This window comes from Budorcas taxicolor, chromosome 8 (assembly GCF_023091745.1).
Source record: "Budorcas taxicolor isolate Tak-1 chromosome 8, Takin1.1, whole genome shotgun sequence".
In the NCBI taxonomy this organism is placed as follows: domain Eukaryota; kingdom Metazoa; phylum Chordata; class Mammalia; order Artiodactyla; family Bovidae; genus Budorcas; species Budorcas taxicolor.
Window position 1 is genome coordinate 63226335 of NC_068917.1, and position 70622 is coordinate 63296956.

The 70622-nt window shown below is 46.2% G+C and overlaps 4 protein-coding genes and 1 pseudogene across 6 annotated transcripts in view; all 5 read left to right on the forward strand.

Annotated features, from left to right (window-relative positions):
• The first annotated feature begins 404 nt into the window (after window positions 1-404).
• LOC128052550 (40S ribosomal protein S6-like) lies at window positions 405-1181 on the forward strand (annotated as a pseudogene).
• Window positions 1182-3736: 2555 nt separating this feature from the next.
• GLIPR2 (GLI pathogenesis related 2) lies at window positions 3737-23961 on the forward strand. Its single transcript, XM_052645000.1, has 5 exons — window positions 3737-3806; window positions 13338-13446; window positions 13796-13899; window positions 15724-15801; window positions 22534-23961. The coding sequence occupies exons 1-5, from the start codon at window positions 3794-3796 to the stop codon at window positions 22692-22694; spliced, it is 465 nt and encodes a 154-aa protein (XP_052500960.1). The 5' UTR covers window positions 3737-3793; the 3' UTR covers window positions 22695-23961.
• Window positions 23962-27921: 3960 nt separating this feature from the next.
• Window positions 27922-29688, forward strand: CCIN (calicin). The gene has a single exon (XM_052645407.1). The coding sequence runs from the start codon at window positions 27922-27924 to the stop codon at window positions 29686-29688; it is 1767 nt and encodes a 588-aa protein (XP_052501367.1).
• Window positions 29689-37578: 7890 nt separating this feature from the next.
• On the forward strand, window positions 37579-39229 carry LOC128052065 (unconventional myosin-Vb-like). The gene is made up of 2 exons (XM_052644531.1): window positions 37579-37594; window positions 38271-39229. Exons 1-2 carry the CDS (start codon window positions 37579-37581, stop codon window positions 39227-39229), a joined length of 975 nt encoding a protein of 324 aa, XP_052500491.1.
• Window positions 39230-55345: 16116 nt separating this feature from the next.
• Window positions 55346-70622, forward strand: part of CLTA (clathrin light chain A) — a 17477-nt gene continuing 2200 nt past the window's right edge. For 2 of the 3 annotated variants that reach the window (XM_052644507.1, XM_052644508.1), the window contains exons 1-4: window positions 55346-55647; window positions 60267-60304; window positions 62593-62710; window positions 67053-67164. In XM_052644507.1, the coding sequence (XP_052500467.1) occupies window positions 55446-55647; window positions 60267-60304; window positions 62593-62710; window positions 67053-67164 (470 nt within the window). In that variant the 5' untranslated portion in view covers window positions 55346-55445. Of the gene's footprint in view, window positions 55648-60266; window positions 60305-62592; window positions 62711-67052; window positions 67165-70148; window positions 70203-70622 lie in introns of all 3 variants that reach the window. The other variant, XM_052644506.1, reaches the window with a different exon arrangement.

Consider the following 70622-nt stretch of genomic DNA (forward strand, 5'->3'; position numbering starts at 1 on the left):
ATCCCAGTCAGTGGACAGCAGAGCTGGAACATGGACATGGGCCACGTGACTTCAAGGCCATGCCCCAGTATTCTTAATTGCCATTCATCTCTTAACACTTCCTTTGACTTTGCCTTTCAGTCCTCTGGGAGGGACTTTTTTCATTTCAAAAATTATCAGTTAATCTTTAGCTAAATTTTAGTTTTATTACATTGTGTTCAGAAATTTTAACTGGATAGTTTCTACTTTGGGGAATGTCTTGTGGTTTACTTTAGGGCCTAATATTTGGTCAACCTTTGTATTTGTTCCATAGAAATTTGAAAATAATGTTATCAAATATAAATGGTCTTATTTGCCTGGCACAGGGGAGGAAGTAAAGAGGACAGTGCCCAGTCTTCCTTAAAAATCAACCCTTGGGGTCTCTTTTTCGTGGCGCCTCAGAGGCTGTCGGCCGCTTCAGAATGAAGCTGAACATCTCTTTCCCGGCCACTGGCTGCCAGAAGCTCATTGAAGTGGATGATGAACGAAAACTTTGTACCTTCTACAAGAAGCGTATGGCCACAGAAGTTGCTGCTGACGCTCTGGGTGAAGAATGGAAGGGTTATGTGGTCCGAATCAGTGGCGGGAACGACAAGCAGGGTTTCCCCATGAAGCAGGGTGTCTTGACCCATGGCTGAGTTCGCCTGCTTCTGAGTAAGGGGCATTCCTGTTACAGACCAAGGAGGACTGGAGAGAGAAAGCGCAAATCTGTGCGGGGTTGCATTGTGGATGCCAATCTGAGTGTTCTCAATTTGGTCATCGTGAAAAAAAGGGAGAAGGATATTCCTGGACTCACTGATATTATAGTGCCTCATTGCCTGGGTCCCAAAAGAGCTAGCAGAATCCACAAACTTTTCAATCTCTCTAAAGAAGATGATGTCCGCCAATATGTTGTGCGAAAGCCCCTAAACAAGAAACCTAGGACTAAAGCACCCAAGATTCAGCGTCTCGTGACTCCCCGAGTTCTGCAACACAAACGCCGGCGTATTGCTCTGAAGAAACAGTGTACTAAGAAAAATAAAGAAGAGGCTGCAGAATATGCTAAACTTTTGGCCAAGAGAATGAAGGAGGCCAAAGAAAAAAGGCAGGAGCAGATCGCCAAGAGACGGAGGCTGTCCTCCCTGAGAGCTTCTACTTCCAAGTCTGAGTCCAGTCAAAAATGAGGTGTTCTGAGAGTGACAAATAAAGCAGACCAGACACCAAAAAAAAAAAAAAATCAACCCTTATTAACAAGTCAGTCTGCTTCAGTGCCCAGTTATAAGATCTTAAAATTAGCTTCTTTCAGTTAGGGTTTACTGAATCCCTTCCCCCGTAAGGAGTTACTCTGGGGAATCTCACCCAGGCTGCATCTTTATTTCCCTGCTTGTCTCACACAGGGGTGGGGCCATGAGTGAAACCAAGTCTCTTTAGTGCGAGGTGTATACTGACCACTGCCCCAAGGCCAGAAGAGGTCAGGACCTGTGAAGTTGAAGGGACCCATACACCCTAAGGGAAGAATAGGATTTGAATGGGCAGAGATGGGCCAGCAGACCAGACTGAACAAATAGCCCAAGGAAGGCAAGAAGGTGAGGAATCTCTGAACATGTTTGGGGAATATCAGAAAGTCTGTTGTTCAGCCACTAAGTTATGTCCGATTCTTTGCCACCCCATGGACTGCAACACACCAGGCTCTCCTGTCCTTCACCATCTCCTGGAGTTTGTGCAAACTCACATCCGTTGAGTTGGTGATGGCATTCAACCATCTCATCTTCTGTCCCCTCTTATCCTCTTGCCCTCAATCTTTCCCAGCATCAGGGTCTTTTCAAATGAGTCAGCTCTTTGCATCAGGTGGCCAAAGTATTAGAATATCAGCTTCAGCATCAGTCCTTCCAATGAAAATTCAGGGTTAATTTCCTTTAGGATTGGCTGGTTGGATCTCCTTGCTGTCCAATTCAGCTCAGTTCAGTCGCTCAATGGTGTCCATCTCTTTGTGACCCTATGGACTGCAGCATGCCAGGCCTCCCTATTCATCACCAACTCCCGGAGTTTACCCAAACTCATGTCCATTGAGTTGTGATGCCATCCAACAATCTCATCCTGTCATTCCCTTCTTCTCCTGCCTTCAATCTTTCCCAGCATCAGGGTCTTTTCAAATGAGTCAGCTTTTCGAATCAGGTGGCCAAAGTATTGGAGTTTCAGCTTCAACATCAGTCCTTCCAATGAACACTCAGGACTGATCACCTTTAGGATGGACTGGTTGGATCTCCTTGTAGTCCAAGGGACTCTCAAGAGTCTCCTCCAACACCACAGTTCAAAAGCATCAATTCTTGGGTGCTCGGCTTTCTTTACAGTCCAACTCTCACATCCATACATGACTACTGGAAAAACCATAGCTTTGGCTACTCGGACCTTTGTCAGTAAGATAATGTCTCTTCTTTTTAATATGCTGTCTAGGTTTGTCATGGAGAAGGCAATGGCACCCCACTCCATTACTCTTGCCTCGAAAATCCCATGGACAGAGGAGCCTGGTGGGCTGCAGTCCATGGGGTCACTAAGAGTCGGACACAACTGAGCAACTTCACTTTCACTTTCATGCATCGGAGAAGGAAATGGCACCCCACTCCAGTGTTCTTGCCTGGAGAATCCCAGGGACGGGGGAGTCTGGTGGGCTGCCGTCTCTGGGGTCCCGCAGAGTCGGACACGACTGAAGCGACTTAGCAGCAGCAGCAGCAGCAGGTTTGTCATAGCTTTTCCTCCAAGGAGCAAGCGTCTTTTAATTTCATGGCTGCAGTCACCATCCGCAGTGATTTTGGAGCCCAAGAAAATAAAATCTGCCAATATTTCCACTTTTCCCCTATCTATTTGCCATGAAGTAATAGGACCGGATGCCATGATCTTAATTTTTTTTAGTTTGAATAATTCCCTCGCAGTCCAGTAGTTAGGAATCTGCGGTTTGGACCCTGCCATGGGCTGGGTTTGATCCCTGGTCTGGGAACTAAGAATCTGCAAGCCACTCGGTGAGGGCCCCCAACCCCCGACCTCATAAGTCTAATTTGACTGGAGCATGGGATGAAGTTAGGAAGCTGAGGAGACAGGTCTGCCGCCAGACTTCAGGAGTGGGGGATTTGACTTGGTCTGACGGGCAACGAGGGACAAGAGGACAGGGGACAGAGCGAGACTGCAGAAGCCTCCCTGGGACTGCCACGCGGGGAAGGGGAGTGTTGGAGCTCCAACCCAGACCCGCACCAGAGGGTGTGTGCTGCGGAGAGGACAAGACGTACACCGGAGCCCGGGGCCTTAGGGGTTTGTGGGGGTCAGGCCGCTACAGGGAGAGCACCAAGCCCCTGGTGATGCGGGTCGGAACCGTCCCTCACTCCCCGACAATAGCCCTGCGGAACCCTTAGCGTATCTGCCTCTGAGCATCTACCAACTGTGTAGAAGGCGCTGGCTTCCCTCCTCACCCCCATTCGGTTTCCGGAGAGGGGCAGCTCGGGGCCAGTAGCCTGGGCTCCCGTCCGCACTTGGAGAGCTTTGAGCGGCCCCAGGCGGGCAAGTTTCTCTGGAGTCGGAGAGAGGCCCGCGCGGTGCCGGGGCGCGGTGCCTCCTCCAGGCAGCCGGCGGGATGGCCCCTGGCAACTCCTCCTGCAGCTGCCGCTGCCTTATAAGGCGGGGGCCGGGCGGCGCCGGGGGAGGGGCTGTAGCCGCCGGGCCTCCTCCTCCTCAGCTCTGAACGGCGCCGGGCCGGGAGGGAGCGCAGCGCAGCGCAGCGGGAGCGGAGCAGCGCGCCGAGCCTGCCATGGGCAAATCAGGTGAGCCAGGGCCAGTAGAACTGGGGTGCGGTGATGGTTTGGGGCTCCGAGGTCCTCGCTGTCACTCTTCCCGAAGCTGGCTGGATCCCCAGGGGGAGTGGGTCGACCACCTCCGCCGGGGCGACGCGGCTCCTGCCGCGCTGTGGGACCGCAGGGTGCGGGATGGAGGGGCTCACAGAGCTGGCAGTTTCCGGGGCAGCCAGGAAGCCGAGGTGGCCGTCGGGCCACCGGGAGAGAGGGAGCGAAGGCGAGACAGAGGGAGGGTCCTCCTGTCTGCGAGCCAGAGATTGCGTCAGGGAGGGCTTCCAGGCGCTGATGGGATTAGCGCTGAGTCCGGCCAAGGCGTGGCTTTTGCTTTGTTTCAGGACAGGGTTAGAGTTGGAAAAAGCCACAGAACTGTGACAGCATCTCTTGATGCAAAGCAGCTTGCCCGGACCAACCCTGCGAAAGACAGCTCTGAGCATCCTTTTCTTCTGACATTGTGCCTTCTCCTCTAAGCACCCCCTCCCACCCCGTGCCAGACTCAGGCTACACAGGAGTACATACAACGGCTTCCCCCTTCTCTGACCTGTCAGCTGCCCATCCTCACCACGGTGGCTGCCACGGTGAACTTTCTAAAACCCAGATCTCCTCTTGTTATTCCCGAGCAACTTCCATCCCATAGTGTGCAGGTGAAAGAGTACACACTCTTCAGCTCCGCTGTGGGGCTCTCAGGGAGCTGCCATCACCCCCTTTCTTGCCTCTGCACTCAGCTTTGGCACTGGATCCTTCCCCTGAGTTCCCCTTCCCAGCGTTCACCACCACCACCACTTCGGCTCTTCCACTTCGGTGAAATTGAAAATCCTCCCCATCCTTCCATGCTCAACACCTAGACTAGTACCGCACCCCAATTCCTGACCTGGTGTCTTCTTCCTTGCAGCCATCCCAGATATCAGGTTGGGACTTTACCCAGCCAAAGACCTGCTTCCCACCAGCTCCTCACTTCTGACAGCCAGGAGCCATGTCTATCTCAGTATAGTTCGTGCCTCACAGGAGGCTTTTGAATGAACAGATTTTGAACAGAGTTCAAAAGCCCCACTTCATGGAAAGTTGAGGTTGTCAGCCTCAGATGGTGGATCTCTTCCTGAATCTGTCCTCTACTTCTGAGGTACCAATGTTGGAGTAAGTGACTTTCTCTGGCATTGGGCCTAGCCTGCCTTATCTGTAGTGGCAGCTCTGGCTTTCAGCCCCGGCCCTGCTAACCACTTGCTGTGTGATCTTGAGCAAAGCCCTTTCCTTCTCTGTGCCTGTTTCCTCATTTATACAAAGAAAATGGCCAGTATCATACCCAGGGTCTTTTGCAGACTGGAAAGGTAGCATAGTTATTATGCAGTTAAAGGACAGGCTAGTGGGGTGTGGGGGAAAGCATGGCAGATGTGAGAGGGCCCTTTGAAATCCCTATTTGGGAAATTAGTCCCTTTCTCTACAGATTAGGAGAAAGTCCACAAATTATCTAAAGCTACATTCTAATCAGTTGTTTCTGGCTTCTTTCCTAAGAAACAGTTTTCCAGAACTGCTGAATGCCCATTTTTCTCTGTTCATCCATCTGTCTCTCCCTCCCTCCATCTTTCCTTCCCTCCCTTGTTCTTCCCTTCCATCATTTGTCACCTCTGTATCAACCTGTGGACCTAGTGCTGCAGAGGGCATGGCCCCTGCCTTTAGGAGTGTTTGGGTGGATTATGAAATGCATCAGAAAGCTAGTTGGGGGACAGACAGGCACTACACTCTAGCAAGAGGTGGAAAGTGATCCACGCCACAAGACAGGTGCAGGTGAAGAGCAGTGGGAGCTTGTGGTGGGGTGGGGGTGGGGAGTGGATCTCTTTCCCAAGCATCCAGCGAAGATTCTTGGAAGAGGTGGTCAGACTCTCGAGTGTCTTGGAACTTTGGACTTTCTCCATGAGACCTGGGGGGCCACTGAAAGGCGTTGATCTAAAAGCTGCGGGACCAGAATTGTTCCAGGGTGGAGGGTGGATCAGATGGAGAGAGAGTGGAGGTAGGGGTCAGGGAGAAACTATTGCAGTTACTCAAGCAAGAGATAACAGAAACATCTAAGGGACTGGAGAAGAAGCGGGGATGGATTTTTTTTGTTTTTCCAAATGTAGTAAAGATTTTATCAACTCAACAGCTTCACTTAAGCATTAAATGAACATAAAATATTTTACTGACAAGTTAGAATTCACTTATGAAAGGGGAGATGACATTCACGGAGGTCTACTCTTTTAGTCTAAGGAGTGAGAGATTTATTTCAAAGTTATACAAATAAGCAACAAAGAAATGAAATTTCTAGAAGCAGTAGTGGTATCAAATTAGCAAAAACAAAATGAATAGAATGTTAAAATTTTAGACAGGAAACCTACATATAAAAAAATTCTATTTCTAAAATTGGGAAATGAGGCTATAGGTCCTACATGACTACATAAAAAGTGACTAGACATGCAGATGTCCTAAAGAAGGACCTGCTGGAAGTGAATAGGAGACTATATTTCTTTTTGGTGAAAGTGAAAGTGAAGTCACTCAGTCGTGTCTGACTCTTTGCGACCCCATGGACTGTAGCCTATCAGGCTCCTCCATCCATGGGATTCTCCAGGCAGGAATACTGGAGTGGGTTGCCATTTCCTTCTCCAGGGGATGGATTTTCAAGATGGTAGCCTCAAGCAGACTTGGTGACTAACTTGTGAATAAGAAGGAAAGGTCAGTGGTGTGAGTCTGGGTGCAGGAAGGTGATGACACCTTCTAGGACTGGAGATGCAGAGTCTCCAGGATGGTGGCAGAAAGCAAGTTAGAGCCGGTTCAGGCAGTTTCCGCCTCCTCCCCGTCGTTAACCTCCACAGACCTGGGGAACTTCCAGAATACTGGCCCTTAGCCACATGCATTCTACTCATCTCCTTCCAAAGACTCTGAGCCCCCTGGATAGTATCCTGCTTCCCTAAGGATCCCCAAGAGAAAATTGCTTTTCTGGGTTACACGGGCCCAAACTTGTCATTCCAGGCCACCAGCCTGAGACTGTCTGTGCCCAAAGTACAGGAAGCATCACAGACGTGCATCCACAGAGGGGCTCTTTGTGGTTCCATAAAGACCTTTGTAAGGAGCTTGCCTCTTCTGGGCCTCAGTTTCCTCATCACTGCACAGGAGCCCATCTCTTTTTAATCTTTAACCTCAGATATACAGCAGAACTACTGGGGTAGTAGGCATTGCTGGAAAAGTGTCTCATAACCAACACAGCTTAAATTCTGGAAGTCCAGTGTTCAGAGACTCCTAGGTCCAGACCCTGGCCCACATCTTCCTGCTGGGCTTCAGTTTGCAGCTGAGCAGAGAAAGGCAACAGCCTGGGGCTCAGTGGAAGCCTCTAATACGGTCCCTAATAACAGTGATTGCCAATTATTCAGCTCCTACTGTGTGCCAGGCTTGAAGCTGGGTGTTTCATATGTGTTATCAACTTTTGTAACAGCCTGTGAGGCCCTTATTATCAGCTGAATGGATTTACAGAGGTTGAGTACTTTGCCCAAGCTCACACCCTGAACAAACAGATTTGCACCAGGTTCTCTGACTTCCCAGCTGGGTGCTGACCTGTCTGCCACACTGATCATTTGTCACCCTGCCCCTCAGCCTGGACTCCAGCCCTGAAGGACAGCCACACACTCTCTATCGCTAAGAATCTTACTGTCCCTCGATCCACATCTCCCAGCCCAAGGTCATCAGAGCAGAAAGACCTCCAGGGACCAAATTATCCAGGAATTTTCTACAGAGCAGGGCTTTCACACCTCTCCAGGGGAAGGCTGCATGGGCAGGTTAGTCCCCACAGTTCTGTTTTCATCTGTTGATTCTAAAGAAAGGTTCAAAAAAGGGTTTCCCTGCTTTGAAGCTATTTTGAAAACCACAGATGTCAGGCTTCCTTCTCACACAGATGAGGAAACAGGGCAGCATGCTGGCAGGCAGGCCTGGTGACGGCGGGCAGGACTGGAGAGAGACCGCTTCTCTGCTGGCAAAACAAGCACTGTCCCTGCCCTGCCTCCTTCAGTTCTTCCGTGACCATCATCCGCCCACACAGGGGCAGCCTAAGGCATACCCTGTCATTCTTGCTTAGGGATAGAAAGAAGTATGTAAGGTGGAAAGTGTGTGAGAGCCAGGGCAAGGGAGGGACATTCTTGGATCTGACTCCAGTGTGGACTCACTGTGGGACCTCGGGCAAGTCACATGTCCTCCCAAAGACCAAAATTTCCTTGTTTTAATGAGAAGAAATCTGTCCTCAGGCTTCCTCAGTGCTGGTATGAGAATCTCATTCATCTGTTCTTTTTTTTTTCTTTTTTTTTCATCTGTTCTTGTACTCACTTTTTTACTCAGTAAGTACCTGAGCTCAGAGGTACTGAAAAAGGTCATCAAAGACCAAGTTAAATACCAGCAGCCCTGCTCCCATTAAAATCAGGGAGGGGAGTTTCCCCCAAAGCCAGGAGGCTAATGGATCTCTGCCCAACAGTAATGATTTATAGGTGACATTTAGTTGAATTATAGTTTGTTCACTTTGTTCCAGATCTGATCTAAAGCATTTACAAAGATTGATTTATTTAATTCTCACAACCCTGTGAGGTAGATACTGTTATCCCCATTTTGTGTATGGAAGAAATGAGGTACAGAGTGATTTAGCAACTTTACCAAGATCACACAGCTAATAAAAGGCAGGGCTGGGATTTGCCTCTTGAATGTCCTGGAACCCAGGCTGAAAAAGCTACCCATCTGGAACTCATTCTTTTTATTTTTTTTTTAATCAGCTTTTTATTCTTTCCTTCCTGATAAACTAGCAAAACCAGCTTTGCCCCAAAAGCTTTCTAGCCTCTTGCCAGGGGACAGAAGGGGCCTGTTCATAATTCCTGCTCAGGCCCCTGCCGGTCCTGGGCCTCTTTGATGGGGAGTTGGGAGAGGGCTGAGAAATGAGTCAGCTGGGCTCTGGGAGGCCAGAAGAGGACGAATGCTGAGGGAGGGGCCTGTTTCAGCCAACAGTTGTGAGGGAGGAGGGGCACGGACCTCCTCAGAGTCTATTCCATAGTTAGAAGCTCTGCCCTAAGGACCTTTGACAGCCCCTAGTCCAGCCCTACCCAAGACGCCTTTGTCTTCCACCTAGCAGAGACGCCCTGGCCTGCCCCCTCCCCTCGGCCGCAGGAGCCAGGCCCAGGCAGCCCCTTCCAGCAGCGCTGACCTCAAGCCCCAGTTGTGCCCCCTGGAGCTTCTTCTCCAGAGCCCTTGGCTTCCCTCTGGGACGACTCGGGCAGGTCTGTCTACCAAGGGCTTAGCACAGAGGAGGTTCTTGAGAAATCTTAGTTCTTTTCTTCTCTTCTCTCTTCCTCCTCTTTGAGGAAGGCAGATTTGAAGGCAGCTGTCAACCTCACTGGGTCTGGTGGCCCCCTTTTCTCAGTGATTTCCTCTGTCTGGTGACCCTTGAAGTGGACTGGGGTTCAGGGCAGGGTTCCCCTCCTCTTGGGCCTACCCCTAGACCATCTGTGGGAACATGGACAGAGTATGTTCTTGAGCCTGTTTCCTCATCCAAAAAATGGGTTCAATGGTGAAAGCTCCAGCAAAGGTGGTGAAAAGTAAATCAGATGTTGCCCAGGCCTGGCACCCAGAAATGGTTGGCCAACAAGCAAAAGGAAGGCCTTCCCTCATTCCAGGCCGGTACCCTGAGGCTGCATGACCTCTCTGAGCCTCAGTTTGCGAGCGTGTGTGCTCAGGCACATCTGACTCTTGGTGACTCCCTGGACTGTAGCCCACCAGGCTCCTCTGTCCATGGGATTCTCCAGGCAGGAATACTGGAGTGGGTTGCCATGCCCTCCTCCAGGGGATCTTCCCAACCCAGGGATTGAACCCACGTCTCCTGAGGTTCCTGCATTGGCGCATGGGCTTTTTTTTTTTTTTACTGCTAAGCCACCTGAGAATGCTCTTTTGCCCTCCTACAAAATGAAGCCATAACCCTCCCTCCCCCATCGTGGGGTGACTCTGAGGTCTCTCCTTGCCTGATGCGGGGCTGGGTGGGTTTTCTTTGACGCCTCTTTTTTCTGGTGTTTATCTGTCCTCAGGTCTTTCTACAGAAGGGGGTGAGTCTCTTGCTGGGTGTGGTCATTGGGAGGTATCTTGCCTCCCTGGGGCTGGGTTCTGCTCAGAGGAGCCACCTGAGCTGGGACTGGCTGCTGTGGTGGAAGGGAACCCCTGTGTCAGCCAGGGGTATGGTTATAGGGCCCCAAGGCTTTCCAGTCAGTGACAGGGAGAGAGGGCGAGCCTGCTGACCCCTTCCTAGAAACCCTGGTGCTGGAACTTTCACTTTTTGTTTCAGTACTTCCCACATTCTGGGAATGCTGTGACCTAGTTTTTAGCAGCCTTATATGTCCCTCTCTGCCAAGGAGACTTCAGGGCCTGAGCAGTCCAGGGTCCATTGTATCACACAGGGCTATCTTTAAACTGGCTTTGCCTTAGTGACCCACCCATTCCCCTTAACTCCACTTCTTTCTCACAGCACAATTTATACCAGACCCCTGCAATCCTGGTTCTTTCTGCACCTTTGCCTCCTCCTCACCTCTTCCAGGGAGCCTTCCCTGATACATCTGTGGTCACCATGGCCTGCCTGGTACACAGGAGCTGGAAGGGACTTCAGGATGGGCCTAGCCAGGCCTGTCACTCAGAGCCCCTCTGCCACTCTGTGTGTACCCACACTCGCCCTTGCATGCACACACACACTGAACTCCTGCAAGTCTGGGGTCAGTCGGTCATCTTGCCTCCTCACCCTCACCCTCAGGATTGGAAGTGACTTAAAAATCATCTGACCGGGCCTCCATTGCCTGAATTCCTCTGAGAGGAATTGTATGCCCCCAGTGCTGAAGAGCTCACTACCATGTGAGGTAGCACTTTCAGTCTTCAGAAAGCTTTGCTGGAGACAGAGATCTTTCTTAGGCTGAGCTGAAATCTGTCATCCTGACTTTCCACCCACTGTTCCCAACTTTGCCCTGTGGGGCCCCAGAATTCAGCAGGGTCCTGTCCTACATCTTCCAAAGTCTGATCTTCTCCAGTTCTTGCTACCATCCCTTATGAGACCACATATCCACCCCTTCTTCACCTCATCACCACCTCTGTACACACTTCAGACTGTCATTGACTCTAATGGAAGGTGGGGGCTGGGCTGGGTGAAGAATTGCAGCTGGACGCTGGCTTGTGCAGGGCAAGCAGCACATCGCCCAGGAGCCCATGGGTTTCTGGCCACCATGCCACCCTGCTGACTCCTTAGCGTCCTGTTAGTGAGGCTCCAGTGTAGTCCCCATGAGTTGCTGTGATTCTTGCCACTTCCACCTGAGATATTCTTTAAAAGCCTCTGTGACTCCATTATCCAGAGTAACATGTGAAACCCCAATTTTTTTTAAATATTTATTTATTTGGCTGTGCTGAGTCGTAGTTGTGACACATGAGATCTTTAGTTGTGACATGTGGGTTCTAGTTCCCTGACCACTGCACATTGGGAGTGCCGAGTCTTAGCCACTAGGGAAGTCCCCCAAAATCTTTTTTTTTAATTCTGGTAAAAATCACATGACACAGAATTCACTGTCTTAACCACTTTTTAGTAAAGTGTGTTCACAGTGTTGTAAAGCAGATCTCCAGGACTTTTTCATCTTGCAGATCTGAAACCCTGTACTCATTCAACAGCACCTTCCCTCTCGGCGGGTCTCTTAGCCACAGAGGCCTGAGGACTTCAGGTGGTAGCTCCACCCTGTGCCTTATGACCCGTTACCATGGCCATGGTTTTCCCCTCCATGCCTTTGTCACAGCATCTCCCCATCTCTGCCTGTCAATCCAGACCGCCCAGATCCTGGTGTTTGGCACCCTCTTCCCGCCCTGTCCCACTCCCCATTACTATGACTGGACCCCACCAGACTGCCCCACCAGTCCCCAGAGTGTGGAGGTTGTGACCACTTGCCCACCACTGGCATGGCCTGCAGTTTCCTTCCCTCTCCTGGTCAGTGTCTAGCCCAAAGCTCTGGAGGGCAAGCCCTGGGTCTTCTTCCCTCAAGTCCCCTAGCGACCCAATGGGATTCAATCTGAAGGCCCAGGAGACCTGAGGGAGGGGAAGAGGACCCCTGCTGGTTCATCTCCACGGCCTGTGGGGGACAAGACCGCAGAGGAGAAAGGTGGCTGGTGATGGTGACTCGGGCCAGTGGATGGAGGGGTGCTTCTCTCATCCTCTGGTTTACACCCTCTGCCCACAGCAGGCTTCAGGGACAGGCTTCTACCAGAGGGGACTAGCTCAGTTCTGTGGACGCCCCCGTGGCCCTCACACATAACTCAACCATTTCTATGGTGATGGCAGGGGGTCCTCCCAGATTCCTAAGGCTGAGGTCAGAGTCTTAGCCTGGCCAGCTCCTGTTCAGACATCTGTGGGGCCTCAAATCAGGCCTAACCATGTTAGGCTGCTTTTCTCCTAGTTCCTCTTGAACTGTGCTCACCTGCACCTTGACCCTGCCACACTGTTAGCTGTTGTTTTCAAGACTCTCTCCCTTCTGGGTATGAGCTTTTTGAGGGAAGGACATAGCTAACTTGTCCAAACCTCTGGCATATGGTATGGGACTTGGCACAGAGGACATACTCAGAGAGCAGATGAACAGATAGATGAGTTGGGGTTGGATGGATGATAGATGGGTGATTGGATGCTGCTGCTTACATCATGAATCCATAGGTGGATGGATGAGTGATGGATGGAGGATGTTCCATTTGAGATTCGAATTGATATGACCTCTGTCCACTACTGACCTGGCCTACCTTTGACTTCACCACTTCTCTTCTCCCAGTTCCAGCCCCCTTGGCTTTGCCCCTTCTGAGGTTGTGACCCAGTTGGGCACACCTTCCTTCACCTGCTGAGGCCAGCTGATCACACCACAGCATTCTTTCCCCACACTCCCCCCTCTCTCCACTTCCTGATGCTGTCCTGCCCTGGTCAGTCTGCCTCTCTCCATCTGTCCCTCTGTCTTGGGGCAGTGCAGGTACCCCTGCACTCCAGCCAGGCCTAGGCCTGTTCTCTCTGAGCTCCCATCTCCAGCCCTCCCAGTCCTCCCGTAGCATGCACCATAGGTCCCATCTGAGATATCCAGTCTCCTTCACACATTTTCTTTCAGATATCCTGCTCTTCCCTGTCCAGTACCCCTCTCTCCATCTGCTCTGTGCCTCCAGCCTATCCTCCACTCAGCAGCCAGCAGGGTCTTCCAGAAACAGAGGTCTCCTTAGCTCACCCCCTTTCCCCCAGTCAGTCACTTCCCATTGCCATGAATAAAGACCCAGATTCCTTACATGCCCCATGGGGCCCTACATAGTCCTGGGGGTGTTGGTGTGCAGAGATTGGGGCAGCAAGCCTGGCCCTGTGGCCTCAGGTCTGAGCTGGGCCGTGCTCTGAAGCCTGCAGGGTACTTTCCTACTTCCCGTGGCTCTTTTCTCCTCACTGAGATGGTCTCCATCTTGAACTCATTGCAGCCTCCAAGCAGTTTAACGACGAGGTCCTGAAGGCCCACAATGAGTACCGGAAGCAGCATGGTGTCCCCCCACTGAAGCTCTGCAAGAAGCTCAACCGGGAGGCTCAGCAGTGAGTGCCCCCCAGTGCCCAAGGCCCTTCATGGTGCTGCCGCTGCTGCAGTCATGGATGGGCGCTAGGATGCAGGAGAGATGTGGGCTTGGGGGGCAAACACAGCCATGCTTGACTAGCCCCTCTGCCATTTACCTAGGTGGGTCCCATTGTTCCTCTGAGCCTTAGTTTGCTCCTCTGTAGAGTGGAACTGGAGCAGGGGCTTAGAAGCGATGCAGGTGTGATGTTCCTGATTGCCTCCACGAGCCCAGGGCAGGGACGGAAGCTCAGCCACACTAGGTTAGGGCTCCTACTTTTGAGGCTTCCCCAGGCTGTACGCACTCTAAGGAAGCACCGTGGACTCCTGCAGGTATTCAGAGGCCCTGGCCAGCACGAGGATCCTCAAGCACAGCCCAGAGTCCAGTCGTGGCCAGTGTGGAGAGAACTTGGCATGGGCATCCTACGATCAGACAGGTGGGTCATTCCTCAGCCCCCCACCCACTGCCTGAGCTGGGCCTGGGACATCCAGTGTTCAGGCTCCTCCTGTCCCCAGTGCCCTCACAGTGCCACCATGATGCCACTACCTGCCCAGAAAGGGAAGAGAACCCCAGAGCTCTCTGTCTGCCCCCAGGGGCTGACTGCAGTTCACCACAAGGGCTCCAGTGGCCAGCTCAGGGCCAGGCCTGTGCGGAGTGCCAGGGACACAGAGATGAGTCAGACTGCCTGCCCCCGCACCTTCTTCAGAAGAACTCCCTGCTGAGAGTGGGGGCGGGGGAAGGACCGTTTGTGTGCTGTGCCTCAGCCTGACCCTGTGGGCACTGCAGCATCCCCAGTTACGGAAGAATTTTACTTTCCTCATGTTCTTCTAAAAGTCTTTTCAGTGCTTGTGTATTAACTGTTTTCATGAGAAAAGTGCAATAGAGCTTTTTTCCATGTTGGACAGAGTAATAATAATGGGAAAGGCAATTCCTCACCCAAGGTCACAGCCTGGATGGTGATCCCACCACACTGACCAAACATTGTGGAGCTTCCTGGCTCTGATAGGGCTGGCGTGGCTTTTTAGGAAAAATGCTGGAGAGAGCCACCTCGCGCTCTGACCGGCTCCCTCCCCTGCAGGAGAATGACTGTTCCCTCCCTGGCCTCACATTCCTGGGGGTTCCCCAGGGAGGCCCTGGACAGCCTCTATGTTTCCAGGCGGAGCTCTCCATGAGAAGCAAGAAGCAGAGAAGCGAAGCGTGGGCCTGCCCCTGAGGAGGGTGGAGCCCAAGGCCCACAGACCCTCCCCAGGCTCAGGCTGTGGGCCTGGATGGGAAGAAGGGAGGGGGGCGGGAAAGAGCCAGCAGGAGATGAGACTCCCTCCCAGCCTCACGATGGCTCCCCGTGGAGCCTTGAGCAAGTCTGCTACCCTCCCTGGCCCCAGTGTCCCTATCCCTACAGAGAGGGGATGGTGGTGGGTGGTCTCTAGGGCAGCAGTTCCCCATCCTGGCTGCACCCTGGGATCTTCTGTGGTGCTTTTAAAAAGTATAGTGCCTGATCTCTCCTCCAAAGACACTGATACAATCAGTATCAGGCATCAGTAATTTTGAAAATCTTCCCACTGCTCTCAGAGGCCCTGCCACTCCAGGTGTGGTCCATGGATCAACCACAGCACCTGGAAATGTGTTAGCAGTGCAGACAGACTCAAGGCTCTACCTAGATCTGCCAGAGTCCGAAGCTGCATTTTAACAAGAGTGATTCATGCACTTGTTAAAGTTCAAGACTTAACTGCCCTGAGGCCCAAGGCTCCTAGCCCTCTGGCCCTGAGTTCAACTGCTCCCAGGGGAATGCTATGACCAGTGGATGCTCCAGGAGAGGGCCCTTCTGCCTGCAGCAGAGACCCTGACCCACCAGCCCAATTACACTTCCTCCTGTGGATGTTTCAGGAGCAAGAGTTGCGGTGGGATGAGGGCAGAGTCTCCGGAAAGCTCACAGCATTGTTAGAAGCCCTTGGAGTATGTTGCATTCAGCCCTGTTGTATAGAAGCCCAGAACTGGGCAGGCCTTGCCCAGGATTGCACAGCGAATTAGTGGCAGGACAGGGACACAGATGCAGGCCCCCTGATCTCAGGTCAGGGCTGTTCCCAACCCCCAAGAAGGCCCTCCCTTCAGCCTGGATGTGCTCACGGGCAAGAGTCCCCATGTCAGCCCGTTGGTGCTTCATGAAATGTCTAACTAGTGCTTTGGAGCTAATGGGAGATGGAAGGAATAGGGAGTCGGTTAATTATGCTGCTGAGTTGTCAGCAGTGTCTTTTCCTTACAGGAAAGGAGGTGGCTGATAGATGGTACAGTGAGATCAAGAACTACAACTTTCAGCAGCCTGGCTTCACCTCTGGGACAGGTGAGTGATGTGGACACAGCAGTGACCTGGCCCGGAGTGGGGTTGCAGTCTGGGTCTGACTTCAGAGGAACTAACCCCCTAAAAATCAATCACTTTCCTTCTGTTTTACTTCTTCCATATTTCTCTGGTTTGACTTTGCCCAGAGGGCAAAACCATCCACACCTCTTTGAAAACAGACACACACACACACACACACACACACACACACACACGCATACGTACACACACACACCCCTCCATCCAAGAGCACCCAAGCTGCCGGTTCCTGCGCCAGCAGCTCAGCGCTCTTCAGGTGACTGGGGTGTGGCACGAAGAGGCTGTGGACTGTACAAGCTGCCGAGTGTGTCTTTTCAGGAGTGGTGCCTCAGCACTTGTCATCGGTCATCCCACTTCTGGGCCTGCTCTCCAGGAGCCAGAGTATTCTAAGACCTTCTCTGTCCATGCTGCTCTTCTGATTAAACTGCCAGTGGCTTCCTGGGGCCATCAGGAAAACTGAGCCACTGACTTTTCCCCTGGTCTTAACACCCTCCTCCCTCCTGCCCTCAAATCCTCCCCCCGCCCCATACCCCCTCCTCACAACCTCCCAAGTATTCTCCCTTCTCCTTTACACACTAGTTTGTGATTCAGGTGAGCTTGGAATGCAGAGATTTTTGGATCTAGTCTCAGCTCTGGCACTATGAGTTGCATGAACTTGGGTCAGCGCCGTCCTTCCCTGTCCCCAAGGGAGAGACACAAGGTGGTGGCCTCTATGGGACATTCTGAGAGCTGGGATTTAGATTCAGGGAGCCGGCCATGGGACCATCCAGACTTTCCCATGGACCTCCCATGTGAGCAGCGAATGGTTAGCCTACCAAAGCCCTGGTTAGCCGCTCTGGGTTCCCCCTACCCCTCACAGGCCTCACCAGGCTCGTCTTTCCTCAGAACTGACTCACGTCCACCCAGGGCCCAGGATGGTTTCGAAGGAGCTGGGAGTTCCTCTGACCAGAAGGCACCAGAGGAACTGAACAGAGGATTCTCTGTCCATCCCGCTATTCCTCTACCCCACCCCATCCCACCCATGGGTGGAGACACTTACAGCCTCCCACCCTCTGCAGGACTCTTCAGAAGCAGGAAGTGACATGTTCTCAGAGCCAGTCACCATTTCCTGTGGTTTGTGCTCACGCTTTGGGGCAGCGGTTCTTGCAATCGTGTGGGTAGAGGTAGCAGCATCTGAACCGAGGCATTTCCTATCAGTCCTGTGGGGCAGGACCAGGAGGCTGCAGCCAGGCCCTGGGAGAGAACTGCTGGTTCTGTGGTAATTAGCTTTGAGAGGTGAAGCAGGAACAATGACAACCTCCTACCACTGATTAACAATGTGTAGGCAGAACCTGGCCTTCTTTTCATAAAGATCAATGTCCAGAAGATGTTTTATTTCATCCTGTGAGCAAGATTCACGAGCAGTCACACATGTGTCAGAGCAAGTTATTGGTGTTGCTCGTGTGTACACACCACTTGATAGTAAAAAGCGTCTCCACCTCCACGGCCATGTAACCTGCAATACCTTTTGGAGCTGGAGCTTTATTCCACCCATTTTGCAGAGGAGGAAGCTGAGGCCCAGAAAGAGGAAAAGACTTTTTACCTTCTGTCTTCAATCTGATGCTTTTTCCATGGTCCCTGCTGCAAGGTAGGAATCTCTCAAGTGTCAGAGCTGGGGATTGGTCTCAACTTTCCATGATCACTGACTCTCTGTCTTGTCTGTTATCCTACATCTCCCACCCCTCAAGAGGAAAAGCCTAGAGCCAACAGCCCCTACTCCATCCCAGGCACCAGTGGGCAGTGCCTGGGGTCACACAGAGCCTAACCCTTGGACAGGAGCACAGCTTTGGCTGGTGATAGAAGCAGGGGTTTTGCAAGACTCTTAAAAATGCGCAGGCCTGTCCCCCTTGCGTCAGCCACCCCTAGAGCTGCTTCTCACTGCATCATGGCTCAGGGAGTCCCTGACCTGGGCCCATGTTGTAGGTGAAAGAGCCTTCAAAATATCCCTGACCCCACCCCACCCCTACCCAGGTCAAAGTCTTGTGATGAAGGACACAATTCTGTTTCTGCTGAGAGAAATAGCTTCTTGCAGTTCCTTTATTTTGGGCTTTTTTTTTTTTTTTTAATGCATAGGCTTGTTGACTTATTCTGAATAAGTAATACATATATATGACATGAGATTTGCAAGCTGTATAAGGTGGAAAGTCTTCCTTCCATCCCTGACTTCCAGTGCTTTGCCTCCCAACCAGTAATACCAGATTCTGTGTCTCCTATAGAGTCATTCAAACCAACATTTGTGGTTTTTCCTTTTTTTATTCTCTGGTGTCAGGTAGATGATCTCTTTCACACTTGCTTTCTTCACACAGCAGATTGACAGAGATTGTATCATATCAATCAGGAAAGAGCTTTCTGTTTTATTCTCTTGCAAGGATATACTGTAACTTATTTAATGTGTTTTTCAGATGTATATTCTGGAAAGTTTGGGTTCATAGCAGGAAAGAGGATGTGATCCTTTTAGGAAAAAAAAGAAAAAGAAGGAAGCTGTTAGTAATTTAGGGTTAGAAACCAGTGTGTATCTGATGGTTGCTAAGGAAGTTGTGTCCTCTAATTCATCTCTAAATATACAGACTTAATTATCCGTGTGCAGACTGAAACCTCTGAAGTCAGAGGAAAGATGACTGAGTTTTATCTGTTTGGAAAAGGCTTCCACGGACATTCATACTGCTGGTGTGCATATGGCGTCTGTAATCATTTTCTTGGCAACCAGTGGATAAATGACAGCTCTTCCTTGTCTGGGTGATGGAGACAGTGGGTAGGTCAGTGGCCAAAGCATGTGGTCTCTTGGAGTAAAGGCTTGTGGGCAAAAGGTGTGGGCCTTAATGAAAAGACAGTCCATAGAAGCAGTGACACCTGGCAAAGCTGCTGAAGAGCTGGAGATGAAAGAAATGTGATTAAAAGTTTAAGGACCAAGGATGAATTGGAAAATAGTGCTTCCTCTTTTCTGAGGTGAGACTCAGGGTGTATTGAGCAACAGTTAACATGAGCTTAAGGGTAAATGGTCAGGATGCATAACTGTAGTTAATGTTTGTTTCCTTTTAATTCTTGCTTTGATTAGATCACAGCAGCCCTGAAGGTTAGTGTTTATGTTTGGTTGTTTTCATAAACAATTTAGTAATCACAAATCTGGAGAAGGCAATGGCAACCCACTCCAGTACTCTTGCCTGGAAAATCCCATGGACAGAGGAGCCTGGTAGGCTGCAGTCCATGGGGTCGCTAGGAGTTGGAAAAAAAAAAAAAAAACAATTTAGTAATCACAAATCTTTTAGAGATGTAGACAAAGAAATAATGCCTAAATTTTAAAATTATAAAAATGGGGACTTCCTTGCTGGTCCAGTGGCTAAGATTCTGAGCTCCCAATGCAAAGGGCCCAGGTTCCCTGTTCAGGCAACTGGATCCCACATGTTCCAACTAAGACCCAGTGAAGCCAAATAAAAATAATAAATAAAATTTTTTAAATTATAAAAATAGAGTTCATCTATAGGAGAAAAACAGTTTAATCAATGAATGTTTATTTAGTCCTTACCAAATACAAGACACAATGGGAAACTTTGTCTCTTCCCTGACTGGAAGAGTGTGGATACCAGCCCTGTCTTCTTCATTCCTTTCTTTATTTCATTTTGTGGTGAAATACACTTAAAATAAATTTACCATTTTAACCATGTTTTATAATTTTTTTTAATTTTATTTATTTTGTTTTTGGCTGTGGTGTGTCTTCCTTGCTGCACGGGCCTTTCTCTAGTTGCAGTGAGCGGGGGCTACGCTCCAGCTGTGATACACAGGTTTCTCATTACAGTGGCTTCTCTTGTTGTGAAGCACAGGCTCAACACTTGTGGTGCACGGGCTTAGTTGCTCCAAGGCATGTGGGATCTTTCCTGACCAGGGATCAAACCCACGTCTCCTGCGTTGGCAGGAGGATTCTTTACCACTGAGCCACCAGGGAAGCCCCATTGTAACCATTTTTGAGCACACAGTTCACTGGAATGAAGTGCACGCATATTGTTGTGCAGCTGTCACCACCGTGCACCTCCTGAACATTGTCATCATTCCGAGTGAAACTCTGAACCCATTAAACAATAACACCTATCCCTTCCTACCACCCCCTGCCCAAGCCGTGGTAACGACTATTCTACTTTTCTCCACAAATCTGACTATTCTACTCATATAACAACATTTTGTTTATCCATGGGCAGTTGTTTTCTTTTCCCCTTTTAGCGATTATGAATAATATGAACATTGGTGTGCAAATATTTGAATCCCTGCTTTTTGTTCTTTTGGGTGTATGCCTAGAAGTGGAATTACTGGATCATATGGTAATTCTATATTTAATATTTTAGGAACTGCCATACTGTCTCCTGCAGTCGCTGCACCATTTTACATTCTCATCAGCAAAGCAAAAGGGTTCCAATTTCTCCCCATCAACCCCATCAACAAATAACATTTGTTATTTTTTAAAAAATAATATCCATCTTAATGAGTATAAAGTGGTTACCCTCTTTCTTAACCACCCAGTGGGAAGCTTAGCTACTCTGATTACAATTTTCCTCCTTCTTCCTTCCCTCTGTCTCTTCCTTTCTTCATCAGATATTAATTAAGCATCTACTGTGTACCAAGCCCACTGGTCAAGAAGACAAATATGGTGCCTGCTCTCAAAGAGGAAACATTATCTCTTCAGGGTTGTTTTTAGAAAATGAATGCCATACTGTGACATGGAAGTAAATATCCCACAGACCTGTCAAATGATCTCTCTGAATCTTCAGCAGTAAAGGTGAAAAGGATGAACTCCTGATCTCTGCTCCCAGGAGATGAGAATTTATGGTCATTGAGCAAAGAGTACATTATAGCATCTGTTCTTTGACCCCCAAATCAAGAACAGAGTTAGAAGCTAAGCTATGTTAGCAGCTGGAAAAGACCAGTGAGTGCGGGGCAGGCAGCCTGAGCAGTGGGAGAATGATGTTGGGAGGCTTCAGCAGCCACAGAAGCATCTGGAGGGGCCAGCAATAGCTTGAGAAGGAACTTAGCTATGTGGCTCAGAGCAGAGGGAACTGAAGGAGGCTCTAACTTGTCTGGGTCTCAAAGAGCTCAAAACAGACAAGGCCTGCACTTCCAGGGATGGCAGAACTTATTCCAAGTTGGTTCTTCCATATGCCTTTCATTCATTCATTCCATTTATTCATTCCACAAAGTTTTATTTCACATTCCATGTATCAGGCTGTGCCAGGTACTGCACATACTTTGATAAATAAATCAGTTTGGTTCCTGCCCATATGGGGCTCATAGCCTAGTGAAGGGGCCAAGTGCTTAGCAAGTAATCAAGCAAATATATCACTGCAAATGGTAAGAATGCTGTGAGGGGGAACCAGTACAGTAAGGCCGTCTTGAGAGGGAGGTGTTCAGGAAATGAGAGTGATTGCGAAAGGCCTCTCTGAACAAGTGACATCTGGGCCAAGACCTAAGGGATAAGAAAACACTGGTCATCAGACGAGCATTGCATACAGTGGCCAGTGCGTGCAAGGGCTCCATAGTAAGAAATAACTGGATGTGTTCAAGGGATGGAAAGGAGGCCACCGGACCAAAGCATTCATTTTCATTTTAGGTGCAACTAGAAGCAATGGAAGGATTTTTAAGTAGAGAAGTAAACAGATATGATCTATGTTTCAAAATGATCACTCTGGCTACATCAGTGGAAAGTAAATTGAGGAAGCAAGGGTGGATGCTGGAGAGTCAGGCGAAGGCAATTGCAGTGATCCAAGAGAGAAAAGTTCCTGCTTGAGACCATGGTTTTGGGAATGAAAGGACTAGAGATGTATTTTGAAGTTATGATTCTTCAGGATTGAATGAGTGTTTGGGGAAATGACAGTGAAGGAGGAGTGCAGAGCAACCCTGAGGATTGTGTGCACAGAGGTACTGGTCATGGAAATGGGAGAGACCAAAATTAAGAGTGAGGTTTGGGTAGGTTAAATTTGAGATGCCTGTGAGTCATCCCAGTGGAAATGTCAAGTAAGTAGTTGTGTTTGGAACACAGAGGAGAGATTTGGGCTGGACCAAGATATTTGGGAGCCAAGGAAAGATGAAATTGTGTGAAGAGGGCAACAGGAAAAGAGAGCCCAGGATTGAACCTTGGGAAATGCAGGTCCTCCAATATTCACAAGTTAGATGCAAGAGGAGGAGGAAGAGAGTGATGTGGGGTGAATGCCAAGAGAGGAAACCAAAAGAGGAGAGTCCTTTGAAAGGGGCAGGAATCTATTCTATTAATGTTCCTGAGATGAGTAAGATGAGGACAACCAGTGACCACTGGGAAGGAACACAGAGATCATTGGTGACCTTGAAAGTGTGGTTTGGGGCGAGGGGTGGAAGTAGGTGCCAAGTAGGGTGACCTTCTAATTGTTGAGGTCACTGGGCTTTGCCATAATCTCTAGGAGACCATGAAACTTTTGAGCATTGGATAGTGAGATGAGTAGGGTCTATTTGGCTGATTGAGAGGACCCAATGTGTTCGAAAATTAGTCAGTGTCTTGTATCTCCTTCTTCTGATTGGCAGTTGACGATCAAGCTTCCCCCGCATGGCAGAATGGTACAGGAGTTCAAGAGTCCCTTGGAACACCATTCTCCAGGCTTTGCTAACTAGCCTGTTTCCCTCTCCCGATGCCTGTTCCTACAGGACACTTCACAGCCATGGTATGGAAGAATACAAAGAAGATGGGAGTGGGGAAGGCGTCTGCAAGTGACGGGTCCTCTTTTGTGGTGGCCAGATACTTCCCAGCAGGAAATGTCGTCAACCAAGGCTTCTTTGAGGAAAATGTCCTGCCTCCAAAGAAGTAATTTGTCCAGTGGAATGGGAAGGTGGCAGACTTAAGAACTTGGATATGAAGTGCCTAGAACAACAAAACTCAGCTGTGTGTCTGTCCCTGTGGGTGTGTGTGCTGTGTGTGTGATGCTGAGTCTCTTGCACACGCACTTGGTTAGACAGTTGTGCATGAAATCATTCTCATCAAAGAAATGAGCATACAAAGCCTTTATCTTGATGATTCCCTGGGCTGCAATTATTTGGACTTTGAGGGGAAAAACTCAATTTTTAAACTTTAAAAAAATTTTTTAAAGCAAACTTTTTTTGTACCTTCTTACTTATATCCATCCCTAATCCCTGGACTTTCTGTATTCCAACTGTTTGTGATGCTGAGAAAGTGAAGTTCATCTTATGGGACCTTCATGCATTGTAATCTACTTTTGGTAGATATTTAAGAATATTAAACCCTCATTTCAATGTGACAAAAATACAGCTTTAAACATGTAAATACAAAGCGGTTTCCATCCGAAATACAGGGTAGGCAGGGACTCCATTTCACGGAATTACTGAGATTTCTCAGTTGTAAGACATGATGTCATCTGCACGCCTCCTGGAATTCTCTAGTGGGATTGCCAAAGAACAAATGGAGAAAAAAGCTTGACTTCCTTGCATTTTTCTATCTTCCACCACCCTTGGCCCACCCTCTTTTTCTAAAGATCCTCTGGCATTTCAGAGCTCACTATGCCGCCCCTCCACCACCACCTTGGTTTCTAGGGAGCAGGGCTAGGCCTGCAACTCACCCATCCCCCACTCTGCCTGGTGGCCCGGGGCCTGTTCTGAGAGAAAGCCCCTCACTCTGCCTGGGCTGTTGGCCAAGCAGCCTTGGATGATGAAGTCAGTGAGTGCGGGGGTGAGGGTGAGCTCACTCAGAGTCCCCAGAGGAAGCCCTCCAGCCTGTGCCCTCCCCCCACACAGGGTGGGAGCCCCAGCCTGTTCCTGGCAGCTGTGACTGCAGCTGTGCTGCTGCTCCTCCAGGAATGTGTCACAGGCCCAAGCGTTCCAAAGAGATATCCCATGCGGCGGCTTAGAGGCGCTAACTTAGTTCTGCATGTTGCCTCAAACTATACAAAGTCCTCTAAAATCAGGACTCCATATGGTCCAGGTGGGAAGGGCCAAGCTGTGTGTCCCTGAAACCACGGCATCTCCAGGCAGTGAGATAGCAGGGCCGGGAGTCTGTGCGGGCCAGTCTTTGAGACGTGCTTCCTGAATGTCTCTGTTGTGAACACAGGCTTCTGCTGTGCTCTTCGTCTCACCCAGGGACAGTAATGAAATCTTTTTTGGTGTAATATCTTACTCCCATGTGATTCATGCCTGATTCTTAAGGTTTTCTTTGGTATGAACCATTTAAAAAAATCTTTTATCAAGTTTGTTACAATATTGCTTCTGGGTTTTTTGTTTTGTTTTATGTTTTTGGCCCCAAGGCATATGGGATGTTATTTCCCTGACCAGGGATCAAACCTGCATCCCCTGCATTGGAAGGTGAAGTCTTACCACCAGGGAAGTTGCTCGTTCCTGATTCTTAACCAGTAACTAAGGTAATCAATAACTCTGAGTTCCATCTTAGGTAACTCAAGATTCTGAATACCTCCAACCCCTCCCCTGTAGACTTGTTTTGAATCACGTCGTGACCTACCGTCTCATAGCTGACAGGACTAGAGTGGGCATGTGATTCATGGCAGCCAATCTCTAGCCTGGCCATGGACCAGGAATTTGAGCTAAGAAATACAGAGAGAATTGACCAGTGGAGCTGAAAAAATAAGGATGCTATGAGTTTGAATTAAGACTACGGCAAGTCAAAGCTATGTGTAAGCCCAGTTATGAGTTGGAAATATATGGAAGTGAGAAAGCCAGTTGTTAAGAGGTATAAAACAGGTGGAAAGACAGGAAGACTCTTCTTATCCTTTCCAGTTCCAGGCCAAATCTATATTTAAAACATACCCTTCATTTTCTTCAGGGCTTCCCAACAAATTGATATATTAATTGATGGTCCCCAGAAGGATAGAATATTAGATAGAGCCCCCCCCAACCCCCGCCCTCCAGGGAGTTTCAGCAACAGAAAATGCTGACCTGTGCAAGAAGCTGAGGGCGTTGGCCATACCTGGGCAGCTACCACGAACAAGACAAACTCAACGACCAGTCATTGAACATCCCATAGCTCCTAGGGACATACTCTACCCAATACACACGTATACCTAACCACCTGATGGACCCTGGCAGGCAGCCCGTCACTTTAGGTTGGAGTCTGTTTCTTCAGTTGGCTGGAGTAAGGAACAAGCTGACCAGGGGAGCTTTCTAAGCTGAAGATAAGCCAGATAACAAAGCTGGCTGAGTGAGTGGGCACAAATCTAATTTCTTACAATGGATTTTGTAAAGATGGCAGCTCCTAAAAGTTCAAGGGCTTCTCTGATGGCTAAGTCAGTAAAGAATCTGCCTGCAATGCAGGAGATGTGGGTTCGATCCCTGGGTCACGCAGATCCTCTGGAGAAGGAAATGGCACCCCACTCCAGAATTCTTGCCTGGGAAATCCCATGGACAGAGGAGCTGGTAGGCTACAGTCCATGGGGTCGCAAGAGTTGGACATGACTTAGGAACTAAATCACCACCACCATAAATTCCACGTGAGCAGAAGACAAACCAGATTGCGACCTCTCCTTTGCAGCCAGAGGGTAGAGGGAGTCAGGCACTCTGGCTTCCAGTCCTAGCTTCCTAGCTCTGTGAACTGAGTTGAATGAGCCCCTTCCCGTCTCTGGGCCACAATCTGTCTAGCTGTACAAGGTCTGACACATGGAAATAAGCCTACTGGATCCTCCAAGGTCTCCAGGACACCCTGTAAACCTAACTTTCTTAAACCAGAAGGAAGCATCTGATGAGAGATCTTCTGGCCATGGTTTCTGGGACCTGAAACAAAAACAGAGGAGCATGGCCACCTCCTCCATCAACGTTGGGGTTGGGGCAAAGGAGTGAAGATGACCCACTCATCCCCTACCCCTGGGTGGGCAGGCCTAGAAGCCAATGGAAGTGATAAGTGTCTGGCCTCAGCACCAAGAGGCCTCATCCTTCACCTGAATCACAGCGGCCTCTCCTCTCCAGAGATCAGAGCTGGAGAAGCAATTAGAGTTTAATTATCTTCACAGGGAGAGAAGGGACCAGGTAGAACTCACCTAAGCCACAGAGCTAGTCCGTGGAAAGGCAGAAAGCCAAACCTTCTTCCCTTGGGGAAAACAGAAGGTTCTAGCCTTGTGCAGACACGTATCTCAAGAGACTGAGTGCTTCTCACCCTGGAGACGTCAAGGTGAACAAATATAGCATTAAAAGGTAAGTACTCTAAAATAATTTTCAAATTAAGAATAAGCCAGATCTGGAATGAAGGGAGGAGGGAAAGACCGGCAATTAATAATGAGAACTTGACTGCACCGGGAGGGAAAGAGCTGGCAGGCTCACATTCCCAAGGCTGCAGCGACAGTTTTCCTAGTAAGGACGCTAAAGACGGCCTGACGGTCAGGAGTGGGGCTCAGGGATCAAGGGTGCGGTCCGAGCCCAAGTCTTCTCTGTACGACCTTGCTGTTGCCGCCAGGGTCTACGCTGTTGAGCCGGGTGCTGGGAGCCCCTAAGGCTGGTCCGGGTGGGACCCGCAGGAGCCGGCCCTCTTCCGTGGGAGGCTCTGGCTGGTCCTTATCCCCTCCTGGGCACAGCAGCGCCACGGGAACTTGGGGAGCCCCCACGCCGGCTCGGAGGCGGGGTGGGCCGTGGACGTGGCACCCGGCGGGGCACCAAGGGGGACGCCTAGAGTTCTGGATGTCTCCTTTCTAGCCGCTCGGCCATGCGCCCGCCATCTGGGGCTTTACCTCTGTCTGAAAAATGGGCACAGGGTGTTTTGCGGCGATCGGGTCAGGGAAGAGGGGGTGGCACCGGGGGCGGTAATGAGCTCGCCGTTCCCAGGCGGGAGATGACTCTCCAGCGCCACCGCGTGGCTGAGGCGGCGCACGGAGCCCAGCCCGAGGCTATGGGGATTTCCAGGCTTGCCAACGATCACAGAACCACAAGTGTTTACGAAAGGAGCAGCCATCCAGGAACACCGAAGCCTGGCGAACTAGTGAAATGGCAGCTCTCATCTGTTGAACGATTGTTGCGAACCAAACACTGGGCTTAACATCTTCCGGTCCTTTTCTCTTGTGAACTCTTAATCATCTTTTAAGCGGATGCAGCTATTATTCCTATCTCACAGCGGAGGAAACTGAGGTTTAGAGAGAATGAGAAACTTGTCCAAGTCCCCAGCTGATGGGGAAAGCTGACCTATCCCAGCCTCCAACATTTTACAAGCTAGAGACTTGGAAGTGTGGACAGAATGGCCCGATTTTCCGTGAAACTGAAATAATCAGGGCTTCGAGGGCCCTCCCATCCCCCAGTCCGAGAGTAACTCCTGCGTCCTTGCTCCCTGAGGGGCCGCCACCTCTCCGTTTTATTGGGTCGGCCAAAAAGAAACGACCTTTTTGGCCGACCCAATGTGAAGAATGATGTCTCTAGCCGCAATGATCAGAAGCCAAAGAACACAGCTTTTTCTTCTCTAATATCCAGGAGCCTTGGTAGTGAAAGGTGCTTTGGGGCTTGAGAATCACAGACAGAGGAAAGTTGAGTAGTTAGGAGCATCCCGGAAGGGTGGGTTTCAGAAGGACTGGGCTTCAGGCCCTGCTCTGCTTCCAACTAGCTACCTGATCTTGGGCAAGTTCATGCTCTATGTGCCTTGGTTTCCCTCCTGTGCAACGTACATTCCTCTAGATGATGTAAAAATCCTTACCCCAGCCTTCCTAATAGCCTTCCCCATACTAGCCCCGCCCAGACTGGCCCTGACATTCCAGAAGCCTCCCTGAAGTGAGGTTGAAGGTCCCAGGTGGGAGCTGTGACCCATCTCTGAGTTTCCTCCTGAGTTCTGGGCCCTGGACTAGGTCCTGGCAGGGTATCTGGCCTTGGCAGATCAGAGCCATCAGAGGGGAAAAAAGCCCTGTGCCTCTGAGAAAGGCCTCAGGGAGGGGGGCCTGCATTGTGATGACCTCATCCATTCTATGACATCATCCTCTCTCTTATTCCCACTCCTCCCTGATCAACTGCTCTGCAAACAACCATCAGTCTGAATCCCAAAGGCCTGAGAAAGTCCGTTCTCCAGTACCTACTGCTGATCTTCTGTCTCACCCAGCAAGAAGCACCATGAAATTGGAATTCACCGAGAAAAACTACAACAGCTTCGTACTGCAGAACCTGAACAAACAGAGAAAACGCAAAGAGTACTGGGACATAGCCCTGACTGTGGACCACCATGTCTTCTTTGCACATCGCAATGTGCTGGCTGCAGTCTCCCCGCTGGTGAAGAACCTCATCTCCAACCATGACATGAAGACCACCGATGAGCTCTTTATCACCATTGACCCCAACTACCTGAGTCCGACCACAGTGGACCAGCTTCTAGACTACTTCTACAGTGGCAAGGTGGTGATCTCAGAACAGAACGTGGAAGAGCTCCTTCGTGGGGCCCAGTATTTCAACACACCCCGCCTTCGAATTCACTGCAATGACTTCCTGATCAAGTCCATCCGCCGTGCCAACTGCTTGCGCTACCTCTTCTTGGCTGAGTTGTTTGAGCTCAAAGAGGTGTCAGACTTGGCCTACTCTGGCATTCGTGACAACTTCCACTACTGGGCCAGTCCTGAGGGCAGCATGCACTTCATGCGCTGTCCACCTGTCATCTTCGGCCGCCTGCTCCGAGATGAAAACTTGCATGTACTCAACGAAGACCAGGCTCTCAATGCACTCATCAATTGGGTATGCTTCCGGAAGGATGAGCGGGAGAAGTATTTCAAGAAGTTCTTCAATTACATCAACCTCAATGCTGTCTCCAACAAGACGCTAATGTATGCCAGCAACAAGCTGATGGGCATGGAGAACAGCTCAGCCCACTCAACCCTGATTGAGAGTGTCCTTGTGGACCGCAAACAGGAGAGGCCAACCAGTCTGCTGAGCTACCAGCGGAAAGGGGCCCTGCTTGATTCAGTGGTCATCCTAGGTGGCCAGAAGGCCCACGGCAAGTTCAACGATGGAGTGTTTGCTTATATCATCCAGGAGAACCTGTGGTTGAAGCTCTCAGAGATGCCCTACCGGGCAGCAGCACTGAGTGCCACCTCTGCTGGTCGCTACATCTACATCTCTGGTGGAACCACTGAGCAGATTTCAGGGCTGAAGACGGCTTGGCGGTACGACATGGATGACAACTCCTGGACCAAGTTGCCCGACCTGCCAATTGGGCTTGTCTTCCACACCATGGTGACCTGCGGGGGGACAGTGTACTCAGTGGGAGGCAGCATTGCCCCGAGGCGCTATGTCTCTAACATCTATCGCTATGATGAGCGCAAGGAGACCTGGTGCCTGGCAGGGAAGATGAGCATTCCTATGGACGGCACAGCCGTGATCACCAAGGGTGACCGGAACCTGTATATTGTCACCGGGCGGTGCTTGGTGAAGGGTTACATCTCCCGGGTTGGGGTGGTGGACTGCTTCGATACCAACACTGGGGAGGTGGTCCAGTGTATCACCTTTCCTATTGAGTTCAACCACCGGCCCCTGCTCTCTTTTCATCAGGACAACATCCTCTGCGTGTACAGCCACCGGCAGAGTGTGGAGATCAACCTGCAGAAGGTAAAGGCCAACAAGACAACCACCTCAGTGCCTCTTTTGCCCAACAACTGCCCCCTGGATGTGTCCCATGCTATATGCTCTGTTGGAGACAACAGAGTGTTTGTGTGCGGAGGTGTCACCACAACCAGCGATGTCCAGGCAAAGGACTACACCATCAACCCAAACGCCTACCTGCTGGACCAAAAGGCAGGCGAGTGGAAGACCCTGGCCCCCCCACCGGAGGCTCTGGACTGTCCTGCCTGCTGTCTAGCCAAGCTACCTTGCAAGATTCTTCAAAGGATTTAAACAACTTTTTAAGTGGGAGAATAAGTAAATGCATTATTATTCACAATTTAGTGAGAGAGAAATAGAGAGGAAGGCGTTGGTTCCTTTTTAGTCTCTGTTTGGCCCCGAAGGTGGAGATCCTGGGCTCTGGCTACTCCCAGTGGGGGGAGATTCAGGGCTGCCCTGTTACTGAAGGGATCCAGGCTGAGGCTGAGAGAGTCCCTGGTGGGTGGGATTGAGGCGTATCTCGGGCACTGGCTCCCAGTGGGTGAAGATTCAGGGCTACTCCATCATTGAAGGGATCCAAGGAGAGGCTGGAAGGGGATCCTGGGTGGGTGAGATCAAGGCATCTCCCAGGCCCTGGCCAAGGTGATGTCTGAAAGGCCCCCTATCCTATACCCTTGTAGTCACCTTGAAGACACATGCTAGACTGACAGGTAAAGCACCTGCTTAGAGTTGTGAAGCCTCAGGCTCCTCCAACACTCATTTCTGAGTCTGCCCAGGAAGGCAGGGGAGGGCCAATCCCAGGTCTGGGAGAGGAGCCTCCTGGGTTAGGGAGGGAGAAGGTGGTGAGCCAGGCTCGGGGATGCGGGCAGAGGGTGTGGGGTTGGGACAGGAGAGGAGGCAGGGTTGCTTGGCTATTGGGCTGGACCATGCAGCTATGGTGTGTCTCATTTGTGGGCAAGTTGGAGGGTTACTTACATGTTTCTAGTAAGCAAGGTTCATTGGGAACTTTCTCCAGGAATACAAGGTCTGAGGAACTGGGGGTGGAAGAGAGGTGAGTAAAGGGAGAAAAAAGAAACCTACATCTCTAGTGGAGACATAAGGGAGATGATGGGATGAGAGTCAGGACGGTGTAGTAGTTAGGGGCCTGACTACTGGGGACAGATGGCCTGGTTCAAATGCCAGTTCCACCACTTACTGAGTAATCCTGAGAAAGTTATTAACATCTCTGTGCCTTAGTTCCCTTATCTGTAAAGGGGGGGACAATAAGAGCACCTGCCTCACTGGGTGATGTGATGTGCAAAGTGCCTAGGACAATCCCTGGCACATATTAAAGTGCTGCAGGAGCACTTCTATAAAAGAAAAAAAAGGAAGAGGGATGAGGCAAGGGTCTAGGTTCTTGGACCCTGATATTGAGTTAGGTTCCATAAAATGTTCTTTGGGACTCCCTACCTCAAAGCCTAGTGAGCTCTCCTCAATTCTAACTACCTGTTTCCGTTTCATTTGTGTGTTTCCATATAATCCTAAACAATGTAGAAGAAACTGACCAAGTCCTTGAACACCATATATAATCCTCATTCCTCCATTCACTTGTCCCTTCATGAATTCACTTACTCATCTGCTCATCAGTTCACACACAGACACACGCACACTCACTGGGGCCTCTCTGCGCAGGTCCCTGTGCTGGGTGCTCGGGCGATGACACAGACAGTCCCTGTCCCTGGGAGAGAGTGTCCATCAGTGCCAGGCAGCAGGAGTAGTACACAAGCCACATATGGAATTTCAACTTTTCTGGTAGCCATATTAACAAGGTAAAAAGAAATGAGTAAAATTAATAATATATTTCATTTAATGCAATATACCTAAAAAGTAACATTTAAACAAATAATCAATGGAAACATTTATTAATGAGGTATTTAACATTTTTTTTTGCATATTGAGTCTTTAGAACCCAGTGTGTATTACACTTACAGCATGGCTCATTTTGGACTGACTACATACCTCAAGGCCCACGAAGCTAATGGCTACTATATTATGCATGTGGGATACTTTACATATCCTTATGGTTCACATCTGCTCCATCCCCTTCATTTTCCCACTCAATCCTACTTCACCCACTCAGCTGCAGCTTCTTGACTTCCCTGAAGGGTGGCCTCTCTCTTCAAAGCCTACCCCTCTGCCCAGGTCTTAACTTCGCTCCCTCCAGTCCAGGACCTTGGACTTCACAGCTGAGTCTCTCTCCCCTGGGAACTTACCCCACATTTCTCTCTTCTCCAATCCTGGGCAGCCCCCGCCTCTGCTCACCTCAGTGCATCTCCCAGCTGGAAGAAGAGGGTCCTATGGACCCACACAGCTAAGCCCAGCTGCCCCGCCCCACCCCACCAGGCTTGGCTAACCCAGTCACCTCTTATGACACCAGATGGCCATTCCCTACTGCTGATTCTCCAACCTTCTCTGGTGTCCTGGGGCCCTGCCCTTCTTTCTGTTTCTTCTCAGCCACTTACCTCTCATTCTGCTGCCAGAACTCCAGAGAAATAGAGGTCAGACAATCTAGCACCTTAAGTAATCTGTTGTCCCCCCAAAAAATCTCTCCAGAGCTTCCACTGCTTTTCTGCCCCTTTGAGGAAGAGGTGTCCTTCCTTGATTCAAAGCAATCTCCTGTCTTGTTCTGTTTCCTTACAACTTGCCAGGCTCCCCAGTTCCCTCCCTCTCCACATTCCCTTCCTGATGTCTTCTCTTCATTCCAGCAATATTCTCAAGGTTCTGCTAACCTGAAGACAAATCCTCCTCAGTTTTGAGGTCCAGCTCTTGCTATCTGCCCATCGCTTTCCTCAGCTGAGCTTCCTGAATGTTGCCTCTGCTCTCTGGTTCCAGACCAAACTCTAAGCCACTCAGTCTGGCTTCTGTTCCCACCACACCACCAAACTGTCTCCTGATGACACTGTTGTCTTTTTCTCAACATTCTTTCTTTTCCTTGCAGTGGGATTTCCTTCCTTCCTTTCCTTTTAGAGTAGTGAGATTATAATTTGATATATTAACCAATGTGGTCCTTCCTTGCTCCTTCAAAGTTAGACCATGAAGCTGAAGGTTCAGGGTTTATTGCCCTGAGGAGGTTGGCACAGCTGAATGTAGGAATCAGAGCTCAACTCTTGGCTTCTGTTGCTAGCAGAGCTTCAGCAATTCATAGCAGAGATTATGGTCTTGAAAGGCACGACTTTTGTACCATAATCCAAGTCTTCAAACTGGAATACATGAAGCCTTTCCAAGGGAAATTCAGACAAGCATAGTTTGAAGGGAATCAGTTTTCAGATCCTCAACTTTTTTCCTAAAATTGACCTGAGAATACACCTGTGGTGGAGATTTCATTCTAGTTCTCTTTTCCCATTTTCCTTTTCAAAATAATATGTCAAACATTTTACGTACACACAGAGAGCAACATTTAACCTCTCCAAATCTTCCCAGGCTGCACCGCCCTGGATGCCATGTGAGGATATAAACTAGTAGTGTCAGTGAAGTGTCTGGTGAAGATTCCTTTAATGAAGACACCAATATCCAAAGAAGAGTTTGTGGTATTAATACTTTTTTGACTTATCCAGACAGTGTCTGTGTTGACGTGTGAAGCCTGGTGTTTTAAACTAGGGTATTTTGGTCCAAGATAGGTCTTTAAAAATGTTAAGTAGCACAGTGCTATGAGGACATATTTTAAAAAATCATTACTGACTAGTAATTCACCCATTTAAAGTATAGAATTCAATGGTTTTTATATATTCACAGAGTTCTCCAATCATTGCAACAATCAATTTTAGGACATTTTCATCACTCCAAAAAGAAATCTACCCCGTAGCTGTAATTCTCTAGCCCCCTCAATTCCCCAGCCCCAGGCAGCCAATAATTTAGTTTCTGACTCTATGGATTCATCTATTCTAGACATTTCATATAAAATGTGACCTTTTTTTCTGGCTTTCACTAAGCATAATGTTTTCAAGTTTCATCCATGTTATAGCATGTAATTCATTCCTTTTTATGGCTGGATACTATTCCATTGTGAGGTTATACCACATTTTATGTATCTGTTTATCAGTTAGTAGATAGACATTTGGTTTGCTTCCACTTCTTGGCTATTACAAATAGTGCTCAATGAACATTTGTGTACAAGGTTTTGTGTTCACACAGGTTTTCATTTCTCTTGGGTATACACCTAGGAATAGAATTGTTAGATCAAATTTTAACTCTTTGTTTAACCACTTGAGGAACTGCCAGACTGTTTCCCAAAGCAGCTGAATCATTTGGCATTCCCACCAGCAATGTCTGAGGGATCCAACTTTCTGCCCCCTCACCAGCACTTATTATCTGTCTTTCCACAAACAGTCACCCTAGTGAGAAAGCAGCATCTCATTGTGGTTTTGATTTGCATTGCCCTGATGCCTAGTGATGCTGGATATCTTTTCAGGGGCTTATTTTTGATGACTGTTGTTATCAGAGAAAGTATTATTCTTGAGGAAGAGTTCTCAAGGTACAAAGGTAGTGGGACTCAGAAACACGACAGTCTTTGTGCCATTATTTCATTCAGGCCACAGAATCATAACAAGTCTCTATTCCTTCCTACCAAGCCATCTGCCTTAGAATATTAAAGATTTTTTAAAGTATGTGAGAAAATATCCACTACCAACCACATCCTCTCTGCATTTTCACCATTCTCAGTAATGAGAAAAATGCGCCCATTCTCCTGGATGTATTTGATAGCATTTAAAAGATGACATAAAACATTCTACACTTATGTTCAAAATAACAATGTTACATCTTTGAACAAAAGTAAATATATCGCGTTAGGATGCTTATTATTAGAATGCTTTATTCAGAGTTGTAAGAAACATTTAAAACCTTTTTTATTACTAATATATAACCCACATAGAAAAGCAACAATACATAATTGTATAGCTTAATGAATTATAACTATTGTAAATATCCATGTAACCATTACTGAGTTAAAGAATAGATTATTGCTAATACCTCAAAAGTCTCCAGTGTGGCCCCTTCCTGATTACATCCCTTCTCTGCTCTCTGAGCTTTATAATGCCTTCCTTGCTTTTCTTTCATCTTCCTGACCAGGGATCTAACTCAAGCCCTCGGCAGTGAAAGCACAGGCTCCTAACCACTCGACCCGTCAGGGAATTCCCTGTTTCTTGCTCATTATTCCTGCCTGGAGAATCCTTGTGGACAGAGGTGCCTGGCCAGCTACAGTTCATGGGGTCACACAAAGTCTGACACGACTGAATGACTAAGCACAGCACATAGCTTTACCATCTACGTAGGCATTTCTAATACATAGATTAGTTCAGCCTGCCTTTGAACTTTACATAAGAGACTTGTACTGTATGAATTATTTTGTGTCTGGCTTCTTTCACTCAAGCTGTTTTCACAATTGATCCATGTTGTTGTACGTAGGTATAGTTCTTCCCATTCATCCTCTGTATAGTATTCTGTTATATGAGTGTATCCTTTTATTTATCCAGTCTCCTGTTCATGGATATCTGGGTGGTTTCCAGTTTGGACAATTACAAGCAATGCTATTCTTATGAATGTATCTTGATACATGTGTACTCAGCTTTATCTAGAACATAAGTAGAATTGCTGTCTTCATTTCTAGATAATGCCAAACTATTTCGCAAAGTGATTGTGCCAGTTTTACATTGCCGTCAGCAGTACTTGAGAACTCATGTTGTTTCTACATGCTTGCCAATACTTAGAATTGTCAGACTTTTATTATTGCCAATCAGATATGAAGTATTATCTCAATGCAGTTTTAATTTGCATTCTCTTGATTGATAATTAAAAGTTAAGCACCTTTTAAAGTTAATTGGACATTGGGATTTCCTCTTTTGTGAAATCTTTTTTTCTATTTGGTTGACTATTTTCTCTTTTTGACTTGTTGGAATTCTTTTTTTTTTTCAATTTTTTTGAGTTAGACCATTTTTAAAGTTTTAAAGTTTGATTTGGACCATTTTTTTAGTTTTTAAAGTTTATTGAATTTGTTTACAATATTGCTTCTGTTGTTTATGTTCTGGTTTTCTGGCTGGGAGACATGTGGGATCTTAGCTCCCCAACCAAGGAACCATCAAACCCACACCCCCTGCACTGGAAAGTGAACTCTTAACCACTGGACCACCAGGGAAGTCCCTGGAATTCTTAATATAGACTAGATACGAGTCGTCTACCAGTTTCAAATGTGGTAAATATCTTCTCCCATTCTGTGGCTTGCCCTTCCACTCATAATGGCGTATTTTAATTTTAATTAGTCTGATTTGTCTTTTCATTTTTGCTTATTGCTCTTGATACTTGAGGAAATCATTCTTTACCCTGAGGTCACAAATATCCAATATGGATATGTAGTTGTCCCAGAACCGATTTTCCCACTTCTCTGCAGCACCACCTTTGTTGTAAATCACATGTCCATACATGGGTGGATGTGCTTGTGAGCTCTCTTATTCCACTGGTCTATCCATCTGGCCTTACACCAATAGTACCACCTCCAGTTCTATAGCTTTGTCATATCCAATGTGGTTTAGAATTTGTTTGTCAAGATCCACAAAACTGTTGAGGTTTTGATTGTGATTGTGCTGAATATACAGATCAATTTAGGGAAATTTCATATATTTACAATATCAGTTTTTAAAATTCATGGACATGGTATATTTCCATTTTAGGGAGTCTTCTGTAATTCTTCTTAATGTTTTATACTTTGTAGAGGTCTCACACAATGTTTGTTAGATTTATTCCTAAGTACTGGACATTTTAAAATTAATATATATTATTAAAATATATATAGTCATGTATATTAGATATAATATTCTTTTAAAATATATAGCATTCTTTGAAAAATTCATTTCCTCTTTTTAGTCTATAGAAATACATTGATTTCTGTATATTTATTTTGTACTTAGCAGATTATAAGGAATCTTTATATATTCCAGATGTGAGCTCTTTCAGTTGTACACGTGGTAAATATCTTCTCTCCACTCAATATGAATCATAGCTCTAAATGTAAAACTATAAAACTTTTAGAAAGAAACATGGACCAAATCTTTGTAACGGGGGGGTTAAGCAAAGATTTTTTTAGATATGACATGCAAAAAGCATGATCCATTTCAGTTCAGTTCAGTTGCTCAGTCATGTCCAACTCTTTGTGACCCCGTGGACTGCAGCACTCCAGGATTCCCTGTCCATCACTAACTCCTGGAGCTTGCTCAAACTCATGTCCATTGAGTCAGTCATGCCTTCCAACCATCTCATCCTCTGTCATCCCCTTCTCCTGCCTTCAATCTTGCCCAGCATCAGGGTCTTTTCAAATGAGTCAGTTCTTTGTATCAGGTGGCCAAAGTATTGTAGTTTCAGCTTCAGCATCAGTCCTTCCAAGGAATATTCAGGACTGATTTCCTTTAAAATGGACTGGTTGCATCTCCTTGCAATCCAAGGAGCTCTCAAGAGTCTTCTCCAACATCACAATTCAAAAGCATCAATTCTTTGGTGCTCAGCCTGCTTTGTAGTCCAACTCTCACATCCATACATGACGGGAAAAACCGTAGCTTTGACTGGATGGATCTTTGTCAACAAAGTAATGTCCCTGCTTTTTAATATGCTGTCTAGGTTTGTCATAGCTTTTCTTCCAAGGAGCAAGCGTCTTTTAATTTCATGGCTGCAACAACCATCTGCAGTGATTTTGGAGCCCAAGAAAATAAAGTCTGTCACTGTTTCCATTGTTTCCCCATATATTTGTCCTGAAGTGCTGGGACCGGTTGCCATGATCTTCATTGGGTTTTTGAATCTGTAGATTTATATCTTTGGCAAATTTGGCAAGTTTTTGGCTGTTATTATTTCAAGTATTTTTTCCAGCTTTGTACACTATTTTCTTTCTGGAAGTTTGATGCAACAAACGTTACACTTTTTGTTGTTCTTGTTCCACAGGTCCCTGGGGCTCTTTTCAGCTTTTTTCCTCACTGTTCAGACTAATATCTACTGATCAGTCTTCATATTCAGTAACTCTTACCTCTGTCATCTCCATTTTGGGATCTATCTGAGTTTGTAAATTTTTGCTTTTAAAAGTTTCCAGTTCAAACATTTCCATTTCGTTATTCTTTATATTTTATAATTTCTTTGCTGAAGCTTTCTAATTTTTCAGTTGTTCCAAGGATGTTTACAATTATTGGTAAGAGCACTTTTATAATAGCTGATGTAAAGTCTTTGTCAGATAACTCCAATATCTAAACCATCTTGGTATTGATATGTGTGGATTGTCTTTTGTGTGTGTGTGTGAGTTGAGATTTTCCTGGTTATTCATATGCTAGGTAATTCTAGATTGTATCTTAAATATTTTGAATACTATGACATGAGACTTTGGGTCTTATAAAATCCTATAAAGAATGTGGATATTTTTGTACTAGTATATAATTGACCAAACTAGTTTCAGGATATAAGTTCTAACTGACCTATGGGCTATGGTTAGAATTTGATTCCAATCTTCCAAGATTTTGTACCGGTATTTGAATCTGTCCCATGTTTGGGCCACCTAGTGACCAATCTGGAACATCAGTTCAGTTCAGTTGCTCAGTCATGTCCGACTCTTTGCGACCCCATGGACTGCAGCACGCCAGGCCTCTCTGTCCATCACCAACTCCCAGAGTTTACTCAGACTCATGTCCATTGAGTTAGTGATGCCATCCAACCATCTCATCCTCTGTCGTCCCCTTCTCCTCCACCTTCAATCTTTCTCAGTATCATGGTCTTTTCAAATGAGTCAGTTCTTGGCATCAGCTGGCCAAAGTATTGGAGTTTCAGCTTCAGCATCTGTCCTTCCAATGAATATCAGGACTGATTTCCTTTAGGATGGACTGGTTGGATCTCCAAGAAGCACAACGAGGACTTTGAGATGACGTCCTTCTGGTTGTCCAATACCTGCCGCCTCCTGCACTGCTTGAAGCAGTACAGCGGGGACGAGGGCTTCATGACTCAGAACACTGCGAAGCAGAATGAGCACTGTCTTAAGAACTTTGACCTCACTGAATACCGCCAGGTGCTGAGCGATCTTTCCATTCAGATCTACCAGCAGCTCATTAAAATCGCCGAGGGCCTCTTGCAGCCTATGATAGTGTCAGCCATGTTGGAGAAGGAGAGCATTCAGGGTCTGTCCGGGGTGAAGCCCACGGGCTACCGGAAGCGCACCTCCAGCATGCCGGAAGGAGACAACTCGTACTGCCTGGAAGCCATCATCCGCCAGATGAACTCCTTCCACACGGTCATGTGCGACCAGGGCCTGGACCCTGAGATCATCCTGCAGGTGTTCAGACAGCTCTTCTACATGATTAACGCGGTGACGCTCAACAACCTGCTTCTGCGGAAGGACGTCTGCTCCTGGAGCACAGGCATGCAGCTCAGGTACAACATTAGTCAGCTGGAGGAGTGGCTTCGAGGAAGAAACCTGCACCAGAGTGGAGCTGTTGAGACCATGGAACCCTGGATTCAGGCTGCCCAGCTCCTGCAGTTAAAGAAGAAAAGCCCCGAGGATGCTGAGGCCATCTGCTCCCTGTGCACCGCCCTCAGCACCCAGCAGATTGTCAAAATTTTGAACCTTTATACCCCTCTGAATGAATTTGAAGAACGGGTGACAGTGGCCTTTATACGAACAATCCAGGCACAACTACAAGATCGGAATGACCCTCAGCAGCTGCTATTAGACTTCAAGCACATGTTTCCTGTTTTGTTCCCATTTAATCCATCTTCTCTGACCATGGACTCAGGCCACATCCCAGCATGTCTCAATCTGGAGTTCCTCAACGAAGTCTGAAAATACACACGCCAAAGCTTGATTGCCAGTGAGAGCATGAAGGAAGTACATAGAACAGTAAAGTGAATTTAAGAATCTGTTAAAATCTACAAAAGTAGATCAGAGTTTGAGAGCCTGTGCAGAGTGAACTATACAGAATAAGACATCTGTCATTATATTTTGTACCTACTGCTCAGAATAAAAACACTTGAAATATGGAAGAAAAAAAAAGTCTTCTCCAACACCACAGTTCAAAAGCATCAATTCTTCAGCATTCAGTTTTCTTTATAGTCCAACTCTCATATCCATACATGACTACTGAAAATCATAGCTTTGACTAGACAGACTTTTGTTGGTAAAGTAATGTCTCTGCTTTTTAATAAGCTCTCTGTTGGTCCTAACATTTCTTCCAAGGAGTAAGTGTCTTTTAATTTCATGGCTGCAGTCACCATCTGCAGTAATTTTGAAGCCCCCCAAAATAAAGTCAGCCACTGTGTACATTGTTTCCCCATCTATTTGCCATGAAGTGATGGGACCAGATGCCATGATCTTAGTTTTCTGAATGTTGAGTTTTAAGCCAACTTTTTCACTCTCCTCTTTCACTTTCAAGAGGCTCTTTAGTTCTTCTTCACTTTTTGCCATAAGGGTGGTGTCATGTGCATATCTGAGGTTATTGATATTTCTCCCAGCAATCTTGATTCCAGCTTGTGCTTCTTCCAGTCCAGCATTTCTCATGATGTACTCTGCATATAAGTTAAATAAACAGGGTGACAATATACAGCCTTGACGAACTCCTTTCCCAATTTCGAACCAGTCTATTGTTCCATGTCCAGTTCTAACTGTTGCTTCTTGACCTGAATACAGATTTCTCAAGAGGCAGCTCAGGTGGTCTGGTATTCCCATCTCTTTAAGAATATTCCACAGTTTGTGGTGATCCACGCAATCAAAGGTTTTGGCATAGTCAATAAAGCAGAAGTAGATGTTTTTCTGGAACTCTCTTGATTTTTTGATGATCTAACAGATGTTGGCAATTTGATCTCTGGTTCATTTGCCTTTTCTAAATCCAGCTTGAACATCTGGAAGTTCACGGTTCACATACTACTGAAGCCTGGCTTGGAGAATTTTGAGCATTACTTTGCTAGTGTGTGAGATGAGTGCAATTGTACGGTAGTTTGAGCATTCTTTGGCATTGCCTTTCTTTGGAATTGGAATGGAAACTGACCTTTTCCAGTCCTGTGGCCACTGCTGAGTTTTCCAAATGCTGGCATGTTGAGTGCAGCACCTTCACAGCATCATCTTTCAGGATTTGAAATAGCTCAACTGGAATTCCATCACCTCCACTAGCTTTCTTTGTAGTGCTGCTTCCTAAGGCCCACCTGACTTCACATTCCAGGATGTCTGGCTCTAGGTTGGTGATCATACCATCATGATTATCTGGGTCATGAAGATCTTTTTTTTTTATAGTTCTGTGTATTCTTGCCACCTCTTCTTAATATCTTCTGCTTCTGTTAAGTCCATACCATTTCTGTCCTTTATTGAGCCCATCTTTGCATGAAATGTTTCCTTGTTATCTCTAATTTTCTTGAAGAAATTTCTAGTCTTTCCCATTCTATTGTTTTCCTCTATTTCTTTGCACTGATCACTGAGGAAGGCTCTCTTATCTCTCCTTGCTATTCTTTGGAACTCTGCATTCAAATGGATATATCTTTCCTTTTCTCCTTTGCTTTTCACTTCTCTTCTTTTCATAGCTGTTTGTAGGGCCTCCTCAGACAACCATTTTGCCTTTTTGCATTTCTTTTTCTTGGGGATGGTCTGGGATCCCTGCCTCCTGTGCAACGTCACGAACCTCTGTCCATAGTTCTTCAGGCACTCTATCAGATCTAATTCCTTGACTCTATTTGTCACTTCCACTGGATAATCATAAGAGATTTGATTTAGGTCATACCTGAATGGTCTAGTGATTTTCCCTACTTTCTTCAATTTCAGTCTGAATTCGGCAATAAGGAGTTCATGATCTGAGCCACAGTGAGCTCATGGTCTTGTTTTTGCTGACTGTATAGAGCTTCTCCATCTTTGACTGCAAAGAATATAATCAATCTGACTTCAGTATTGGCCATCTGGTGATGTCCATGTGTAAGAGTCTTCTCTTGTGTTGTTGGAAGAGGGAATTTGCTATGACCAGTTCGTTCTCTTGGCAAAACTCTGTTAGCCTTTGCCCTGCTTCATTCTGTACTCCAAGGCCAAATTTGCCTGTTACTCCAGGTATTTCTTGACTTCCTACTTTTGCACTCCAGTCCCCTATAATGAAAAGGACATCTTTTTTGTGTGGTAGTTCTAGAAGGTCTTGTAGGTCTTCATAGAATCATTCAACTTTAGCTTCTTCAGCATTATTGGTTGGTGCATTCCCTGGTGGCTCAGATGGTAAAGCGTCTGCCTGCAGTGCTGGAGACCCAGGTTCGATCCCTGGATTGGGAAGATCCCCTGGAGAAGGAAATGGCAACCCACTCCAGTACCCTTGCCTGGAAAATCTCATGGACAGAAGATTTTGGTAGGCTATAGTCCATGGGGTCTCAAAGAGCTGGACACAACTGAGCAACTTCACTTTCTTTCTTTAGGCTTGGATTACTGTGATATTGAATAGTTTGCCTTGGAAACAAACATAGATTATTCTGCCGTTTTGAGATTGCATCCAAGTACTGCATTTTGAACTCTTTTGTTGACTATGAGGGCTACTCCATTTCTTCTAAGGGATTCTTGCCCACAGTAGTAGATATAACCGTCATCTGAGTTAAATTCACCCATTCCAGTCCATTTTAGTTTGCTGATTCCTAAAATGTCAGTTTTCACTCTTGCCATCTCCTATTTGACCACTTCCAATTTGCCTTGAATCATGGACCTAACATTCCAGGTTCCTATACAATATTGCTCTTTACAGTATTGGACTTTACTTCCATCACCAGTTACATCCACGACTGAATGTTGTTTTTGCTTTGGCTCTGTCTCTTCATTCTTTCTGGAGTTAGTTCTCCACTGATCTCCAGTAGCATGTTGGGCACCTACTGACCTGGGGAGTTCATCTTTCAGTGTCCTATTTTTTTGCCTTTTCATACTGTTCACGGGGTTCTCAAGGCAAGAATACTGAAGTGGTTTGCCATTCCCTTCTTCAGTGGACCACGTTTTGTCAGAACTCTCCACCATGACCCATCTGTGTTGGGTGGCCCTACACGGCACGGCTCATAGTTTCATTGAGTTAGACAAGGCTGTGGTCCATTTGATCAGATTGGTTAGTTTTCTGTGATTGTGGTTTTCAATCTGTCTGCCCTCTGATGGAGAAGGATAAGAGGCTTATGGAAGCCTCCTGATGGGAGAGACTGACTGAGGGGGAAATTAGGTCTTGTTCTGATGGATGGGGCCATGCTCAGTAAGTCTTTAATAGAGTTTTCTGTTGATGGGTGGAGCTGTGTTCCCTCCCTGTTATTTGACCTGAGGCCAAGCTATAGTGGAGGTAATGAAGATAATAGTGACCTCCTTCAAAAGGTCCCATGCACGCACTGCTACACTCAGAGCCCCCAACTCTGCATCAGGCCACCACCGACCCACACCTCCGCCAGAGACTCCTGGACATGCATGGGCAAGTCTGGGTCAGTCTCTTGTGGGGTCACTGCCCCTTTCTCCTGGGTCCTGGTGGACACAAGGTTTTGTTTGTGCCCTCTAAGAGTGTTTCCCCAGTCCTGTATAAGTTCTGGCGGCTCTATGGTGGGTTAATGGTGACCTCCTCCAAGGGGGTTTATGCTGTACCCAGGTCTGCTGCACAGACCTGGGTACACAGAGCCCCTGCCCCTGCCTGCAGCAGTCCACTGCTCACCAAACACAGTTCTGACTCAGTCCCTGTGGGTCTCTGTGGGGTCTCTGTGTCCTGGTGCACACAAGGTATGTTTGAGCCCTCTGAGCACCTCTAGCTGGTATGGGGTGTGATTCTAAACGTGATTTCGCCCCTTCTACATCTTGCTGGGGCTTCTCCTTTGCCCTTGGACATGAGATATCTCTTCAAAGTGGCTCCAGAGCCTACCATCTCACTGGGGCTTCTCTGTCCTTGGACATGACTGAAGGTAAATTCAGTTCTCTAAGTCTTTTACGTGCGGATTAAGACCAGATCAATCAAACTACAGCTACGGGCTAAGCCCAGGAATTTGTAAATTCTCCCAAGCTCCTCACTCTCCATGATCTCCCTTATACTCTTCAGTTCCCTGTGGTTACTCTTTTTGGTTCTCCAGCCAGAGAAAATAAAAGCTAGAGCTATATTTAGCCCACTCTTCCATGTACTTTCTCATAGCCATGCCCACATCTGAGATCAAGTGGGAGAAGACCAGAGGATAAAAATGATGAACTCATTGCCCGTTCAGGGCTTCATATTTTGGTCTTCCTTGGTTTGCCTGCCACTGTTTACTTTTCAGAGTCCTCATATAGCTTCTGCTCTGTGCATGCAGCTAGGTTTTGTATCTGCATTCAGTGGGAAAGACCAGGGGGAACGTGCTGACTTCATCTTACTCCCAGCTCAGGGTTTTTTCAACTATATTCATGAATGACTTTGCCTATAATTTTCCTTTCTCTTACTGTCTTTGTTGTGTTTTGTATCAAGATTATGCTTCCCATAAAATGAGTTGAGAAGTATATTCCCCTTTTCAAAATTCTCTGGAAGAATTTTGTGAAGACTGAAATTTTCACTAATGAGGTCAAATGGAATTTTCTTTGAAGGGCTTTAATTTATTAAAATATTTTTACTAGTTATAGGAATGTACAGTTCTATTTCTCCTTATGTTATTTTTAAGTTGTATTTTCTAGAAATTTCCCTATTTCATTTACATTTTCAAGTCTATTAACATACATTTGTCTGTATATCCTTTTATGATCTTTATAATGTCTTGAGACTCTCCAGTGATCCTATTTTTATTCCTGATTTTGAATTTTTTAAAAACCTTTATGAGTCTCATATAGGTGCTTGTATGACTTTGGATAGTCAATAGTTTCATAGATATTACTCCAAAACCATAAATAACCATCAGAAAAATTAAAAACTTTTGTGCCTCAAAGGACACCATCAAGGAGGTGAAAAGACACAAATAGAGAAAATAATTGAAAAGCACATACAAGACAAGGAATACATAAAGAAGTCTTACAACTCAATAATGAGAGAAAAAACAATTTAAAGATGGGCAAAGGATCTGAATACATTTCCTCAAAGAAGAAACACACATGGCCAACATGTGAATGAAAAGATGTTCAATATCATTAGCCATCAGTGAAATGCAAATCAAAACTATAATGAGACACCACTTCATACCTAGTAGGACAGCTACATTTAAAAAAAGACAGATAATAAGTATTAGTGAGAATGTGGAACCCTCAAACAATGTTAGTGGGAATGTAAAATGGTACAACCACTTTGGAAAAGTCTGGCAATTTCTCAAATGATTAAACATGGAGTTACCATATGACCAGTTTTATATATATATACTGGGTATTGTTGCTGTTCAGTCACTCAGTCATGTCCAACTCTTTGTGACCCTGTGGACTGCAGCATGCCAGGATTCCCTGTCCTTTACCATCTCCTGGAGTTTGTTCAAACTCATGGCATTGAGTCAGTGATGCCATCCAACCATCTCATCCTCTGTCATCCCCTTCTGCTCCTGCCTTCAATCTTTCCCAGCATCAGGGTCTTTTCTAATGAGTCAGCTCTTCACATCAGGTGGCCAAAGTATTGGAGCTTCAGCTTCAGCATCAGTCCTTCCAATGAACACCCAGGACTGAGCTCCTTTAGGATGGACTGGTTTGATCTCCTTGCAGTCCAAGGGACTCTCAAGAGTCTTCTCCAGTATCACAGTTCAAAAGCATCAATTCTTTGGCACTCGCCTTCTTTGTGGTCCAACTCTCACATCCACACATGATTACTGAAAAAACCATAGCTTGGACTATACAGACATTTGTCAGTAATGTCTCTGCTTTTTAATATGCTATCTAGGTTTGTCATAGCTTTTCTTCCAAGGAGCAAGTGCTTTTAATTTCATGGCTGTGATTTGGGAGCCCAAGAAAATAAAGTCTGTCACTGTTTCCATTGTTTCCCCATGTATCTGCCATGAAGTGATGGAACCAGATGCCATGATCTTACTTTTTTGAATGCTGAGTTCATGCCTATTAATTTCTTTCCTAGGTGCACATACTCAAGGGAAATAAACATATATGCACACAAAAGCTTGTACATGAATGTGCATAGCAGTATCATACATAACAGTTTAAAAGTGTTCATCAAGTAGAAGTGGTATATCCATACCATGGAATATTATTCAGCCATGAAAAGAATAAAGTACTGGGACAAGCTACAACATGAATGAATCTTGAAAACATTTCCTAAATGAACGAAGTCAGTCACAAAGGACCACATGTTCTATAATTTCATTTTTATAAAGGGTACATAATAGGCGACTTTGTGGAGACAGAAAACAGAAAATCAGTGGTTGTCTAGAGCTGGAGGATTTAAGAGTACTGAGAAGTGGAAACTAAAAGCAAAGTTTTTTGGGTCGGTAAAGAATCTGCCTGCAATGCAGGAGACCCTGGTTCAATCCCTAGGTCAGGAAGATCCCCTGGAGAAGAAAATGACAACCCATTCCAGTATGCTTGCCTGAGAAATCCCATGGACAGAGGAGCCTGGTGGACTACTTTCCATGTGGTCACAGGAGTTGGACATGACTTAGTAACTAGACCACCACCACCACCAATAATGTGCTAAAATTTATAGTGGTGATACATGCACAATTCTGTGAATTTACTAAAAGCCACTGAACTGTATACTTTAAGTGGGTGAATTATATGGTATGTGAATTTTATCTCAATAAAGTTATTAAGATACCATGCCTCCATCTTGGTCAGTCTTTCTTTCTTGGATTACTCACTCTGGAGGGTGTCAACTTCTGTGTCATGGGAAACTCTTTAGAGAGGCCCACGTGGCAAGGAACTGAGGCTTCCTGACAACAGCCATGTGAAGCCATGTGAGATCCCCCGTAGATTCCTGACCCTCTGAAATTGTAAGAAATAATGTTGGCTATTTTAAGGTACTAATTTCTAATTACACTGCAATAGATAATACAAGCCCATCAAGATCTTTTAAGATGTGAAGTTCTAATAAAGTCTTACTTTTTATATTTAGTAATATTTAGTAATTATAAAATTTTCTGGTTTATTTTGTTGCTTTGATTAAATGTATACTGCTAATAATGACGTCAATGCAAAACTAAATTTTAACATTCAGAGCTTTATTATAGTAATGGGGTATTTTTAAAAGTTAATTATGTTATATATTTTTGTTATCAGGAAGATGGGGCAAGTGTTCATGGAGCAAAAGTAAGAATCTGAAATTTCTTAACGAAAAGCTATCATTTTAAAATGGATTATGGTGAGTATAAAATTTCTATGGTATTTAGATGCCACCAGATACATTTAAAAAACCAATGCGATGGCGGCGCGTCGGGGCCAGGGGTTCCCGGTTGTGCTCTCAGGGCTCGCCATTGCAGCTGGGAATGCTCGTTTCGTGGGCTCCTGGGTCCCGGTCGATCGGCATCCAGGGAGCAGAGCGGAGGGCTGTGGACCACAGAACTTGGGCTCTGGAGCATGCAAACTTCAAGAGTTGTTCAAAGGCTTCGTTGTCCCTGGGCGTGTGGAATCTTCTACACAGGGATTGAACCCGTGTTCCCTGCATCGGCATTCTGAACTGTGACCTTCTTGGGGGCACACACATCACTCAGCTGAGATGGATTCCAGCGAAGTGGATCCTGGGAGGTTGGTAGGACCTCTGAACTGGAGCCTCCCATCTCCTGACCTCTCCAGAATTCTGTAGGTCATCCAGAGGACCCAAGACATGGTGGTTACTAATAGACTTCCCACAGTACTTCTTCATTCCACGTGGACTCCTTCAAGGGCAGTGAGCATCGCAGCTTCCCTTGAACTTCGTCTGGATTGAATGACAACAGGCTCAACTTTTCATTCACTTGTATGACTATGAGCAGTTTGACCAAGTTGAAGAAGATGACTCGTTTGTAGTCTTCCTCATCAGCTCATTCCACCTACTGGCTTTAAAATCATTTAGTACAGAGCTCACCATCTAGGTGTTCATCCAGTGTTTTGTTTGCTTATCATGCAGGATCATTTTAAAAGGAAAAGTATGTGTGTATGAGTTAGAGCTCTGATCCCAAGAGTCCATGTAGAAGCTTCCCCTGAGAAATGTATCGTTTTTGCACCAATGCTACTGAAATGTGTGAATGTGGCATACCACGCATCCCAGTAAGTGTAAACAGCTTCACATGCTACTTATTTGAAACGACCAGTACTCATGACATTCCATTCATCTGAGGACTAAATATAGCCAACTTAGGCTGTGTTTGCCAAATAGACTTTGAAGCATTCGTCACACAGTCCTTCATCGACGCCAGTTTTCAGATCGAAGAAACCCTTGCTCCGTGAAGTTTGTGAACACATATACTCATGTTTTGTTTGAGATTTTAAAGTCATTCTTCAGTTTTGTTGGAGGAATGGTTCTGTATATGCCCCGTGGATCCCCAAATCCACTGATGTTCATGTGTCTTGGGGCTTCCCAGGTGGTTCTAGTGGTAAAGAACATGTGGAACATACCCATGCAGGAGACATAGGAGATATGGATTCGATCCCTGGGGCAGGAAGATCTCCTGAGGGAGAGCATGGCAACCCACTCCAGTATCCTTGCCTAGAGAATCTCATGGAGAGAGGAGCCTGGTGGGGCCTAGTCCATATGATCCCAAAGAGTTGGACACAATGTAAGTGACTTAGCACAGCACATGATTCATTGTCATAGCTAATATAATGGAGATGACATCAAAAGAAGCACCAGCGGGCCAAAGTCAATATCCATCACTTTTCAACTTTGGAATGTATTGTGATATTTTACATCCATATTTGTATGACTTGATAGTTGGCGAATCGATGCATATGAAGGCCTGATTGTGTTATATGTATGTTGAGGGAAGATATATTTTTATGTGGTTTGACATATGGGTCCCATTTCATTCGTAGACATCTGCATACTCATCATTTTTTTTGAAAAGACCATTGTTTGGAAAGGTTGTTGTCTAACCATGAAAGATGCTTGAATTCTTGGGCTCCTTAGAGGAAGAATTCAACCCGGGGCCAGTGATGAGGCTTGATCACTCAGAGCTTTTGTGTCGCAACGTTTTATTAAAGTATAAAAGAGAGAAAGCTTCTGACATAGACATCAGAAGGGGGCAGAAAGAGTGCCCCCTACTCATCTTTAGCTGGATGTTATCTAGCTACTAGCAGTCTACTCATTAGAGAAAGGAATGGCAGCAGACCCCTCACCCACAAGATATATGGAGATGACCGTGGCACCAGGTGAGTCATCCTGGGCCTTAAAACGATTGATATGAGCAAATAGATAGCTTCATTCACATAGATCAGGAGAACCATGTATGAGTAACGCATATTGGTTTGTCAAGTCAGTTCTGAGCCTTTAGGCAGAACCTACTTGAAGATAGAGTCTAGGGTAAATACATAGTACATTCACATAGCTTAAGGCAAACCTTTCCATAAGAAAAATGCCTTGGTCAGCTCAAAGTATGAGAAAAGTGAAGTTCAGGTGGAACCAGGTGTCATTATAGCAACACAGAATTGTAAGCGAAAACCTCTTTTTAAATTTGTATCGAGAAGGGGAAAAAAGAGAACAGCTTATTTCCTCCTGCCTTGGAAGTGACAGATAACAACTGTCTGACACTTGCACCCCATCTCCTCCCTTTGGAGACCCCTGGCCTTCCTGGCTGCTACCCTGTTTCATTCATTGAGTGTTTTCTGCCTTGTGAAACATTGGGCATAGCAGTATGTGTTTATTTAGGGGTATTTCATCCAATTTCATTTAAATGCATATGTGAATTGGAAAGTTTGACATGCCGTTGCTTTGTATACTGATTGGGAAATGTGAGTCTCCAAGTTTAATTTAGTTTTTCATGTTCATTTTTCTTTTTAGGGGTACAAAGAAAAATAATATGACTGTTAAGATCAGCTTTCGTATTTTTTGCCAAATATGAATTGAGATCACATCGATCGGAGATGAGTCTGTGTATGAAAGCCCTAATAACTAATGTTAATTGACTTCACTACCATGGGATGTTTTCATATCTATTGAGGATTTACTTCATGTATTTCGATTTTAACTTTCTGTCTTACAGCCTTGTTTGTAGATCAAAGCTATTTGAAATTGTCATCTGGTTTTCAATGGCTTGTGAGGTTATTCATGAGTGGTTTATGAAACCGAATGGATTGTACGTAGCCATACTTTGTTGTCATTCTATGAATTTGAAGAATGTCTGAAGAATGTCTGCAGTTATGCCTTAAAGATTCATACAATTGATGTCCAATATTTATCTCAATAGACTTGCTTTCAATGTGTAGTTTCCTATGCGTATGTCTTTCTTTATGGATTTGGGTAGAACTTGTATTGGAACACTTAAAAATCTGTGATATCAAAAAAAAAAAAAACCAATGCAACAATTTTATTGGAAAGGATCAATGTTTACAATAATTAGAAATTATATCCCTTGCAACCAAGTTTTGAAAAAATTTAGATGTTAATTAAAAAATGCACAAGAGGCATGTAGATGTTAAACAATTCTTTCAGGGAGGGTACTTTCTATCTTGCTTGGAGTTCATGGTGATTCTCTTGAATCCGTGGTTTGATTTCCTTTACCCTCACATACATTTTTTTTAAAAAATGCTCTTTTTTTGTGTTTTTCATCCTTTTAGTTCTGTTTCAGCATGGATATTTTTCTGCTCTATCTTCTGGTTCACTAATTCTCTTTTCAACTATGTCTAACCACTATTAAATAACTTGCCCACCATTGCTGCAATTAGATCCTCCTCTCTTCCACACCTCAGACTTAGATTTCCAACATCCTGTGGAATGTCTCTTGAATATCTCACAGGTCACTTGTGCTAGATACATCCACACCTGACCTCTTCATTTGTCTCATCTCCTTCCCCATTCCACACAACCGGCTTTTCCTGTTGTGGCTATTTCTGTTCACGGTTTTCCAAGCTATAAAAGTTATCAGTGAATCTCCTTTCTCTCTTTCTGCCTCCTAAAAACAGAAAAGAGCATTAAAAAAAATGGAATATGATGTAATGTAATGTAATTTTAGCAAGGAGAATAAAGAAAGAATGGAGCAATGGCAGAAGAGAAAATGGCTGAGAATTTCCCAAATTGGTAAAGGAAATCAAACCACAGATTCAAGAGAATCACCATGAAATCCAAACAAGATAAAAAGTGCCCTCCCTAAAAGAACTGTTTAAAATCTACATGCTTCTTATGAATTTTTAAAGTGACATCTAAATTTTTTCAAAACTTAGTTGCAAGGGACACAATTTCTAATACATTGTAAATATTAATCTCTGCTTCTGCCTCCCACTTACCAAATACTATGTATATTATCTGCATTATTTTCCTTCTACCTAAGCTCACTGCTCTGTCACCTAGAATCTGTTACCTATCATTCTTGGCCCCCTGCCTCTCCTCATGAGCCACAGAAACAGTCTTTCCTGTTTTCTCTGCTTTCAGAATCCTCTCCTAGCTAACTGCCTAAGCTTCCAGAAGAGGGTTCTGACTGAGTCCCTGGCTGGGGAAAATCCTTAAAAGGCTCCTCACAGCTTCTGCAAATTTAGTGACTCTTACCTGGCACTCAAGCCCTTCATGATTTGACTCCCACACACTTTCTTCAGCTGTACCCATTTACTTTCCTTCTCTTCCATCATCTAGCTGAATCATTCCCAGAGGATAGCCTGCCTTTCTTCCTCTCCATCATATATATTGCACAACCTGTCTCCTTTGAGACCCATCTCAAGTGCCATTCAAGTCCAGCAACAAATATTTGTTGAACACTTGCTATGTGCCAGGCATAATGCAAGACCCTAAGAATACAAAGATAAGTAAGGCATACATGGCCCCTGCCCTCCCCTAAAGGTCTAGTGGGAGAAACAGATACTGAACTTATCTCCTGTATGAAACTTTCTAGGACTTCTCAAATATGACTTGCCTCCCTTCTGTCTTTTCAGCTCTTTGCTTGCTCACCATTGTCCTCTTCACACTCCTACTGCACCATCATCTGCACCGATCGTGTAGTAATTTGTAAGGCTTCCCAGGTGGCACTAGTGGTAAAGAACCCGTCTGCCAAAGCATGAGATGTAAAAGACACAGGTTCAATCCCTGAGTTGGGAAGATCCCCTGGAGTAGTAAACGGCAACCCACTCCAGTGCTTCCAGACAGAGAAGCATGGTGGCCTGCAGTCCACAGGGTTCCAAAGAGTCAGACACAACTGAAGCGACTTAGCACACATGCAATTCTTACCACCCTTCTTCTGGATCAGATCCTTTCTGGCTTTTGAGAGTGAGCTCTGAGTATTAATCTCTCAACAGAGACCCTTCAGATGTCACCATGTGGCCCTTGGTCAGGCTTTGGCAGAGTGCTGATGAAGGACCTGTGCAGTCTCATCTCTGCCTCTCCCCAGAACCAAGAGCTCTTCCCAGCTGTGTCACCCAGTACTTCCCTCTGCCCATCTCTCCCGTCCCAGGCCAGGAGCTCCCCTCCTTGTGCAGACCTGTAGCTACCTCCTGTGCGTCTCCTACGTCTTCTCTGTCTCCTGTCAATCACTGGAACTCCCCAGAGGCAGTAAACTAGTGGCTTTGGTGACTGCAGATATGCTTTATGACCATTCTTTCCTCCTTGCATCTCTCCCAGTCCCTACTTCCTGTGGTAGTAGGGACTTCCCATCAATGCTCCCCATCCAGCTCTGTACTATTGCCCGGCCTGGACCTTTATCATGTCATTCCTTAACTTCTTTCCCACAGCCTCTGCCCCTATCCATCCTGCACATAGGGACAAGATTAATCTCCTAAGTAGCACGTTGATCAAAGCATTCCTTTTTCTGGAACCTTCCAGAATTCCATTGCTAAAAAGACTCCTTGTTTTATTAGCATTCAGGGCCCCAGCATATGTCTCTAAATTTACCTTCCATTATTCCTCTTCTTAAGCCCTTCAGGCCCAGCAAAATTAACTGACTCTCTGTTCTCCAAACATGCCAAGCTATGAAACCTTACACAAGTGTAGTATTACGCCACCAAGGAGTAACTCTTCTAGTTCAGTTCAGATCAGTCGCTCAGTTGTGTCTGACTCTTTGCTGCCCCACGGACCACAGCATGCCAGGCCTCTCCGTCCATCACCAACTCCCGGAGTTTACCCAAACTCATGTCCATCGAGTTGGTGATGCCATACAACCATCTCATCCTCTGTTGTCCCCTTCTCCTCCTGCCCTCGATCGTTCCCAGCATCAGGGTCTTTTCAAATGAGTCAGCTCTTTGCATAAGGTGGCCAAAGTATTGGAGTTTCAGCTTCAACATCAGTCCTTCCAATGAACACCCAGGACTGATCTCCTTTAGGATGGACTGCTTGGACCTCCTTGCAGTCCAAGGGACTCTCAAGAGTCTTCTCCAACACCACAGTTCAAAAGCATCAATTCTTCGGCGCTCAGCTTTCTTTATAGTCCAACTCTCACATCCATGACTACTGGAAAAACCATACCCTTGACCAGACAGACCTTTGTATGGATGTGAGAGTTGGACTGTGAAGAAAGCTGAGCACCGAAGAATTGATGCTTCTGAACTGTGGTGTTGGAGAAGACTCTTGAGAGTCCCTTGGACTGCAAGGAGATCCAACCAGTCCATCCTAAAGATCAGTCCTCGGTGTTCTTTAGAAGGAACGATGCTAAAGCTGAAACTCCAGTACTTTGGCCACCTCGTGCAAAGAGTTGATTCATTGGAAAAGACTCTGATGCTGGGAGGGACTGGGGGCAGGAGGAGAAGGAGACGACAGAGGATGAGAAGGCTGGATAGTTCACCAACTCAATGGACGTGAGTTTGAGTGAACTCCGGGAGTTGGTGATGGACAGGGAGGCCTGGCGTGCTGCAATTCATGGGGTCGCAAAAAGTCGGACACAACTGAGCGACTGAACTGAGATGAGTGCAACTGTGCAGTAGCTTGAGCATTCTTTGCCATTGCCTCTCTTTGGGAAAACTCTTCGAAATCTTCTAAATCTCTTCTAAATCTTAACCAAATTCCATACCTGAGCTCCAAGCCACCTCCCCTGTGAAGTCATCCCTAAACCCCTCAGCTGATTTCCCCAATTTTGATTGTATAAACACCTGTTGGCTTTGCATGATGAGAAGTGGTTCCTCCTTTAGCGAGCAACTCTCCGGATGGCTTCCCCAGAGTTATTCCCTTGCCTCTGAAAGAATGCTGTCTGTCCCTCAGCTACTACTGCTGTAAGCAGCCAAAGGCTGTCTTCCTTGGACCCCCTCAGGGTAGTCCCTCTTCCTTATCCCTGTTAACAGGGGCAGGATATATTGTTTCAAAGAGAAGATGAATATGAAACTGCTTCATGCATTGTTGCACATTTATGTTAGAGAGGAGCCAATTCATGTTCAGGGATGAGCATTAAAACAAAAAGGGAGTAGGGAATTGAGTAAATTTCAGGTCCTACAATTTTATGTTCTTAAATGTTTTTCTTCAAAACTTTCCTACACTCCATACTTTAAATGATTTTAAAGGTAATACACATATTAAGGAAACAATTACCCTTTTGTGTCGATAAGTATTAGTGTATATTTTTAGAAACCACTTGGTTGTCCTTTGCTGACTACCTCTGGAGGCAACTTAGACCTCTGGAGGGTTTTTTGGTTTGTTTGTTTTCAACTTGTTATTTTTTGGCGTGATGGTGGTGAAAGAGAAAGGTCCTTCTTTTCACCAGTGCATAAGCACCCACCTCAACATGAATATGAGTAACTGGAAACCACTGGATCATCCTCTCTATATTATAGGCAAAATTAACTATCCATGTTAACATACATGTTAACATACTGACAGAACTGTTTTTAAACAAAATTCCTGCTGTCCTTAAGTAGGAAACGTGTGTATATATTCAAGATGTTGTGGCTAGCACCATTTGGGATTGCCTAGGAGACCTAGGTTTCCTCTTGGCCACTGAATTCCTGTGAGACACTCCTTCCTACATCGGGGGCGGCGGGGGGAGGGAGAACTCAGTTTTCCTAGGAACCGGATGATCCTTAAGGAATTTTTCAGTTTTAGAAACTTCAGTCTAGCTCTGAAAAGACTAACGGCTGCAAAAGGGCTTTGTAAAAGGGGGGTATATTCGTGTTTTTATAATAATACTGTTCTGTTACTAGCTCAGTCGCGTCCCACTCTTTACAACCCCATGGACTGCAGGCCGCCAGGCTACTCTGTCTACAGAATTTTCTAGGCAAGAATCCTGCGGTGGGTTGCCATTTCCTTTAGCAAGGGATCTTCCTGACCCGGACATTGAACCTGGGTCTCCTGCACTGCACGCAGATTCTTTACCATCTGAGCCACGAGGGAAGCCCTATAATAATACCATGGGGGAGAAAAGTCAGAGTGGATTTGATTACATTTAAGTCAGGCGGCTCTAAGGGAGAAAACCACCCAGAAGGAGTCAACGGGTTAACAGGAAAAAAAAAAATTTTTTTTAAGAAAAGCCAGTACATAGCCATAAAAGGATTCCGTTTTTCCAGTAATCCTAGGAGGGAGGTACTGCCGGATTCTTGTTCCTATTTTTCAAATGAGGAAACTGAGATTCAGAAAGCCTACGTGGCTTGACTCTTCTGCAGTCGGCCAATCATCGCCGCCCTAACTTCACCTCACTTCCCAGTTCAGCAAGCGAGTCCCGTCCGAGATGGCGGTCCCGGGTCAGTACAGCCCCAAAGCCGGATCAAGCAAGGCTACCTTAAATCACGTACTCCTCCCGCCTGCCCAATGCTGGCTCGGCTCAGCGCCCTCCACGCAGGTGCTTCCCGAGTCACGAGTGTTACTGGGGGGGCCCGCCTCTCCTCTTGCTGATTTGTTAACTCTGGAGCCACTTCTGCCCTCTGATTGGGTATTACCTTTTCGGCTCTCCAACACCGCCTGGACCGACCGGATATTGGGGCCGGGTTTCCGCTTCCGCCTCCTCCCTCCTCCAGCTTGCCTCTGATAGCAGGCGCAAGCACAGCGGCCGCTGCCGGACGTGGTATCTGCTGGTCGGTTGGTGTTTCTCTGAAAGTCGGTGCCGTCGAACTTCCCGCCATGGCTGAGTTAGATCCGTTCGGCGTCCCCGCTGGCGGTCCCGCCCTGGGGAACGGAGTGGCCGGCGAAGAGGACCCTGCCGCGGCCTTCTTGGCGCAGCAGGAGAGCGAGATTGCGGGCATCGAGAACGACGAGGCCTTCGCCATCCTGGACGGCGGCGCCCCCGGATCCCAGCCTCACGGCGAGCCGCCGGGGATTCCAGGTAAGTGCGGGTGCTTTCGGGGCGGAAGCGCTGCTCCGGAAACTCGGTCTGAGAGCTCTGTGTAACTCTTGTGCCTCTCCGTCCGGGAGGTTGAGGAGTGCAAAGAGGAAAGAGCCCCCGGCCCAGTCATCCGGAAACCCAGGCTTGGCAGGCCTAGTTCGTCCGAAGAGTGTGTTTGAGCGCTCTTGGGCACGCACGTGCCGAAGAAGCCAAGAAAACGGGATGACAAGCTTAGGAGCCAGAGGAAGCCCATTCAGTTCAGGAACTTTTCCTTGAGCAATTGCTGTGCCTTGAGCCTGGCCTCAGAGGCGCAACCGCATTGGCGCAGCTGGGCCAGACTTAAGGCAAATCTGAGCCTACACCGACCAGTTAGTAGGAAGGAGGGCAGGTACACAGTATGTACACAGAAATGTGCAAAAACTCCACATCCAGCTGCAGAGGTCCTGGGTAGAATGGCAGATCTTGGCGATGGCAGTTTGCAGAGGTAAAAGGGAAAGAGTATAATTGGACACATGGATCCCTTGGTCATCAAGCTTTCGGCAAAGGGAAGGAAGGGATGATTGCTGACTTAGTTCCTAGGAAGGACTTTCTTAGTGAACTAAGCATTTAGAGACTTAAAGCCAGATCTCTTGACAGCGTAGTTGAGGTTGGTAACAGTGCATTGGTCAGGGAAAAAAAAAAACCAACAACGTGCAGTGGTCAGCACTTCCCTTAGGGATTAGAGCTCTAGCTGGACATGTTTTCTTTTTCTCTTTTTCCTCCTCTCTCTCTCGCTCTTTCTCTGTCTCTAGTGGTTAAGATCCTGTGCTGGCCTAGACTGCTTGAGGGTGGGTTTAGCTTTGTGGTCCCATACAACTTACAAAACCACTGCTACTGCCCTGCCTCAATGTTCTTTGTAAAAGGTGCAGATAAACACCACACAGGGTTGGATTATATTGGAGAGCAGCTGTAAAGTGCTTACACACAGAACCTGGTATGTTATTACTGTACACAGTTCCTGCTGTGTATAGTAATTACTGTACATGTTATTATGATGTGTATACACATTATTCCTTGGGAGTGGGGTGAGAAGGGTGTTACAAAGCCGAGAGGCTTTGGGGTGCACTGAGGAAACAGATTTTAGGAGGGAACTCTGTATCTGATGTGTTACTGTGCAGAGCTATGCAGGCAGGAGGCAGTAGCAGAGACTGAGGAAAGAGGAACATATCTGAACTCCCCCAGGCTGGGGGAAAACTTCCATGAAGGAGGGGCTCAGCCTGAGCCTTGGATGATGTCCTCAGTTGTTAGTAGATGCGGAGAAAAACAGAAGTTTAGAGGTGGGAGGTAACCAGCTGAGTGAAGTGGCTCCTGGATACTGAGGAAGAACACGTGGTCAGGAAAAGGCAGAGTCTAGAGCTGAGGAAAAGCCCTCAATCCTGAGGGCTATGGATGGAGGAGGAGAAGAGAAGCAATCAAGGAGCTGCTGAGAGAGTAAGGCAGTGAAGCACTCATGGTAAGAGAGGCAGGTACATTTAAGGAGAGTGATTTTCTTGGTGGCAGTGGTGGAGGAAAGCTCAGGGAAATTGCAGGCATGGTATTTAGTGATTCGCACATTTGCTGTGCCCCAGTGCCCTGTACTTTCAGATCCATGCAGCAACTCTGCAGGTAGAGTGGTGGTGTCATTCTGTTTCAGGGGAGAATTGATCATTGTGGAAATTAAGCAGTGTTCAGCTAATACAGGACTCCATAGGAATTCAGACCCAGGTCTTCCTGACTTCCAGTGGTTGGGGAAAGTGAAAGTTGAAGTGGGTTTGGGATAGTCTTTCCTCTCTGGAAATGTATTCTGGTCCTTGTTTCTGTCTGAGGTCCCTAGAAAGTTTCCTTCTGGAGCATTAAGTTGCCTAGCTTAGCTGTCCTAATGCATCAAGGCCCTGGGGTGGCCTTTCGTCTGCATGTTTCTATAGCAACAGACAGGCCTTTCATTAGAGCCAGTTGAATGTCAGTGAGTACAGTAGAAAAGTAACTAATGAAAGTTCAAAGGACTTGCCAACGCTGGGTGAGTCTTCAGACCTAAAGGACAAGCAACATGTAACTTGGAGCTATGGGATGAGAATTGTGTCTGGAGGAGCGATCAAAGTCTCTCCCACTGCCAATGGCCCTAGGTTGGACTATATTAACTGGATAATTGTTAACTATAATATACTAACCAGAAAGTAGGCCTGGCTGGACTAGCCATTGAGGCTCAAAGATTTACAGTTACTTCGCTTTATAAATTTTATACAAAAATAAACTCCAAGTGGATGGAAGAGGCTTTTTTTCAAGTACCAGAAGAAAAGTAAATACCTTTTTGTTTTCCTAAGAGTAGGAAAGGCCTTTATCATAAGAACAGATAAAGAACTCATAAAGGAAAAAAAGCCTGATGTTGTCTCATACAAGTTAAGTAGTTCTAGGTATTAACTATTATAATCATACAAAAAGATAATGGGGGAAATATTTGTAATGTGAGAGAACAAATAATTAATACAGAAAGAATACTTAGAGATCAAAAGCAGAAAAATGGCCAAAACTCAGGCAGTTTAGTAAAGAAGAAATTCAAATGTCAGGTTGATTACCTCAGGATAGAAGTTTGGCACAACCAGGGCACCTTAAAGTTTTTTTCCTGCTGTCACCTTAGCAAAAATTTTAAAACATGCTCAAACTCAAAAGTAAATTTAAGAGGGAAAACATTGTCACCAGTTACCTGCTCCTTCAAGAACACCTTACTTACCTCTCAAGGGACCAGCTATACACATATTTTAAGGTCATTTGTCAATTGCTGATACATAGAGATTTGTTGTGAAGATTAAAACTTAATGTATTGAAAGTGTTTAATTAACATTGTGCCTGGCACATGGAAGCAATAAGTAGTGGGTGTTTTAATTCTTAAAAAGTTGAGAATTTAATGATATAGATAAATGGATTACTAAAAGCACCTGTTATAGGAGTCTAATTTTGCTCAAAGAAGTTTTATGTATATGCATTAGATAAACTAAAAAAAATAGAAACTAGTAGACCGAGTAATGAAATTATGTGGCCTTTTCTTTTGTCTCCATTTTCCCTTTTTTTTTTTTTAAAGTGGGGAGATGAAAGTTTTCAGTACTCCCAAAGCCGAGCAGAGGGTAATTGGGAGAAGCAAGAGAATGAAGTTGATTTGGAAAATAGGCAGTTAAGTTGGATTTAATTATTATAGTTAGAAACCAAGACGACTGGAGGAGTGGTTTGCAATCTCTGCCTGGTCAAAGGAAAGAATGTGGCTGAGGGCACCTTGCCTCTGGCTGCTTGGAAAAGCTCGGATGTTTCTGAGGACCTTGTGATGGTGGCGCACACCAGCTCCTCCGCATTCCTTTTACTCCTTGGGTTCTTGTGTCTGTTAGGTTCATCTCTTCTCTCTTACACAGTAACACAGTCATGGTAGTTTGAAAACAGTTGGACAAAATACTAGAAGTCCTGCATAGCAGGCAGTAAAGATAAGTCAGCCCACAGATAAAGAACATGTAGAATACGTAGGCGGACACTGCGTTTTTATGGTGCCTATATTTGAAGCTTTCAGGGGAAGGCTACGGGCTGCTCTGCGGCCCTGCACAGACTCTCCGTGATAGCTGTTGGGTCAGGGCATGGATTAGAAACACATGCTTATTGGACCAATCAGGTAACTTGAATTAGTGACACACAGAATGGGTTAAAAACATAAAATGGGGCCAGTGGGGACTGGCAGGTTGTCCAGAGCATGCTGCACATAAAGGCTGCCTTCATTTAAGGAATGTAGGCCCAGTATCACCAGATCTTGTCTGTGCACCCTCCCCCACTCCACATATACACGCACGCGCACACACACACGAAATCCTGATTTTGTGGAATTTCCTGATTAAGTAATTTGTATTTTAAAGAAAATATGTTCAGCCTGTGGACCTCCATTTTATACTGTATGGATTGAAAATCTCGAGGTCTTAGACATTTTTCATATTTCTGAGATGGACTTTCTCATTTAGCTCATGAATAATTAGTTGTGCTAATAAGATCAGATACTTTGAGTTTTTGTAACTTGCATCCTTGAAAACACTGATTTTATTTTGATATGCCCCAATCTTACTGTTCTGGACTAATTCCAAGAGAACTAGAGGAATTAGCAAGAAGTCTCAACTATAGACCCTCAGGTGCCAAACCTACTCCAGCCAAAGGATGGAGAGTCCTGACCCCCAAGAAAGCACCTTGGTTGAAACACAAAGCTGCATATCTCTGTTCGCTGTAAAGGATTCTAGGCCACTCTTTCATACCTTTGCCTTCTCTAGAACCTTCATAGAGAAACTTGCTCTGTGAGGCTCTCCTGCCAGGCTTCTAAGTATTATCTCTGTAAGCCAGAAGATATTCATGAAAAGCTTTTAGACAGATTTGTCCACATTTTGGTGAAGTCATTTGTGTATAAGCACATCTTGGTTTCACTGAATAGAAAGTTGTCCATTGTTCTCCCTGGTATCTCGCATGGGGATAGTGTTTAGTAACTTAGAGTACTAATAGCACATAATACTATGTCCTACCTTATAACCCTTTGACCTAGCATTTGCCCAGCACTTACTGACAGATTGAAATCTTATGTCTTGCAGATGCTGTTGATGGAGTGACGAATGGAGAATACTACCAGGTACAGACTCTGTACAACAGCTCTGATGATGTTGAATGATAGTGTTGAGAGTCTTCTTCTCTGTGATTTGAATTGACTGACCTAGAAAGGATGCCACTCCTTTGACTTTGCTGGGTGTATCAGTAACTGGTATGTTACCTGCCAAAGTGGAAGGATTTGAAGAGAGACATTGATAGAGCATTCTTTTAAAACGTGATTGGCCTGGCCCTAGTGGTACCAACTTTATTCTCAAGAAATGACCCTTCATCATGAAGGTGGCAGTGGCTGACAGTGTGCCATGCGGTGTCAAACACTGGACTGAATTTTAATTCTCACAGCAACCTGAGGGGGCTATGCTATTGTTATTCCCATTTACACATAAGGCATACAGAGGTGAAACTAGGAGTTTGAAAGTAACAAAGGTAGTCTGTGGTAGGACCAACATTTGAACCATTTAGCTTTTAGATTATAGTGACGGTGGGGGTGGCTGGTGTTTGTGATAACTACCATTATTTTCCCTCTGTGTTGTTGAGCTTTTGGTTACCAGCCCAACTTGTTTAGTTATTAAGTTATGTCCAACTCTTGTGAAACCATGGACTGTACCATGCCAGGCTCCTCTGTCTGTGGGATTCTCCGGGCAAGAATACTGAAGTGGGTTGCCATTTCCTTCTCCAGGGGATCTTACCGACCCAGGGACTTAACCTGTGTCTCCTACATTGGCAGGCAGGTTCTTTACCACTGAGCCACCAGGGAAGCCCACCAGCCCAACTTGACATGGGCTTAAATACAGAGAATTTACTATTTCTTAGAATTGAAAGAACTCTGATAGGCCAGGGGTCCTCGAACCAGGATTCTGACTCACTTCCTCTAGGGTTCTGGTTCCGCTAGCTGACTGTGCAGTTTTATACTCTTTCATGGTGGCAGAATGACTGCAAGCACTTCAGGTCTCAACATGGGCGTGTCATACCATCTAGAACAGCAGGGGGTTTCTCCCAACCACTCAACGAAAGTCCTCTGTTTCCCTTTTGACTAGATGTTTCCCTTTTCACTGTAGTTGAGGGAAATAGCTTGGTGCTTTGCCTCTGCCTGGGTTTCTGCACAGCCTTAACCAGTTAACTGTCAAGAAGGATGAGATTAGTCTTAATTGGTTTATCCCAAGAGTGGACTAACTTTCTGTAAAGGACTGATATTAATAGTAAACATTTTAAGCTTTGTAGAGCGTAAGTTCTGTGTCAGATTATGATGTTGCTATACTAAAAAAATCCATGGACAGTATGTAAATAAATGGTCATGGCTCTATTTCAATAAAATTTAATTATAGAAACAGGTGGCTGAGCTGGCTATAGTTTCCAAACCCTGGTTTAGAGCTTGGCCTTTAGAGGGAGATGGAATGGGGTTCAGTCCTGACTCTCTCTCTTACTAGCTATGAATTTGGACATGTCATTTACCTGGGTCTCAGTTTAATCCTCCAGCTGTGCAATGGGAATAAAAATTTGCCTTGCAAGGTGTTTGGGAGATAAAGGGTTCATGTGGCTGAAACATGGACGGTTCTAATAATAAGTGAATACTACTATAAATCGTTTGCTTTCCATCTTTGTTTAGTCTGCTGAGGTTAAGCTGGTAATGTTCCTAGTTCAGTAGTGCAGTAATTCTCTAAAGATTAGATTCCATTTGAATCTTTATCAACTTGTTTACTAGCTCTCCAGTCTTAGCCACTATAAAGAAGAGTCAGCCCCCCACCCACCCGCTCCCTCCTACCCACTGCCACATACACTCTGATTCACATTTGCCTGCCTTTTTTTCTTTTTCTTGGTATGACTGTACTAACTATGCATTTTCTTTTGGACTCTCTTTTCCCTAGAATTCACTGTATTTTGCCTAGGTGGTATACAGTGAACTTTTCCCTGTATTGTATAATAAGCATTTGGAAGTGTCAGGTTCTAGGCCTTACTGTATCGTGTATTTACCTTTGTTACTTTGAAGATATTACAGTCTCTTTGTCAAGTAAGGAAAACAAAGTTGATGATACTGTTTTCCTAGTAAGTCCATTACCCACTTCCCCAACTTTGCTTTCTCCCACTCATGTCTCATTTAGTAGCCGGATAACAGCTACTCTGCCTACCTTGTGGGTTGTAAGGCTTGAGTGCATCACGTTGAAAGCTTCCTACCAGCTTGTAAGGATGTTGTTGCTCCTTCACATTTAGAGCAGCCATCAGTGTGGCACCTAACCAGGGGTTCTAACTTGGGTGAAGGGCATGTTGGGGAGGAGGTTTTGGAACTGATAGAGCACAACTGTGTTTTCTGTTAAGGAGAGTAATGGGCCGACAGACAGTTACGCAGCTATTTCACAAGTGGATCGATTGCAGTCAGAGCCTGAAAGTATCCGTAAATGGAGAGAAGAGCAAACGGAACGCTTGGAAGCCCTTGGTAAGGAATCCCTTTCTGTCTTCGGGTGTCTGTTTTCAGTGGAATAGTTGACCTTGACTCTACTGTTACCCATTTTTAACTTGAATTAGCCGTAATGTCCTTGTCCAGTTTGGGGGAGGGTATGTTTCACAATGAGAAGATCACAACACCACCTACATGGAGATGCTTCATCACAAGCCCAGAGTCACAAGTGCACCCTCCCTTCTCGGAAAGGGCAGAGTGGTGCTGTGAAAGACTGGGTTCCAGGCCAAACCGTAACTCTTTACTGGCTGCGGGCACTTGGTTGCTCAAACCTTAGAGCCTGTTTCTTCATCTGTGAAGTAAGATCAGTGTTACCAACCCCAAGGGTAGTCTGAGATGGTATATATGAAAGTGCTTCATAAACCTGAAGATGTTATATCCATGCGAGGGACTGCACAGTCCATTGACAATTTGAAGGCTGAATTTAAGGTAATGCTTAAGAGGAAAATGTGAGGAATGTTAGGAAATATGTACAATTGGGTCGTCTTATGCTAACATCCCTGTGAGTTCTTAAGTTTCTATGGGTGAGGAAAAGGAGGATCATAGGAAGAGTAAGTTTTTGAATCACACAGCTAAAAGTGGTAGAGTCAGAATTTCAGCTTAAGTCTGCCCTGCTTCAGAATCCATACCCATCTCTCAGCAGCATTGCACTTAGCTTACAGCATTTTGAGGGCAGGCCAAGCCCAAGGTCAGTGCCAGTCAGCCTGGCCTTTGGTGAAGAGCCTTCTCCATGGAGTGTCAGCTGTTGGTCAAGATTAGGAGAGACTTGGTATCTGTCTAGGGGTGTTGAAAAGGTGTGGTGGGGCAGGGGATGTTAACCGTGGAGTACTCTTCTCAACTTTTTATTAAAATTTCAAACATAGAGTGAGAATAAAACGTGCCCCTTCCTTCAGGTTCAGTAGTGAACATTTTGCCATATTTGGCTCTTTATATAAATGAGGTGTGTGTATACGTTTTTATTTTTTGGTATTTAAATATTTATTCGTCTATGGCAGGTTTTAGTTGTGGCACGCAGGCTTATTTACCCCACAGCATGTGGATTCTTCCTTCCCCAACCAAGGATGGAACTCATGTCTCTGCATCAAAAGGTGGATTCTTAACCACTGGACCACCAGGGAAATCCTGTATATGTTTCATACACTAATGTGAAAGTGAAGTGAAAGTTGCTCAGTCGTGTCTGACTCTTTGCGACCCGGTGGACTATACAGTCCATGGAATTCTCCAGGCCAGAGTACTGGAGTGGGTAGCCTTTCCCTTCTCCAGGGGATCTTCCCAACCCAGGGATCGAACCTAGGTCTCCTGCATTGCAGGTGGATTCTTTACCAGCTGAGCCACAAGGGAAGCCCACTCACCTGCCTACACATTTATGTGTATTGTGAATATACACATAATTTTTTTTTCTGATCCATTCAGATACAGACACCAGATACTTTATGCATAAATATTTTATTGTACATCTAGAAATAGCAGTATGCGTCTGTAACCACAGTGACAGCATTATTATTCCTTCTGGAGAATGACTGAACTAGTGAAAACATGACTCAGATGGTGTAACTGACACCTAGAAATAGGAAAGGACTTGACCCAGATAATACAGCCAATTAGTGTCTCTCCAGTGTAATTTATGTGGCTTTCCAAACAGCGGGCACACTTAATCTCTCAGCATTATTCAATAGTAGTTTCTTTGATGATGTAAATGTTCCGTGTCAGTGCTGTTCTGAATGTAACCACTAGCTGCTTGTGGCTAGTATGACTGAGAAACTGAATTTTAAATTTTATTTAATTTTAATAAATTTAAATAGCCATATGAAGCTAGTAGTCCCTGTACTGGATAGTGTAGTTTTTAAAAGGTGAAGATTGGTCTTCATGGTGCTAGCAGCCTTGCTCCTTGCTATTCTTTAAGTATCTCTTCTGAGTAGACTTTGAGGCAAGACTTGACGTAGCAACTATTATTGCTACTGGAATCTTCTTCATGTTGCAGAACTCAGATATATCTTTTCTCTTTCCCCAAAGTTTAGCAAAGTTGACTTCTACATGGAGAAGAGTATACTTTGGTGTGTGGGAAAATTTCATTTTCATTTTCAGTTAACAATTTGGGCTCTTTGGGAATATTCCACAAAGTGTTGTTTTCATAAGATGCCTTCCTGAGGGAAGTCAAATATTTGGCCTCATGTTCCAATGGAATTAAGTTGGTCCATGAATTAGGTGTTTCTGCAGTTTCACCTTTTTCCCTTGCAAGAACTATGAGAAAGTGCAAGATGCTAAAAATAAATAAGCAGTAGCCATGGTTTTCAGCTTGGCTGTGGGAAGTGTTTTCCAATACTTTGCTGTGAACAGTAATGAGCATGACCAGAGAAGACAGCTGTCCGTGAGCCCTGCTTGTATTACAGCTGGGATCTTTGCTGCATCAAGCTAAGCATTTAAGAATTCTAAATTCTCATTGCCAGTGTCACTTCTTGAATCTATAAAAGCAAGAAGGTGGTTTACAGGCACTATATTATGCATTAACTATAATCTGTGCAAATGGACACAGTTTTTGACTTCTTTTTCAGGGATATATTTCCATATTTTGATTCTAATATAGAACCTTTTTAAAAAAAATCATTAGATGACACAAAAGGAAAATATTCCCCAATCCAAAACTGATTTTTTGGAAGTAATTTAACAACTCCTGAAAAGGAGGCCTTATATTTAAAATTTTTTTCATTTTCATGTCCACAGGGTGCCATTGGCCCACAGCATCTCTCCCTGCATCACAGCGCCCTCCGCTGCACATACACTTAACGCCACGGACAGACACACATCAGAAGTTCACTGGTATACTTACCAGTGGAGAATTTTGAGTGAAATAATTCTCTTGAGCATTAGGTTGGTCACCTTCTGATAAGTTAGAAAACTGGGTAAAAGTTCCTTATAATAGGAAACTTTGGGGGATTTTTTAGCTGCTACCAGACTGTTTCTAGTAGTTACAGACAGTGTTCTGCCAGTTGTTACTGCAAGACCTTTCTTGCAAAGGCCCTAAAATTGCCCCTGAAAGCATCATTTCTTCCTTCAAGAAGTTGTTTGCTTTCTACTCTCCTCAAGGACACCCATTACGTTTTGGGCTCTGACTCTGCATTGTCCAGACTCCAGTCTGGATCACTGGTGCCCATCTGCTGGCGGTCACAGTTGTGACTACTGTTGGGTCTGCCTCCCTTTCCGTCCCTCACCCTAGAGACAGCACAATGAAGTAAGAACGTGTGAGCTTTAGAGTCAAATCTTGGTATGTATCTTGGTTTGGCCACTTACAACTGTTGGGAAAGTTACTCGGACTTGCTGAGCTGTAGTTTTTCTCACTGCTGACTGTGGAACTAGTTTGCTTTCTTGGGATTGTTGTAAAATTAAATGAGATGTGTGTGAAGGAACCTGCCAGCGAGGACATCCTTGAGAATGTGCTTCAAGTGACGGTGCAGGATGACCTCAGGGCTCAGCTGTGGCAGTAGTATGACCTGTATTTCTTTCTCTGTACCGTTTACTGACATGTGTCTTTAGCTCAGTATCTTAGGGAAACTCATATTTAGTTCTGAGGAACTTCATGGTTGAGGATCCAGTGTGGCAGGCCTAGGTATGCTTTTGCGCTCTCTCATCTAGAACCTTTTGGAAAGCGATTAATACCCCTGCAGTTCTCCCCACTGGAATTTTTCTTTCTTCTGTCCTAGCTCTGCCACAAACTCACTCTGCTGTCTGAGCAGGAGTAGATATTTTGTGGTCCCCTCAATTCCACCTATATTCTGCTCTTGCCTGGTTCTGGAATCATCTCTACCTCGAATAGTTTTTTTGATATCTCCCTGCTCTGTAAATGTGCATCTGGTGAAGAGAGTGCTGCCTTCTGTTCACAAAACCATTAACTATCCAACTTGGGGTGTGGAATATAGTTTGTGAGGAGATTTTATTAGAAGATGATCTAATATGAATAGTCCACCCTGACCTGGCAGCATTATTAAAGAATCATCTGTAGTTGCTTCCTACCCAGTTGGTGTCTCAAAAGCCTTTTTAGAAATTGTCAGTATTTCCACTTCTCTCTACTTCAAACCCCCAAACTAGTGATCCACTAGGGTGTAGGTGGACTGGGATAAATTGTGATGAAACACCTTGCGTAGAATTGCTGATACAGGCAGCTGGACATACAAATGAGGAAAACAGAATTTTATCTTCATTGCCTACTGTTCGCCTTCTAACATGCACCCGCGCACAGCGAGGTTAATAAGCCCCAAAGAAATGAAGTGAACTTCGGTTTGCATTTTGCCTCGTTTGTATTGTCTTTCTCTTCCTTTCCTTAAAGATGCCAATTCTCGGAAGCAGGAAGCGGAGTGGAAAGAAAAAGCAATAAAGGAGCTGGACGAGTGGTACGCGAGGCAGGATGAGCAGCTACAGAAGACAAAAGCCAACAACAGGTCAGTCTATGCTGCTTCCCGTACAGACAGGTCCATCTCCACCAGCCAGTGTAGGTTTTCAGCTGCCGCCTCTTTTAGTGTGAAATGTCTGCAGGTTTTAAAAAATATATGTGAAACATGAAGGTTGCAAGTCTCTCTGGTCTTTGCAAGAGTAACTCAGCCTGTTTTTCCCCACCCTAGTTGGGGTGAGTCTGGCTCTGCAGCTGAGAGTGGTTAGCCTGCACCACCTGTAATGGTGTGATTCTGCAGAAGGCAGTATCATCTCATGGATCAAGCCTGTGTCTAACAACCTAACCCTGAAATGAAAGGCCGCTGTCATCACTATTCCAGGATCTCAGTACTTCAGAGACGATTATAGACTCCGTCATGTCACAGCCCCTAAATACAGCTTAGATCTCTGCGGGCTGCTCCTCAAGGGTCCAGTAGTGGGGATGTGTGCTCTGTTGTCAGGTGGCCAGGATGTTCCCACACAGTGACTTCAGGATTAAGGGTTCTCTGGGTGCTTGTCATCTATGTCTAAGAAAATCTTGAGGTGACTCTTTTCTGAATTTCCACACTCACTGAAGGTTGAGTAGTTGCAGGGAGTAAACACGGTCGCTCTCCTATGACCACCGGCCAGAAACTATGGTCTTTAAATGCCCTGAGCTCTCGGAGTCCACTTGGAAGCAGCTCAGAAAGAGAGGCAGGGGCAGCGCTGTCTGCCTGGGTGCAGGCAGTGGGCTTGCTTCCCCTGCCAGACCCGGAACTGGCTGTCACTGCAGTCACTCCACTCACTGCAGTGCAGAGAAAGGTCAGATTCGGCCTGGGACTGTTTGTGCTTTCCGTGGGAAGGAACCTTTGTGCCCTTGTCTCTGGTAGCTCTTAGGTGGACATCTTCCGGACAAGAGGGAGCTGGCCTCTTTGCCGTCGTGGGGCAGCCGCGGCAGCACAGGTGGCCTGCGTGCGCAGCAGCCTTCGCCGCCTGCCTCCCGTTGGCCTTTCTCGGCTCTGTCACTCCCTCGGGCGCCGGGCTCGAGCCTCTGCCCTGGCCACCTTCCTCTGGGGCGTGGACTCTGCAGGCGTGCTGTCCGGTTCTGCTTGCAGTTCTGTTGCAAATACGGTGGGGCTGCTCTCTGGTTGGAGTTGAGTTGCTAAGAGTAGCGTTAGCCACCGGGGCTCCTGCTGAGAGATTGTGGTTAGTTTGAAGCTGATGGGCCCAGGTTCCTTTACAATGTACTCCTTCAAGATTACTCCCCCCAGGTGCAAGTTCAGATTTCTGAAGAAAGAAGGGTGGGTGCTTTGCACAGACACCGTGAGAGGCCCCTTTTACTCTAGTGAGTTGCCTCAGGCTGGGTCTGCTCTAAGTACTTGGTAAAACCCAGCTGGCCCTCCATGTTCAGGGTCCTTTTCCGCCTTGCCTAAGGATTGCTGCTTTCAGGCCCTCTGTCTGGTGGGTAAAGAACAAAGCAGGTGGAAGGGCGCCCGAGTTGGTGTGTGTGGTTTTCCTTTCGTTCTGGTGCTGTGCTGTCCTGTTACCAGCAGCTTCTTCGTCTCAAGCTAGCTGCAAAGGAGTAAAAGCCTGGCACAAACTTTTGTTGTCTTAGTCACGCCTTGAACAGGAGTCATTAAACCTTTATCCTCTCCCAGTAGAGGCAGACACAAGTTGAAATTGATTAGGTTTCGGCCTTTCTATAAACTGAAAGGATTGGGTTTACAAGCTGGCCTGCCTTCCCTTTCCCTCCCACTCCGTGTGCCCACAAACTACTCTTGTTTTTCTCCTGACTCACTTGGGAGTTAAAATCAGGCTGTCTTTAAATTTCCACAAAACACCTCCTATGTATAAACCAAAATGGGAGTAAAGCAAGGGTCTGAGTTTAAAAATAAATTACTAGAATTTCTCTTCAAATAAATATGTGAGCTTAGGTTAATGACCAGTCATGACTGTCCTTAAAAACCTCCCTCCCACTCCTATGCCCCAAACTCACCAGGCAAAGGACAGGGTAAGACTCCTTGAGGGAGGTTCCCTGTCCACGCATGCTGGGCGAGGGGGGCTGGGCTGCCCAGGGACTGAGCCTCTCCCCTGCTTTGTAAACTCCTCCACCCAGCTCACCCCGTTCCTCCTTGTCCCAGAGTTCCCGTTTTGACCCATTCCAATGTGAAAATTAAGGATGAGGTGCTGGTTTCTGGGCTGTCCATCATTAAAGCAGTCAAGTCTGGCAGGAACTGAGTGGACAGACAGTTGTGTTCAGGGACCTGCAATTCACTGGTGCCGGAGCCAGGACCCGTCTGCAGGCCTCTCGCTGCTTGCCTCCAGCAGCTTTCTTCTTTAAGGTGCCGTTTTGAGATGACTGCATGGTCCCAGGATATAGAAGATTGGTCCCAGCCAGTCAGTGTGGGGAAGCAGTAGTTGGATAATCCAAGGTTAAGCTGGCTTTGGGCCCTAGCATGCCTGGTGTCTGGCAGCATTGGTGCCCAGGGATGTTTACTGAGGCTGGCAGGAAGGGGCATGGGTTCCCGAGTGTGGACCAGCTGGGGAGCAGCAGTAACTACAAGGAAGAAATCAGGCAGCCTTGGTTGTGAGCTCTGCTGCCCCTGTTGCCAGGTACTGCCGAACACTTTGCTTCATCGTGAGGCCTCCCTTCCTATCACGTCATCTGTAAAGTAACATTCAGTGTCCCTAGGTTGTTTGGGGTTGAGGATAGAACGGACACAACGTCTTGTCAAAGGGCTCAGCCCATCAGTGGATACTTAGGAGATGCTCGTCGTTGCTAGGGTAAGGCCTGGGGGTGAAGCTGACAGCACTGTCTGCAGAAGCCTGTGGGGAAGGCCAGAGGGAGCCTTCCCTGCAGTGTCAGTGCTGGCGCCTTCGCTGGGTTAGGATGGAGCCTTGGGAGCAGCTCCCCAGAGCACTGCGCCTCTACTATGGATTTGAGATGTTCCTGCTTCTCAATGTTCTCTCTTTTTTCCTGCCTGCTTGCCTGCCTTTTGGACCTCTTGCTGTCTAGGGTGGCAGATGAAGCTTTCTACAAACAACCCTTCGCTGACGTGATTGGTTATGTGTATGTTGCAAAACTAATTCCTTTTCTTGTTTTAATTCCTACTTTTTGTTTAGAGTTAATGCTCCTTTTATGTCACAAGTTGCTTTGCTTTTTAAATTATTTCAGATTGGCACTGTGGGGGCTGCTTAAGAGTTGATAAGCTGGGGGTATGTTCCATTATCACAGAATCACATCTCTCTGCAACTCTGGTTGCCATTTTTCATTTTGGGGTTTTGGAGGGAAGGAAGCTAACACTTTTAAAATGTGGGTCATTTGTGATCTCGTCTGGGGAGGTTTTGGAATTGGGGATTGGGGACTCTGACCTCTTGTTGCTGCCACCCTGCCCCGGGTGGCAAGGGGAGGGAGAGGGGAAAGTCCTGGGTTAGGAGCCAGTGTGGGCAGCATTTTCCATACTTGATTCCTTTGAAGAACATGGGGTTG

Coding starts and splice junctions, on each gene's coding strand:
- GLIPR2 (XM_052645000.1), top strand. Junction 13,900..15,723: donor GGCATCCTACGATCAGACAG/GTGGGTCATTCC, acceptor TTTTCCTTACAG/GAAAGGAGGTGGCTGATAGA. Junction 15,802..22,533: donor TGGCTTCACCTCTGGGACAG/GTGAGTGATGTG, acceptor CTGTTCCTACAG/GACACTTCACAGCCATGGTA.
- CCIN (XM_052645407.1), top strand. CDS start 27,922: ATGAAATTGGAATTCACCGAGAAAAACTACAACAGCTTCGTACTGCAG.